At 44.9% G+C, this 72,089-nt stretch overlaps 1 protein-coding gene across 2 annotated transcripts; it reads right to left on the reverse strand.

Annotated features, from left to right (window-relative positions):
• Window positions 1–18,769: 18,769 nt before the first annotated feature.
• Window positions 18,770–54,984, reverse strand: DGAT2 (diacylglycerol O-acyltransferase 2). Of its 2 annotated transcripts, XM_032796796.2 has the most exons (9): window positions 54,765–54,984; window positions 49,376–49,426; window positions 41,909–42,028; window positions 40,488–40,595; window positions 39,117–39,187; window positions 25,927–26,131; window positions 22,817–22,991; window positions 21,491–21,693; window positions 18,770–20,245 (listed from the first exon to the last, which is right to left on the reverse strand). In XM_032796796.2, exons 1-9 carry the CDS (start codon window positions 54,805–54,807, stop codon window positions 20,091–20,093), a joined length of 1,131 nt encoding a protein of 376 aa, XP_032652687.1. In that variant the 5' UTR covers window positions 54,808–54,984; the 3' UTR covers window positions 18,770–20,090. The 2 variants fall into 2 exon arrangements, with proteins under 2 accessions (XP_032652687.1, XP_032652688.1); XM_032796797.2 differs by lacking the exon at window positions 49,376–49,426 and having other exon boundaries at window positions 54,765–54,983.
• Window positions 54,985–72,089: the final 17,105 nt, after the last annotated feature.

Genomic DNA, 72,089 nt, shown 5'->3' on the forward strand with positions numbered 1-72,089 from the left:
TGTAGTTGCTGGTGAGTATTTGCTTCAGGTTGCTTTAGGTTACAAAACCTAAACTTAATGTCCCCAATACTAATTTCTCCCTACTGTTACTCACGCCTTCTTGTCAACTGTCTGTAACGGGCCACTCTCTTACCACTTCAAAAGTAATGAAGTGGGTTCTAGCCCATGAAAGCTTATGCCCAAATAAATTTGTTAGTCTCTAAGGTGCCACAAGGATGACTCATTGTTTTTGCTGATACAGACTAAGACAACTACCACTCTGAAACCTGCTTTTTTAGAGGTGCTGATCAACATGACTCCAGTTCAAGTCCAGGGGACTGTTCCTCTGATAATCCAGCCCAAACTCTTCTACAGCATAAACAATGTTGCCAACTCTCTTGATTTGATCACAAAATTATTTTTTTAATGGTGATTTTTAAGCAGTTTTCAGGATTTTTGAGTCCTGACTCATTAATTTTGAATGCTCGGGGTTGTCAATACCTCATAAATACAGTCAGTACAGGCAATGGCTTCATGCTTGAATTGTATGGATCACCTCGAAGGGTAAGAGAATAGTTCAATCTCCATCTCTATTCAGACTCTGGCTTCTCTGGTGCAACTACCAACCAAGATGACAATTGTGGTAGTATTTATTGATGTCAACATGTGTCCACCAGGAACTGGACAGGGACCACCAATTCATATCACACAAGCTGCTAAACAGCTATGAGCTAGTATAATTTTCAGTAACAGACTTGAAGATGAAAATAGGCTTTTTTTCAGTTTTAGATGCAACCTGGAACCAAAACTGTAGGGGCAGGTTGAGATCCTGTTTAATTGTTGAAATACCTATCTCCTAGAACTGGAAGAGACCTTGAAAGGTTATTGAGTCAAGCCCCAGATCCCTAAGTGGCCCCTTCAAGGATTGAATTCACAACCTTGGGTTTAACAGGCCAATGCCCAAACCACTGAGCTATTCCTCTCCCCTGTAGAAATTGAGTCCCAAACCTCCTGGAAATCCAAAACATTTCAGATCTGAGGTTCTGGATTTTGTCTCATCTTGAAATTAGAGTCCTAATGGGAAATGCTCCATTAGTCCTTGTTTACTCTTTCAGCGTCCTTGAGCGTGTGTCTTTGTATCTGTTCTTGCAAGTTCCAGAGCCATGATCTGGTTTAGGAACATTCAGAAAAGCATCAGTCTGGCTTTTAGAAGCGTTAGCATAGGAAGAATTTCTGAGACTTGACAAGATCGCAGCATAAGATTACTGGTTTGATTTTAAAATGTTGTAACAAACCTCAGACCACGGAGGACTCCACAGTTGTCATTAATCTGCACACCACACACACTCAGAACTTCACAGTGAGACTAGAAAGATAGGTCAGATCATACTGCTCCAGAAACATAGGTCCCTGTCATTGATCTAAATGAGGAGTCTCCTTTAGATCTTCATCTGCTAACAGCTACCTGACCAGGTCAGCAATGAAGATAGGTGCTATAGAAAACTCTAAGGGGGATGGATGGATAGAGATAGCATTATACCTGGCACAGAGTTGAGCCATTCCAATTCCACCATGTAGAGGGCAGTGGTACACATGCACACCAGCCATCACATTACTATACATAAAATAACAATACCACACAACTATCTAGCAAGTTTTCAGGGATTTTGATTGGTTTAGAACATAAAGTATCTGTTATTTTGCATGGAAGAGCTCTCCTTCAGTAGCCCCAGAACAAGTCTATGGTTCTTACATCTTTTTGTTACATACATGCATGTTGCCTAGCACAATGGGGCATTGGTCCCTGCTGGGATCCTCAAAACATTACTGCAGTACAAATAAGAAAATTAAGTGACAGACCACAAAATAAACCTTGTATCTTCATGAAGTTTATTGCTTTTTTAAACCAGATTAATTCTCTGCAACCCTAACAATGTTAAATCAATGTTTTAATTGGAGTAGCCTGAGAAATTTGTTTGCAATATAAAGTGATTATATCATAACACACAGCCTTATTTAAAACTCACTGAAGTCAACAGAAAGGCCCCTCGTAGCTTCTTTGGGCTTTGGATCAGGCCCCCAGGGAGGTGAGGTTGCGTAAAAAACATTGTCATATTGTGATGCAGTGTCACATAAGGGTTACATAAAAGGTTACGTAAAATCACCATGGCGTCACGGCAGCGGTACAACACAGTTCAGTTTTTCAGGGCTGATATTTTTAAAGTAGTAAAGTTATTCTCCAGCATTCTTTGTTAATGAAGGAGGAAACAACCCTCCTAAATTTGGAATGATTCTACAATATTTTAGAGAGCTGATCCACCATAGTGGGCAGACTTATTTTACTGGAAAGCTTGGGGCATTGTAGGAGGTAGATCAGGATTATACTAGCGTTCAGGAGTTGTCATCAGAATGTTCTACATGGGGAATGTTGAAAACCCAGGAGCTTTCATGTGCTCGGTCACTCCTCAGTGCTCGGGACATTAGATTCAGAGATTGTCAGAAGTCAGTGGAGCTATGATGGGGGTTGACGCCAGCGGGCAGTCTGGCACTCAGACTTGTTAAGAGAGCCTCACCCGCTTGTTAAATGTAACAAGTACCATCTCGTGTGCTAGCCTGAAAAAATTCCCTTCGGAAATGTGATGTTAATTTAGGTTGGAGAATTGTCAGTTTTTCTGGATTTTGTTTGTTCCAGTTAGCGCAGACCGTTTTATGGTCATGTGAAGGTCTCTGAGGGATTTTTGTTTTAAGAAGTAACAAGAAGGCTATAAGATAGTACTCAGAAGTGTGCTCTCTCTCACAATTGTTAAACCAAAAAAGAACCCACAAAGGAAAGTTTAAAAAATTAATGCTTAAAGAATCCTACAAAACTCCTGCATTTCATTCAGAACAAGAAACACTGAAAAATCTTCAGTCTTCTCACAGGGCAAATGACAGGTCCTGCCATCATATACTGGTGTGTTGTGATCTTACCAGATTTCACAAGTTAAACTGAATCAGGCTAGTCAGTACTGGAAGAGGACACCCAGGGCTGGATTTAGGAGCAGGCAACTCAGGCGACCATCTGGGGTGCTGGGCTCGGAGGGTGCCAGGCTCCAGGGGTTGCTTTTGTTAATAGCTACAAAAGGGAAAATAGAATGTTGGAAGTAAAAGTTTCAGGTATTCCATATGTGGATTCAATTTTCACTAACCTCGTAAAATGTTCTGGACCTTTGTAGAATCTCATGGGACCTTCCACACTTTCTGAAAACTACATTTATGTTGAACCTCCTAGAATGTTGTCGGCCATGCCCTCACGGGTATATAAGGGGCAGGGAGTAACCAGTCAGTCAATGAGATATAAGAATGAAGTGAAGTGAAGTGAAGTGAGAGCCCAGTTGCGATATCGTGAACTGTCATAAATATAAAGGGAAGGGTAACAACCTTTATGTATGTAGTAACATAAAATCCCTCTTGGCCAGATGTACTGAATCACTTTACCTGTAAGGGGTTAAGAAGCTTAAATAACCTGGTTGGCACCTGTTTTCAGGAGAGGTTTTATCTGCCTTGTCTCTCTCTCCATCCAGAGAGGGAACAAACAAAGAGAGCACAAACAACTCCTCTCCCCCCACCCCCGATTTGAAAGTATCTTCTTTCCTTATTGGTCCTTTTGGTCAGGTGCCAATTGCAATTACTGGCATAACTTAGCTGATGCTCTGAAGCAACATGAAAAGTCACCCAGCCATTTTACAGCCTACTCCAAATAGATGGAGTTTGAGTCGAGAATCAAGCTGAATAAATGCACAGATGCAGAAAAACAGCGTGTTATTAATATAGAAACCTAGCACTGGAGGAACATCCTTGAGCATCTCATCTCAATTACTCTCTTCCTTGCAAAAAATAATTTGGCTTTCTGGCGCTTGTTGGGTAAGTTGTTTGCTGAAAATAACTATAATTTCCTCAGTTTGGTAGAGCTCCTTGGGAAATATGACAATGTTATTCGTGAGCACCTCCGTCGAGTAGTTCATAAAGAAGCTATGGACCAATCCTGCAGCAAAACAATTCAAAATGAATTGATTGATGTTATGGCAAGGAAGGTGCTTGGTAACATATTGATGCAGCTCAGCAAAGCTAAGTACTACACCTCAATAATGGACTGCACTCCCGACATTTATCACAGTGAAAAAGTGGTATTTACAGTAAGGTTTGTTGACGACAAGGATGGCTGTATTCAAGTAAAGGAACACTTCATCTGTTTCCAGTCTGTGGATGACTCTGCTGGAAAAGGCCGAGCAGAACTGTTTATGAACTCTTTGAAGGAGAATAAAATAAAGCTTCAGAACTGCTTCAGCCAAGGTTATGACAATGGCGTGAACATGAAGGGAAGAAAGAGTGGCATCTGCACAAGGATCCGTGTGCTGAATCCAAGAGCTTTGCCTTGTGGCTGCCATTCCCTTAACCTGGTTGTGTCAGATGCAGCATCATCTTCTTTTAATTCAGTATCTCTCTTTGTACTGCAAAGGATATACGTCCTGTTTTCAGCATCAACTATCAGGTGGAAGATCCTCACAGAAAATGACGTCAAATTTCTGGTCTCAGTTGTGGTTTGGCATGATATCCTATTCCAAATAAACATTTTCAGGAAGGCATTACAAACTCAGCCGATGGACATCGCAACCACTTCTACACTGATGAGAAGCTGCTTGATTTCGTAGTGGCCTACAGAGACAATGGATTTGAAAAGGCCATCACTGCTACTAAAGAAATGGCAGAAAACTTAGGGGTTGAGTCTGTCTTCAGAGAAACTCGTATTCACCAGAAGAGGAGAGAGTTTGGTTTGAGGGCAGAAATGAGGTGATGTGAAGCCTGGAAATAAAATTCAAGAGGGAGGGTTTTTGCTCGCTCATTGATACTGCTTGAATATCCATTGAAGAAAGGTTTAGACAAATGAAGCACCACAAAAAGACCTGGGGGAGTTGTATGACCTTAGTAAGCTTCTGGTGGACAGGAAAACACTCTTGAACAATTGTATGGACCTTCACCAGATGCTGACACATGGGGAATGTTTGGACATCAATGATAAAGAAAGATCTCTATAAAAGTAGCAAAGAGTCCTGTGGCACCTTGTAGGCTAACAGACATTTTGGAGCATGAGCTTTCGTGGGTGAATACCCACTTCGTCAGATGCATGAGATCTCTATGTTGACTTGGACAACATCCATCACATTTTGGAACACGGGAAGCACTCTCCACTCCAAGTTCTCCAATTCATTCAGGATTCAGAGCTGAAGGACACTTTTCCTAATGAGTGGATAGCTTTGAGGAATCTGCTAACGCTGCCAGCCACAGTTGCGAGTGGCGAGTGCAGCTTTTCGAAGCTCAGGCTCATTAAAACATATCTTCGATCAACGATGGCCAAGAAGAGACTGACATTGCTGACTATTTTATTACTTGAAAATCCCATTGGCTGGTCTTTGGATCTCTCTGATGCTGTGCTTCAGTTTGCGAGGGGAAAGTGAGAAAAGGGACCTCGTGAACTAAAGGACTAGGGTTAACATTCTAAGGCTGTCGCCTACTGTAACACTCTTTAATACTGGTCCACGCAGTGTTGGTGCACAGTTCAATTTCTTGATGTTAGTACATTTAAGTTATTCTTCAAATTAAAAAGTTTCCATAAGAAGAAATGAATTTTTAATTTTCTTATATGTGGCATGAATAAAAACAGATTGACATATTCTGGCATGCACATTTATCTTATATAACAGGGATAAATCATGTATGCAAATCATGCATAAAAGTAAGGAATGGGCTACAAATGCAATAAAAAATAAGGCATTCAAAGTTTAACAAGTGGCGGGTTGGGTGCTGAAGATGCTCCTCACCTGGGGCATCATTTGGTCTAGGGTCGGCCTTGAGGACACCTTAAAGGGAAAGTCAGGTGCTGCAGGAAATGATATTGGTGACTGAGACCCCTGCTCAGCAAAGTACTTAAGTATGAGCCTAATATTAAGCACATGAGTAGTCATACTTCATTGGGACTACTTATGCTTAGGTATGCACTTGTACTGTGCTGACTCAGGGCCTGACTAGGTGGCAATTTCCCTCTCCCCCCCCACCCCCCAAAACACTGCTGCAACATGGCTTTAGGAGCTGTGTGCTGCAGAAGGCACCATTTTGCATCAGTTGTAAAACTGACATCTTAACTCTGGATATTCATTAAAGATGCTCCAGGACAAATGGTGCTAAATTAATAGCTCGTTAGTAAATATACAGAGATCCATTGGATGGAACATAAAGCTCAACATAGTAATTAAACATACTGAATAAATCGGTAGTTAACCCATTTCATGATCCAAAGAGCAGAGAATCCAAAAGAGCAGCAGGGAGCGCCAGATTTGGGGTTGGGAGAGAATTTTTCCTTAAGTTGCCTTCTCACAGTTCTAGTGGTTATACATTCCTGGGGGGCTGTACATGAGAGGACTCAATGAGGTACATGCCTGAGGGCTTACATGGAACTGAAGAGATGCTGGCCATCAACACAGCGCTGAATTCTATCTGATGGGATCTCTCTGCGTGCTGTGCAGAGCAAACTGGGCGTGCCCTTCTATAGAACTTCCTGCTGCAACAATGCTCATTTCCATGCTTTTGTCCTCTTGGGTGACGTTGGGCTCGATGTCAACCTTTCACTGGCACCTTCCAAGTTCTCTTAAAACAATATGTTGCGGAAACTTTTCGGGCAAATCGGAAAATCTATTATACAGACATGCCCTGGGCTTAACTGTTATGCTTGGCTAGTTTCAGCACATGCGGTGGGGAAGACATCATTTAACATTTTCCTTTGGGATCAGCTGTTTATTTAGTTTCAGGGCATCTTATTTAGAGAAGAGCATGATTTAGTGCTCTGGACAAAGGACTAAGAACAAGCAATTTCTTCATTCTAATCCCAGCTCTGACACTGACTCTTTTTGTGACTTTGTGACAGTCACTTAGGCATGGTCTACACTAGAGAAATTCAGTCAGTTAAAGCTCTCAGAATGCTCGCAGAACACTGCATCCACACAGAAACATACTCATCTGACTCCAAAGAGCATTTCATGCACACATGAAAATAAATTATAGCTCTTATAAGAGCGTCCATACTGGGTCAGACCAAAGGTCCATCGAGCCCAGTATCTTGTCTTCTGACCGTGGTCAATGCCAGGTGCCCCAGAGGGAATGCACAGAACAGGTAATCATCAAGTGATCCATCCCCTGTTCCCCATTCCCAGCTTCTGGCAAACAGAGGCTAGGGACACCATTCCTGCCCATCCTGGCTAATAGCCATTGATGGATCTGTCCTCCATGAATTTATCTAGTTCTTTTTTGAACCCTGTTATAGTCTCGGCCTTTACAACATCCTCTGGCAAAGAGTTCCACAGACTGACTGTGTGTTGTGTGAAGAGATAATTCCTTTTGTGTGTTTTAAACCTGCTACCTATTATTAGAACCCAAGGGCGACTCTCCCCAAAGGACCCCAATGCTATGATAAATGATTGTGTTCCTGAGGTATTGTTATGGCAGCTAGTATACTCAGCAAGGGGAAGAGCACTGGATACCAGCCCACTCCTTGCTGAGGATATGTCTACACTTAAATCACTGCAGCTGCATCTCTGTAGCCCTCCAGTCAGACACTTACTACAGAGAAGGGAGAGGTTTTGCCGTCTCTATAGTCAACCCACCTCCCCAAGAGGTAGTAGCTAAGTTGACTGAAGAATTCTTCTGTCTATCTAGCACTGCTTATACTAGGGGTTAGGTCTGCTCAACTCTACCACTCGGGGGTGTGGATCTTTCACAACCCTGAGTTACGTAGCTCAGTCAATCTAACTTTTTAGTGTAGACCTGGCCTGACCTGGCCTCTGCAAAGATGTCAGACCCTGAGAAGTTGGTGAGACAAAGATGGGAATTTGAGGCAGGTGCACAGGAAGGCTGAGTGACTGAGTTTTTGGAGGCCATACAAATGGCATTTGAGGTCTGGTGCATGAGTTTCTGAAGTTCCTACATCAGCCTGGGTTGAAGAAGACTCAAGGCCTATCCTACCCTGTGTCTGCTAAGAGTCAAAGGGAAGTAGGAAGTAGAGACGAATCCAGTAACTTTCTCTGGAAAATGTCTCAGTGTGTGAACTGACAGAAATATTGAAGTAGATTAACTACAGGCCAAGACCACCAATTAGCCAGGTCAACACAGCCCAGTTAACCACCAAGCGCCTCTTTCATAACACAGCACAGCCGTCAAACAGAATAATGTAGCTAGCTTTGTTATCCTGTAGAGCCACAAGGTGGAGTAATGTGAGCTCTGTGTTGGCCTCTTATTCTGCTTCCCCTGATAAGGTAAACCATGCTGCTCAGCGGTGTCCCTATGATGGGTGTCCACTTTAATCCTGTGTTTAAAGTAGCCACAGTGCTGCCAACTCTTGCGCTATTCAGTAGCTCTTGCAGTCACATGGCTATATCAGAATTTAAGCTTTCATTAAAAAAAAGTAGATATCTAGCTGTCAAGATTGCAGAGAAAAGCTTGAAAACATGAACTCTAAAGTCATAAAAGCCCAGAAGGAATGAATAAAGAATTTAAAAAAAAAATGTATTATTTTTGAAAAAATCTCATGATTTTTTAAGCCAGCCTCATGGTTTTTTGAGGCCTGGCTCCTGATTTTTGAATGCTTAGGATTGGCAGTTCTATAGCCATACATCCAACCTCGTGAGTGATTCCTACACATTAGCAGGGGTCAGTTCTGCTGTGTGTATGTAATCATAGTCTTTACAATGCCAGAATGTTATAAAATAGAAGATTAATGGAAAAGGAGGAAACTAGAGTGATAGGAGCTTTTATTAAAAAAAACAAACCAAAAAAAAACAATCCTGGGCATAGACACTGTGTCTTTTGTTTTGGTATGAATAGCTAGAGGTATCTTTTCCGCCTGTTTTCTTGGCATTTGTGGATCAGTTTCAATTTGTTTTTAAAAGGTATTTGTAACGGCAAGAGTCACCAGATGACATTATTACACATAGCCTTAGAAGTTCTTTTTCTTAGCATAAACGTGATGCTCAGTCCATGCTGATAGTTTTGTGATGGATATTCTTTTGAGGGAAGCTGAGGCATTCGGCCTTAATCTAACTAGAGTCAATTCTTTGAGCAAAGTGGGCAACTGGGTTTTAGTTAAAAGTTCTGAGAGAGGGGATTGCCTGCCTGCTGTTTGTGACAATCTCTGTTCAGAGACAGGTAAATGTAGTGTAAAGAAAACAAGAGACACTAAAGATATCCAGACTTTGTGTTGCTGATTTCTCGTCCAACAAGAAAGTGACCTGCAAAACTCTGACATCAGCCCGCTTGGCAGAAGAGGTAACACTATTTTCAACTGTAACCTACAGTGTGAATTAAATCATGTTTTACAAGACCAGAGAGACTTGGTTTTTAATGGCTTTTACATAATGATCCGTAACTAAGATCTTTCCATCTTGTCCCATGAATCATCAGTTGAAGTAAGAATTGTTAAGATGAGTTCCTGTCTGCATCCTGTAGAACTTGCCATACCGGTATTGCCCTGGCCTCTTCTTTTGTCATTCAGTGTTGAACGCATTCTACAACACTATGCATCTCCTCACCTTTTGGGGGCGAAGCCAGACTTTTAGGCACCTGCTCCCCTACTTGGTGTAAACTTCGCTTGTGCAATCAGAGAACGAACACACACAGGTTTTGGCCCCGTCCCTATGACATTCTATATGTCATAGGGTACTTTAGGTTCGCCTGCCATGTGCAGGCAGGGCAGAGGAAAGAAAAACGAATCCTGTGTATCCGTGTACCCCGTGAACCGGGCCTGATCACCTCGGAAGCTCTCTCTCAGATCACGGGTTCAAACGAGTTCCCTACGTTTGCCGGCGTAGCGTTGGTTTGTGTTTTGGTAGTCGGTTATTACTAAATGCTGCATCTTTTTTAGAACTATTTGTTATATATTTTTAGTCATTGTGATTGTTTAAGTTTATTAACCCTAGTATATCATACGCTGTCCCTTACCCCTTGTACTATCCCCAATAAACAAATGATAATTTATTTGTGTGTGCAGTGCATCGTGGCATATTTACCTTGCATCCCTTACCTATACAGTCTGTTGCCACGTGCAGCCTGGTAAATAACAGGCCTGCATTTTCTTTTGCCCCTGTGAATACGTGGCAATCTACAAGAATCTAGGTGCTTGTTTAAATTTCCCCTTTTCACCTCACACATCTTCTGTTGGAAAAAGTATCCTCTGATGCTCTCTAGGATTCCTGACACTAAATCCAAACTAAACTCAATTCATGAAATGGGTCCTGCTGAATAAAAGCAGATGGCCTGATTTTCCAAAGTGCTGAGCTCCCACAAATCCCATTGAACTCAATGAGAGGTGGAGCTGCTCAACACATTTAAGAATCATGACACACACCCAACCTTAGGGGAGGGATAGCTCAGTGGTTTGTGCATTGGCCTGCTGAACCCAGGGTTCTAAGTTCAGTTCTTAAGGAGGCCATTTAAGGATCGGGGGCAAAATCAGTACTTGGTCCTGAAGGCAATGGGCTGGACTCTATGACCTTCCAGTTCTAGGAGATAGGATATCTCCATTAATTTCAATTTCAAACCTCTTGCTTCACATCAGTAAAACCTATTGGTTTGGAAGAGCATTTTAAAATGTCTGGAAAGTATTTCATTAAAATTATATTCTTGGATTATGTGACTCCAGCTCAAATTTTATCAGCCTACAAGTAAAGAAATGTCTTTAGCCAGCCTTGCAAATTTATCCTCTAAGATTCTAATTGGAATTTAATTATCGATTCTCTTAACCATGCATGAGTCAGGGCAAGTCTACACTTAAAACAATGCAGCTGCGCTGCTGTAGCGCTTCAGTGAAGATGCTACCATGCCGAGGGGCGAGCCTCCCATCGACACAGTGCTGTCTACACGGGGGTTAGGTTGGTATAACTGCATCACTCAGGGGGGTGGATTTTTCACACTCCCCCAAGCCATGTACTTATTCCAATAGAGGTCTGGCCACAAAATCAAAGTCATCTTGCTCTCCCAGAGCTGATTGACACTTCAGGGCTAACAGGACTAAAAATTAGTTTTAAAAAAATTGCTTCAATGACAAATAAGCACATATGGCTTGGAATGCAGACATGGGGCATGTCATCTGGGTAAGAAGGACTGTTTTACAATAGCCCCCATCATGCTGTTAAACTGAGGTGTTGATGACTCACACAGAACAGGCTTTTTGAAGGACAGTTTTACTGAGCGACAATTAGAAGAGTTCTTTTAGTAGAAATTCCTTATTGTGGCCCCACTGGTGACGATAACAATGCATTTTTACGCACAAGGTAGGGACTGTCTTTTCATTGTGTTTGTCAGACACCGGCCACAATGGGGGTCCCCATGTGTGATTGGGGCTCCTAAGTGCTACTGAAATACATGTAATAAATAAAAACAACACCTTTCTGGTATTTCCCACTCTGAGTACTTTCCTAAAACATACACAAACCCAGGTATTCTATTGTGGCACTACACGGGTTGACCACTGGGGGGCAGCACATGCTTACCGTTTGGTCTCTTTTAGTAGCACTGAGATGGCAATTCTTTCTGTAAAGACCAAATAAATAAATCACTCGCTATTCCTATATTTGCATATAATAGCTTGAGTGTCTCCCTGTTTCTGTTAATATAATAATAAGCCTGAGGATCTCAGAGCACTTAAGAAACCTCAGTGAGTTCGTTCTCACAACACTCTTGTAGGTAGGTACGATTACATCCCCCTATTACAGAGGTTAATAGGGGTTACATCTCCCTTTTTATAAACTGAGGCACGGATGGGCTAAGTGATGTGGGAGAGTTAAGAATAGAATGAAGGAGTCTGGCGTCCCATGTCTGCCCTTTACCTACAAGACCATTCCGCCTTGTCTTTCAACCACTCTCATAGAATGGATAGTTCTGCTTTTACAAAGCTAAGCAAAACTGAGCAGGACGTTACACATGATAACTAAAGAAACTTCAGGGCATGAGTATAGGAGCCAGGCACCAACTGAGGTACTGCACTTTTAGCATGAGGTGGCAAAATGGGATGAGCAAACTTTGAATAAGTACATGAGAAGCAAGCGGTGACAATGGAAAGTTCTGCCTGCTACTTAGCAAGGAGGGTGAACCAGTGTTTCAAGTGGTTGGAAAGCCAGAAGGTTGGGATCAAGCATAACCCCCCCACCCCACACGTGAAGTAAATGTTCATGCATTTGCTACAGACATTTCACAATGTCTTTATACATATACTAGGTGAGTGCATGTAGTTTTTAGCTCATGAAGCTATTGATGCATATTGATATTGTTTTTAAATGAGGCAACAGGCCTCATACAAATTATTCAAATAAAATACATAAATTGTTCTTCTTAACCTCTGAGGATAGGACAAGAAGCAATGGGCTTAAATTGCAGCAAGGGAGGGTTTAGGTTGGACATTAGGAAAAACTTCCTAACTGGCAGAGTGGTTAAGCACTGGAATAAATTGCCTAGGGAGGTTGTGGATTCTCCGTCATTGGAGATTTTTAAGAGCAGGTTAGACAAATACCTGTCAGGGATGGTCTAGATAATCCTGCCATGAGTGCTAGGGACTGGACTAGATGACTTCTCAAGGTCCCTTCCAGTCCTACGATTCTATATATCCTGTGAGTTGGGGGGATGGAGAACTGGCAAGGAAGGGGTCTGTGAGCTTCAGTGGGTTGGAGGGTCTCTCTGGGGATTGGGAACTGATGGGCACAATGAGAATCAGTGGGATTGGGGGGTCTCTGACTGAGGCCGGGGGTGCAGTGACAGTCATTGCAGTTAGAGCTGAGGGGTCTCTCTGGGGCCAGGAGTGCAGTGACAGTGTGATTGGAGCTAAGGGGGTCTCTCTAGGGCCAGGGGTGCATTGACAGTGGGGTTGAGGCCAAGGGGTCTCTCTGGGGGTGCAGAGAGTCCCTGAAGCCCGTGCTAGGGGTGCTGCCTTTCTGAGGGTGCTGCCTCTCTTCCCTCCCATACTCATCCTGTCCCTCGCTGCTGGCCCAGCTCCGAGTCTGTCCCCACCAGGCACTGGGAGGCCAGATGAGGAGGGTCAACACTGCCTGCAGCTTCTCCCGGCTCTCCCAGCCTCTCTGTAGCACCTGGGCTGTGCCAGGGCTGGAATCCTGGAAAGCTAGATTTAGGGCTCCCCTGTGTGTGCAGATGGGCCAATGAGTGGGCTGTACCTGACCATGGGGGACTGGAGCAGAGTTGGGGTGCTGTGTGGGGCAGTAGCTCTGATCCCAGTCAGAGTCCCACACAACCCCACCCAGGCACACTGTAACCCTGGGGGTGAACAAGTAACAGGTGACAATGAGAAGGTGAAATGCTTAGGAACGCAATCCCAATTAAAAGGGGACAGAGAGGACTCAAGGACAGATTGGAGACCAGAGAGAGAGTGGGGACATAATGAAACCAGAAAGGTTTGATTCTACTTAACCTAAAGGAAGAAGCAGAAATAATCTTAGCAATTATTTCTGAGAAGAGCTGGAGGGGAGATATAGCCCCAGTGGGTTGAAGAAAGGGAAGCACACTGGGAGAGAGGGGGAGCCCAAGAAGTTTCCCTTTAATACTAAGAAATTTGCTGTAACAATTAATAAAGCAGTAGAGGAAAATAAGGTGATAATGGAAGGCACTGGGGGTTAATCGGAAACCAGATACCAATATATCAATACTAGTTACTACTATTTGTATGAGGGTGGTGCCCAGAAGCCCTGAGATCAGGGCCCCGTTGTGCTAAAGGCTGTACAAATGCGTGGTCGGAGCCAGCCCTTGCCCCAAAGAGCTTACCCTTAAAATAGACAAGCCAGACTGAGTGGGAGGAGGACATGGAGGCCCAGAGATGGGAGGCAGGTGAGTGCCAGAACTGGGACTAGAACGCTGGTTCGCCAGGTCCCAGTGCAGTACTTAGCTCGTACAATAGCGCAGAGCTAGCCTGTATCTTCCCAGGGTAAAAGCCATGGAAGGCGGATTCTGTGAGATTCATTGTGGAGCATCCTTCAGATGCTTCCATCAGGGTTAGGAGCCTTGGTGTCTGCACAGAGTGTGGGTGTACAGCCTTTAATCTGGAGGGAGGAAGGAAGCTGCAGTATATTTCATCAGTCCCAACATGGTGCTATCTTCCTATTCAGAGCCACCAAAAGGCCTCTCTTCAACATCTGTCTGCAGCCATGTTAAGGGGGTGGAGCATCTCATCTCTCATGGGCAAGGTGAGCTCATTAGCTAAAGCAAACACTGGAACTGATAATCTTCTATCTATCTCATAGACCTGGAAGGGACCCTGAAAGGTCATTAACTCCAGCCCCCCTGCCTTTACTAGCAGGACCAAGGACTGATTTTGCCCCAGATCCTTAAGTGGCCTCCTTAAGGATTGAACTCACAACCCTGAGTTCAGGAGGCCAATTCTCAAACCACTGAGTTATCCCTCCCCTCCTTTGTTGTCAGTGAGGCAGGAGGAAGTGAGCAGGCTGGTCCTTAGCTACTACTATCCTTGACTGATGAGTCACTTGGCTCACTGCTTCTGTGTAGATGAAGCCATCAGGCAACCAGCCCTGACCGTTTCTGTTGCCAGGATACAGGAAGCAGGGATGGACATGAAATGGAAAGCCCAGATCTGGATCCAGAATGTAATTGTAGGGACGCTAGGGCCCATCACTCCATGCGTTATAACAGTGAACCCCTGCAACAGATTAGATGTTAACCATAAGCTCCAGTACTCAGTCCTGGCACAGGTCCAGTACAAATTTTCTGTAAATCCAACAGAAAGGAATGTGATTTCAAACATTCCAGGATCCTAACTGTGAATTAGCCTTGAGGAATCAACTGCCCCATCAGACTGTCTTCACAGACATGTGTTTGCTTCTTAGAGCAGAGTGACACATATAGTGTCTGGTCTCTTGGTCCCAATCATCTAGGGCAGTGGTTCTCAACCTGTGGCCCATAGGCTGCTTGCGACTCACACAGCTGCAGCCCACGTGACAGCCTCAGAGCCATACAGTACTATATTAGTATACAGGGTGGTTAAGGCCCATGTTACACAGAGAGCTGCATATGCAGCCCACAATGGTAAATAGTTTGAGAACTTCTGACCTAGGGGGGAAAGAATCCTTTTTAGCACCTGCCTACTGAGCTTTGACTGGACTCTCTCCTGGCTGGTTAAATGCTCCTGTCAGGGTTCCCTCCCCACTCTGAACTCTAGGGTACAGACATGGGGACCTCCATGAAAGACCCCCTAAGCTTATTTCTACCATCTTAGGTTAAACACTCCTCAAGGCACAAATCCTTCCTTGTACCTTGGATTAGGTAACACTGCCACTACCAAGTGATTTAAACAAACATTTAGGGAGGGCCACTTGGAGCCCTACCTTCCCCAAATATCCCCTACACCGCTTTTCCTGGGGAGGCTTGAGGATATACCCTCACCAATTGGTACAGGTGAACACAAGATCCAAGGGTTTGGGTCTAAAACAAACAATGAAAAATCAATCAATCAGGTTCTTAAAAGAAGAGTTGTAACTAAAGAAAGAAGGCGAAAGGAGTACCTCTGTAAGATTAGAATGGAAGATGATCTCACAGACAATCAGATTCAAAACACAGAGGGTCCCTCTGGGCAAAACTTTAAAGTTACAGAAAAACCCAGAAATACCCTCCCTCTTCGCACAGAAAATTCACAAGCCAAAATAAAAATAAATCTAAGACATTTCCTTGCTAAATACTTACTAATGCTATAGGAGTTGGATTGCTTGCTTCTTTGATCGTGCTCTGGCCACGGAACAGACAGAACAAAAGCCTTTCCCCCCTCCAGATTTGAAAGCATCTTGTCCCCTGACTGGTCCTTTGGGTCAGGTGCCAGCCGGTATTTGAGCTTCTTAACCCTTTACAGGTAAAACAAGAATTAATCCTTTAGAGGGTTACGAGGAATTTTATGCTACCCTTAGCGGTATGGTTATGACAGCTCTCCTCCAGCTATTCCAGTATTCCTAAGCAGTTCTCATAGCTGGGAATAGTTGTGTTTGTTCCCTGCTTTGGAATTTCAGTGCAATTAATCAGGAGCTCAACTCCTCCCTGTTCGGAGCCTTGGTAATGGAGTATCTCTTGAACCAAGTACACAGAGGACCAGCCAGGCCTCAAATTTGGGGCTTGAAGCCAAGAGCTTCAGAATCCTAATCCCAGATCTGAGACTTTGGGCAGGTCATTTGCACACAGGCTGTGGGTGAGTTGGTGATGTTGCTAGAAAACTTGAAGGTGGAGGGGGTTGGTTGAGTATGTTGCACTATAACTGTATCTGTCCATAACAGTGAAATATGGACAGATGGCTAAAGAGGTAGTGTGAAGAACACACAAGTGATCAGTGAAGTGATGACATTTGTTTTGCCAGGATCTGTGAACTTCCTGAAATCACCGGTGAGACACCGACTACTGACGCAATGTATGAATCTCAGCCTGTGATGTGAAATACCGACACCAGTTACAAAACAGAATCTATATCAAAGACATAAATGACAAAGTACATCAACATGGGATTTACTTGGACTGGAGACAATGAATACCCTCAGCCGCAAGGTGTGGGATGTAGTGTAGTTCTGTCAAACAATAGCCTAAAACCATCTCTTCTATGCAGACATTTGGGAAACAAAACATGAGCACAAGGCCAAACCACCAGGATTTTTCCAAGCAGACATGGGTGCAGTTAATGGCAAACAAGCAAGTTTTGCACTCTGCTGCTGATGACAGTATTAAGGCCTCGAAGCACCATATTAAGTGAGTTACAGTATTGTGAAATCAGAAAAATCTCACACTGTAGCAGAGGAACTACTACTGCTTGTGGCTGCAGCCATGGTAAGCACTATGCCCCAAAATTAATTCAGTTCCTGCCATTATCAAGTAACAGCGGCTCGCTGAATTGATGACATGGCCCTTGATGTCCTAACTCAATCACTAGTAGCCAGTACTTTGCTCCGCAGCTGGACGAATCCATGGACACAGGAGGCTTAGCTCACCTTCTTGTGTACATGTGGTATATTTACAAAGGTGCAATACAGGAGGACATTCTGTTTTTCTAGTTGCTGCCTACCAGACCAGCAAAAGGAGATTTTCTGGTTGCTTGACAACTTCAAAAAAACATGGTATCATTGGGTCAGGATGTATTCGCATCTGCATCGATGGCAGAAAACCAATGACTGGTAAGCATAGTGAAATGTATCAGAGCAGTCGCTTCCAATGCGATGCAGGGGCATTGCAGTATACAAAGGGAAGCACTTGCTGCCGGAAGCACACCCATCAACTGGAAAGAGGTGCAGGACAGCGCTGTAAACTTTATAAAAGTTCAACCCTTGAACTCCAGCATCTTTTCCACTCTTTGTAATGAGATGGGAAGCCAGCATGTCACTATTGCTCCACAAGAAGGTCTGACAGCTGTCACAGGGCACATTACCTTGAGTTGGGCATGAAGTTCAAAGCATTCTTGGCAGACCACCCCTTCCCACTCACTGTCTGTATGAGACAGCTTGGCTCTCACGGCTGGGCTACTTGTCCGATATATTCTCTTGCCTGAATGATCTAACTCTAGGCCTTCAAGGGCTCACCGCAACCATCTTCAATGTCCAGAACAAAATTATAGCTCTCTATATTAGGTGTACATATGTGCATTGTAATTTGTACATGTTGGGCATTGAGGAACTAGCTCTGTTGGTCTGCTACCACAAGTGCCCTGGGTACCAGATTTAGATTGGTACTGACAGAACTGAACTCATGACACTGATTGAGGTGGAGATAATTCAGTTGGATTGTGGCTCTCTATGAGGACTCCTGGGCCTCGCCTTAGAGGTCTTGTGTGAGTGACTTGTGGGAGTTTGCACTCGCTCACCTTCCTTGCGGTGAGGGCTCCTGCTGCGACTCAAGAAGTTGAAGGGCTGACTCCCTGAGTAGGAGTTTGAGCTTCAGTTCTCTGTCTTCTGTGGATCTGGGCTTCAGTTGCTGACAGAAGCCACACTTCTGCGGAATGATTCTGTCCCAGGCAGTGAACGCACTTGGAGTGTCCGTTAGTCACCGGGATAGTTGCAAGGAATCTGAGACACTTTTTGAAGCCAGGAGGGAGAAGAGGGGGCTTGGGCATACTAAGGGGTTGGCAAAAGACAAAAAAAGTTTGCCTTTTTAATAATGTCCAAAATAAAATGTAAACAAAGTAAAGAAGGAAAAGAGGCTTCCAAGAAAGCTTAAAATTAGCAATTCTAAAAGCATTAATGAGCCACCACCGGACAGCTATAGCTCCATCTCTAGCCAAGGATGGTTGAGAAGGAACTGAGGTGGGTTTGCATGTGAGGAGCAGGACATGCACCAAAAGTTCTCCGATCAGCAGCGCAGGGATGCAGAAACCCCTACAGTGGAGCACCCATAGGGACACTACTTATAGTAACTGATGTGTAAGATTCTCACAAGTGGAGTTTCAACACTTTTCAAGGCTGCATTCCAAACCTGGGTCTCATGAAGGATCTCTGGGAAGTAAGTGCTTAATTTCTGCCAGGTTCAGAGGGGGAGAGTTAAAGATTTACTATTGGTTAATCTGTAGGTTGTCATTGCCCTAATGCACATGCACCTAGAGTGTGTTGGAGGAACACTTGCAACACAGTCTAAATAAAATAAACCAAATAACCACAGATGACATTTAAGGAACCCTGTTACACATCTGTACGATGCAGAAGAGAGCCATGGCACAGGAGAAGAGGGTATGAACTATTTTTGGTCAAATTTATTTCTATAAATTTGTATAAAAAGTTTGGATATGGTACAATATTCCAACAAATAGGAAAGGAGAAACATTTAGTTGTGATGCAAGATTTCAGGACTGCCCTCTTGCATAATACAAAGGCACATTTCAGAGCTTCAATACACTCAACAGTTAATTGTTGAAGAAGGCAAGTTACACATGCAGTAGTGCAACATTTTAAATCACACACACAGTACTCTGAATACTACATTGCACTATAAGCATCAGTGTCAACATCCATGTAAACATTTAAAAAACAGTCAAACGTATATCCTGTGCAGAAAGGCTACTTCCTTACATTCACAGCATGGAATATATTATAATTTTTTATAAACTCATCTTCGAACAGCAGAATTCATTCCCAACTTTACATTTGGACCCTGATCTTGCAAACACATGCATCATTTCATGCACATGAACAGCCCTGTCGGATTCACCCTGCTGCACATCCCTGAGTGTTTGCAGGATCAGGGCCATTGTTACATTCACATAAAAAATTGCACCTCCCAATACTTCTAGAGTTTGTTTAAAGTATTGCTGGCTAATACTGAGCGCTTCCAACATTCTCATACAACACACATTCAAGTACCATCTAAAGTCAGATCTGCTTATAAAGACATTCAAAAATTAAAAATAGGGTACCCAATATAGTATATACTGCATGGAAATAACATGGTCCATTGGAGTTACAAGTTCTTTTGGTTTCCAACCCCATGCACACCAGAGGCTATAAAACAGGGCCCAACCATCGCATTGTTTGCGCTTTCAGAAGGGGCTTTTCCCAACCAGAAACACCCTTGTGCTATGTAATGACATCTAAAAAGCAGTTCTTGTGCAATGTAGCTACAATATTGGGCTATCAAATCAAATAAGTGCTTTCTTTGGGTTGCAAAATAAATGGACTCTATTCTCCCAGCAGAATCTGCCACTGCTGGTAAGAATCTATAGCAGTGGGAATATTTAAAGTCCATCATTGGCCTTCAGAAATATTGTATAGTAGATTACAATGGGAATCATGTTTTCCTCTGTCCTCATTTCCACAGCTGTGGGAAACTGTAGTGTTCTTCTTGATAGCGATGGCAATTTGTAATGGGATGTATCTGAAGCAAGATTTTTTTTATTTTTAAAAAGGTCTAACATTTGACTAGTTTAACAACTTTTTCCTTTAAAAACAAGACACCCATCCACACATGCTTTCAGCTTTATAGAATAAAAACAATGGACTTCTGGAGACACCATCTCCAACTCTGATTTCAGGCAGATCACCACCAGGTCAAACGTAGTTCTTTCAGTTGATGTCCAATACCTCAGTCTCTGGCAGGCCAAACTTAGTCTTGTACTTGTCAAAGAGTCTAATCAGAGAGCTCACATACATGCTGTGATAAAAGTCTATCTCCCTCTGGCTTGGATGGTCAACTTTAGGAATGGTGATAGGCTCCCCAACTGAAATGAAAAGCAAAATCCAGAACATTAGACAGTTTCTCTCCCAATAAAGGGTCTGAGGTTTCTGCATTGTCTAGATTCCTATCTATGCTGGATTTTTGCAGTGGTGTAGCTACATTTGTGCAGCCCCAGATGTAGATGCCCTGCAGTGGTGTAAGACAGGGCTTGCAACAGAACAACTTAACATACTAAGGGGGTTATCCAAAGCCCATTGCAATTATTGGAAAGATTCCCACTGCCTTCAACAAGCTTTGTGTCAGACTGCAAGTCACACCAAAACAATCCCTGCTTTCCAGTGGTGCAGAGCATGTCTTAGTAGGCAATTACAGTAGTTGTAGCAGAATCAAAAGTTATACCAGTGCAAATTTTGCTGCCAGTGCACTAGCGGGTGTAGAAACTTCTGCTGTTACAGACCAGCAGTAACTTACTACTCCTTCAAGAGTAAGGAGGAGGAATTGTATCTTAACCGGATGTCTCAGGAATACAATGCCTCCTGGTGCAATGCCTGGGGTAGTGCAGCTCATGCATTATTACCCTGTGCTGAAAGGTAAATTCTAGCTCACTGAACTCTTCCTGGGTGGTCCAGGCCAAATATATTGATCTTCTGAACTCTGCTGTGTTGGCTATTGGTTCATGTGCTGTTCTTATCTGGGTCACAAAGGGAGATGCTGCTTTACAATACTGTAAATACAATATTCACATAGGATCCATGTGGAGAGAAAGGGGACAGTAGGGAAACTGAACTTTGAACTATCTGCAGAGCATAGGCAATTGCCGTAGGATGGATTTTTCATTCACTATGGATCCTTTAAGATGACTTCCAGAGTCTGTTTCTGGTAGGTCTAAGTAACTGCTGAAATTTTTAAAACTGATGAATTAGAGACCTGACATACCAGCTGCAGTAAGAGAAACCCTGCATGGAACTGGACTGTTTTTCCCTTCTGAAAAGCTTGGTGCTTTGGGAGGCGAGAACAAAGAGGGGGCTCAGAACACTCAGTCTGGAGTGGGATCCAGACACAGATCTGGATTCCAGAGAGCAACCCAGTGTAACAACTTCTGCTAAACCAACATGATAACTGCAAGAAAGGATAAAAGGTTAAGTTTACCCTGCTTGAATCTGAGCCTTGGGATCCAGGGAGTCTAGTTATCCTAACCTCAGCACAATCTACTAAACCAGCCTCTTCTCCAGCCCAATAGAACAGTGCGGTGCTGTATGTCATGTACATGTTCAAATCCAGTGCCTACCAACAGTGGTGATGGGTTTGGAATAAGGTAGCAATCCCCAGGTGCTGGAAGAGAAAAGGCCACGGCCATGGAATATGCATGGAGCAAAACCAATGTGTTTCTGAAACTTCTTCTGGACCCATCTTCCCCAGGAGCCCTCCTCGAAGATCACCTGCTTGTAAACCTCGTTCTCACCAAACGAATACACCGGGACCAAATCCGCTCTACAAAGAAAGAAACAAGATGTGAGTCAAAGCCTTCCAGAGGCTGGAAATCAGCTTCTAGGCTCAATGCCAACAGACATATGCCTGAACAAAGAAGAGCAGCAGAAGAGGCTCCGCCTGATTTTCTGCGCACTGTATTCACTGCAACTTTGCCTGCAACATCCAAAAAATGAGCCTTCACTATTGCTAGGAGCTACTATGGTTTGCAATATGCAACACACTCCAGTGGGTGCCCTGGTCAGTTGTACAAATCATCAGAAGACAGATGGGAGAGGGAGGATGGGATTGTGATTAAGGCAGGCAGGTAGACTCAGAAGATCTGGGTTCAATTCCTGACTTTGCTACAGATTCCTTGGGCCAATCGTTTAATCCGTTTCTCCTCCATAAGGAAGGAGAAAAATGGGGGGAAAATCCCACGCTTTGTCTTGTCTCTTCAAATTGCAACATCTACGGGGCTGGGACTGCCCATGTACGTATACAGTGCATGGCATGCCTAGCACACTGATCTCAGCTAGGGACAACTAGGCATTACCATAATACAACCCTAAATCAGAAAAAAAAAGGTGAGCTATCCACCAATCATGTACACAACCAGAGCTGCATGGGCAGGACTAAAGCAAGCACCTGAACTGCCAGTTTCTATAGGTGTGCACACCCACAAAGTTAATCTGGTTCCTATTTCAGGGTTAGGCAGAACAATACTGTGGAAGTGGAACAAAGTAAGGACAATATAGGCTTTGGAACAGCAGAGTCTTACTGCATTTGTGCAGATGGCACAGTGGCAACTGTAGATGCTTTAATATTAAACAGCTTTTGCACCAAGAACAAAGGAAGATGGCACAAGCAAATGATCTCCACTACCTTAAGCCAGTTCCTTCTACAGCAAACTGTTCCAAGTACACACAGCCCCAAAGGGAAAGGCAAGAAGAAGCTCTCATGCCTGAAATCAGGCATACAGAATATGGGAAGAGTGCAAATGTCTCAGAAGGGAAGAGTAAATTCAAGTTCATTCCTTCATGTAATGACTGAGGAAGTACATAAGGGGGAGGGGCTGTTATAAATCTATTCCCATAGATGTGCTGGAAATTGAAGTGTTATGGATTAGAGTGGATTTCTCCTTTACCCGTGTCGTAGAGCCAGCTTCACAAATCCCTTCCGATTTTTCAGAGTCACTGAGTTCTTCCCTGGCATGCAGTTCAGGGACTCCGCAGCTCCTCCAACCACAATGACAATTGCATTTCCACTGCCATTCTTGGACAGGATGTAATCTATGCTGTCGCGGTTCACAGGACAGATACCTGAGCATTCCAGGAGAGAAAAATCTGGCTAGGAATTACGGAAGACTTGCCATTTGCAGTGCAGAAGATGAGTGGGTAAGGAGAGACATTTGGTTTTGAAAACAAAGTGCTGCACAATCCCCAGCTTTTAAAGATCATCTCCCCTCATCCCCGAGGGTGAGAGATGGCACCTATTCAATTCCAGCTGTTATAGACCAGCTGGATGGTCCTAAATAGGCCAACCATCCTCTAACTTAGAAAAGAAATCCCCACAGGCCAAAATGAACTCCAAAAATTTTTAGAGCCACATGGGTATGCTGAGCTCAACACTGCAACACCTAAGTGATTTAGAAACCTAAATCTCATTTTCAAAAGGGATTTAAGCACTTAAGCATCTAAGTTCCATTGATGCTGGATAGTATTTAGGCTCTTAAGTGCCTAAATCCCTTTTGAAAATATTTTCACTCCTAGATCGATTAGGTACTGCAACACAAGGCACAGCAATGCCCAAATACCTTTAAAAAGCCAGGCCTAAAACCTACAGGTGCGGCACTAGTCTTATATCAGTACAAGGCCCCTAATCCCACCCGCCTTTTGCTATTATAGGACAATTGCTCTGGTGCGTGGGCACTGAACTTTACCCTATCAGTTGGTAGTATTGCTCACTGGCGTAGTGCTGAACTGCCAGCACACAAGGGCTCACTTCTGCACTCAGAGATGAATGCCCATTTGTCTACGAGCCTTAGGGCTGTCTGATTTAAGGGAGAAATCCTGCCCCCAAATTTTGTAGCTATAAGAGTAGTTTTACACTTATTGAAGGGAGAAAGTTTGAGTGCTCAGTCAATTTAGCAGGATTTTCTGAGTATTGTAATGGTTTTTGCTGTGGGGACAGAGCGTGAAACCATGGAGAGACAGGAAATAGTAGGGAAAGAAATCTCATTTCCCTGGAAAGATGCTTTCTACCCCAGAATGCAACACGAAAGCAAGAAATGCACAGTGCACTTTCACACTGGGATCTCTTTATTCCAGTGTCAATTAGCCAAAGAACTAGCGCATTTTTCTAACATTTCTCAAAGTGGAGAGTGCTAGAAGTTAAAGCAAGCTAGACACTTTCTGTTCTGCTCTCAAACTAGAAAGGATGTATAGTGAAAAAGTATTCTGGTGGTGCCTTCATTTCTGCAGCATAATTATCCTAAGAACCCAGTACTGGCAAAGATGAGGGTACAGTCTGCAAGAGAGTAGGTGAATGCCATCCACTACACAGCCCTACAGGGGGCGTAATGCTTTACGGAATTAGCGCCAGGCTTGGCTCCAAGGGGCTTAAAATTCCAATCAGCAGTAGAAAAGTGGAATTTATTTTCCAGCTTTATTAAATATCACTTAATTGACAAATCCCAAATATGTGCCAAATAAATGCAGTATATTCTCAAGTTCCTGAAATACAGGGATTTTATGGTAAGGTTATTCTCACAAACATGAGCAGCCTAGAAAAAAAAAGTGTCCTTGTTCCTAAATTAAAGTTGCAGATATTCTAAAACACAATACACAGTCAAATGACTCGTACTTTCCTGAAATCAGTGACAGCTTTCTCACTAAAACCTTGAACATACATGATTTAAAGATTGGAATGAGATGTATTAGTGCAACATAGGAAGATCAGTTTCACTGCTTAATTCCCCCCGCCCCATCTAAACAGAGAGACAGCTTCCTTTTGAAGGGGAAAAGCATTTTGTGGAACAGCTGCAAGCTGAAATAATACCATTACCTAGTCTGTCTGTGGTAGGTAGCTAACTAGTGCATGACATGCAGGTTAGCAAGAGACTATCCCTCCTTGGTAGCAAACCCTGGTGTGACTACCCCACAGTGCCTGTCATGGTCTGTTTGTGTGCAGTCTACTGGTGTGTGCGTGAACACACACACTTCACTGCAGTGCTTGGAGCTAGCCCTTTGAAAAAAAGGACAAGATAAAAGCACCTGAGCAGACTATTAATGCAAATCACCACATTGCACATGGATAGTCCATGGCAGGCTATATTCACACACCTCCAGCTTGCCACAAACTAGATGTTCATGTAGTCAAGCCCTAAGTGTAACCTCACCACCGCCTACTGCCACACAGAGCATGTCTGAGTCATTCCAGAGCTAACAATACTTCCTAAGGCCAAGTCTACACTACACACATTTCAGTACAAGTACATTGCTCAGAGGTGTGAAATCCACACCCCTGAGCAATAGTGATACTGACTGTAGTCCCCTCCGGAGACAGCGCTATGTTGGCAGAAGAGTTTCTCCAGCCAACATAGCTACAGCCTCTTGCAGAGATGGGGCAACTACTATGGAGAGCACTCTTCAAAGCACTACAGGAGCACAGCAGCACCAATGTCGCTTTTGTAGTACAGACCTATCCTAACATTCTTTTCCTGGCCATTGGCGTTAATAGTCCAAGTTTCCCCCTTAAAAGGCACAAACTACCAATTTTCTATAGCCTTTTTGGTAATTACTGTAAATGGATTGAGAAGCAAAGCTAACCACAGTACTAAAATAATCAAGCACTAAAGAGAACATTTATGCTTGCTAGACATAAATTTGGCCTGTTTTTTCTCACCACCTCCAAATGCTCAATAGATCTTAGGAGATGAAGTGGCTTATTGTATTCTTTAGCCCAAATCCACTGGTGCCACTGCTAGATTGCTCACCTGCAGTGTTTCTTAGAGCTATGGCAAGATATGAGCTTCAGTGCACCTTTGTCTTTCTATTAAAATAAACCAGTCTCAGCCGCTCCAGCGGGCAAGCCGAGAACAAGCTGAGGAAGAGGAGATTCTGGAAATAAACTGCCTTTTCAGCTTCAAGCTTTGGATGCTGCAACATAGACCGAGGGGGTGGGAGGGAGACAGAATCTGGAGAGTGGCTAGGTGGGGAGAGGAAGAGACGAAGGAGTGGGATCTTTTGCTCTTACCGCCAGACATTAAGTAATCCCTCAAAATAGGCATTCTGAAGTTCCCAGCTAGTGTAGCAAGGTACGGTCTGATCCCAGGAAACTTCTGCCCAACACCAGTGGCTTCTGTGCTGAAGTTGCAGAACGCACCCAAGCTCATAATTCCATGTGGGTGGTAGCCAAAAATGTAATTCCTGTTGGTCAGCAGATTGTGGGTTTTTACCAGCTGAGAAAGAGAGGAATGTAACGTTAACACAATTTAAAATGCCAGCGAAATTGCATGCAGAAATTCTCTTTCACGAGACAACTTAAGGCCAAGAGAAAAGGAGGTTTTGAAAAATAAGTTTCACACTAAAATGTTGAAATCTGCAAAGCATCAGTGCCCAATTCACCAATGCTGATCTTCTGATCCCAACCCAGAAGTCTACCTTCCATCACCAACCACCAAGGAAATCCAGGACATGCCATCTTGAATTCACACAGGATGGTGGAAATGAGATTCACCTAGAAAGTCCTTTTGGCTCCCTACACTTAAGGGGCAAATATTGTATGAGTGTGTGTTCCCTATCATGGGACCATATGCTCACTTTGCCACGTTTCAGGGAATGATTTGGGTTTCAGCAAAAATCATTTCCCTTCAATGCCCCTCCTGCCATCCCATGTCCTGAAATCCTATTCTTTGCAGTCCTGGAAGCAGAAGCTGTACTTCGTGCCACAAAGCCCTTTAGATTGAACTATTGCACAAGAATGGGGAAAACCATTTCCTGTATTCGTTTCTTGTAGCTGCTAGCAAAATTCAACTTGCTGAATACCGAATGCAGGCTCTGACTCCCTGAAACCCACATCTGCTGCTTTGCGCTTCTAGAGCAGTTCACATTTATTGACCTCCCCAAATAAGCAGCCTCGACATAGTTTGCACTTGATTGGTAGTAGACACTTTCTGTAATTTTTTCTTCATGTTAGTGAGATTTTTACTTTCCTAAGTGATCTTATCTTTTCCCAACTCTTCTAAAATGCCGAGACTAGGTGCACGAGGCCTTCATAATCAGTGGCTGGCACTGTTCAGTTCCTGGAGGAACTGTACAGGAATCCAAGTGACAAGCCTTCTTGATTCAAGGTTGTGAGTTTTCTGGCCATTTGAAAACAGGGAGAAGAAAGACTGGCACAGAATCAATCCCTCCTGGACAAATTCAAATTTCATCAGTGCATCTTAGTTCTCACCCACACATAGCAAACAAAGTGCAGAGAAAAATCCACAGCCTGCCTGAAGCTGTGCCAGGTGCAAACTGGTTTCACTTACTCAATGAACCTGCTATCATTCAGCACACAAAACACCCCCATGAAAAAGCCATCTGACTGGGAAAGGAAGTCAAATAATTGTCACGCAGTTCACTGTCCCTGTAATCACAGCATAGGAGTACTGCATGGTTTTGCATCTGAGTGATCTTCTCTGCCATTAAAGCCTGGATACCTTATACAAGGTATCAACTGGTCTTTCACAAGGCAGAACAGGGATCACTGACTAGAATTCCTTAGCAGATGCAGGAGCAGAGATTGGCTTTGTTTCAGATGGTGCATTCAGAATAAGATTGTACAAATTCTGCCAGGTTCCAAAAAGGCAGAAGCTTTAGCTGCTCTGGTATTGTATATGGTACAAACACACCGCAGTCTAAATTTTGGCCTCCGATATCTACATGCATCTTGCATTGAAGTCAGTTTAATGGGTTAACTTCAGTGGGAGCTGCACTCATGTATGGGTACTGTGGTAGCACCCAGGAGCCCCAGTCATGAGCCAGGATACCATTGTGCTAGGAGCTGTACAAACACATAAAAAGACAGTCCCTGCTCCAAAGAGCTTACAAATCTCTCATATCCAAAGGCAGAATATGGCCCTTGATATGACTATATAATAAGTTGTATTTGAAAGAGCAGAGAAACTGTCCAAAAAAAACAAAAAAAAAACACTGACAATGTTGCACCATAGCTGATTTAGACCAAGAAGTTTATTGGTGATATGACAACATGGCTCAACTAAACTACAAAGTACCGAAACGCAACTCTGTGGGCCTAATGTGTTGTAATAAATCTAATGCCCTAGCATTTCTATGCACATGCAATACGTTGCATTTGAAAGAATGCAGAAGCTTTGCAAAATATCTGGTGAAAGTAGGTTTGCATCACCACACCACATTTTAAGCAAAGAGATTTCTAGGCAACAGAAGTCAAGTCATGTTGTCCTGAATTGCCAAGATTCCGGATCACCAAAAAGTACCTAATACATTGCAATTGATCAAGTGCCCAGGAGTTTGAATCAAAGAGGATGGTACTCAAAAACAAATCTACCATAAAGTAACATTTGTTCTGAAAAAAAAAGCACATGAATGATACTTCAGCAGGTTAAATGTATAGATCATCATCTTCCCTAGGGACTTACTCTTTATAAGAGCAGCAAAGAATCCTGTGGCACCTTATAGACTAACAGAAGTATTGGAGCATGAGCTTTCGTGGGTGAATACCCACTTCGTCAGACGTTTCACCCACAAAAGCTTATGCTCCAATACATCTGTTAATCTATAAGGTGCCACAGGACTCTTGCTTTTTACAGATCCAGACTAACATGGCTAACCCTTTGATACACACTTATAAATTATGTGGGACTAAATATCCCAGCAATATTATAAAGATGCTCAGAGATTTATTACATTATGGTAGCAGCCACAGTTCTTGAGCAGGAGGGGACCCTGTTTTGCTAAGTGCCATCCCCATGCCAAGATTCAAACTTATTGCTTTATAAATTAGGGCAATATTTTTTTCAGGGTTTCCCTTCTTTTTAATCTCATGAAAACAAAAGCTAGCAAGATGACACAAAGCAACTCTTCTTCTCTGGAGGAAGAATCCCCAAAAGGTCTGATTATGAGCTCCCAGAATGACACTCTCTGAAGAGCTCAATTATGTACAGTTTGTACTGCACTAATACTCAAGATCCTCAATCACAGACCAGGATCCCATGGTGCCTGGTGCTGTGCATACCTAGAACAAGATAATTCCTGCCCTAAAGAGCTGCTTATATGCTAGCACTCACAATCAGAGATACTCAGGCTCCATGTGTTTTTAAAGCTAAAACTGTTTCATGTCTCAGAGAAAGAAACGGATGCAATCTTTTCGCATCTAACTCCATTACTGAACAAACTGCTGTGCATCATTAATTGGCAGTGGAGTGCATGTTCTGCCACCTTGCTTTGTTCCAGTACCTGGACATAGCAGGAAGGACATTCCACATCTTTATGGTTTTGGGAGCTTTAAGACACTGACTTAGGTGAAGGCTGAAGCCGATTGTCCCTTTGCTGGCAGACTAGCAGTACAAACAACTAAGCACAGCTTTTCCCTTGCTGGAGTAGTCTAGATATTGAAGGGATGAGGCCATACCTCTCAGGGGTAAGGCTGCTCTGGGTTACAGCTCAGAGACCTAATTAAAGATGCTGCAAGGTCTGGGTTACCTTTCTGCATTCTAATAATGCATATGCAGAGCCTGCCCCTTCTATATGCCTCAGTGAGCACAGTGAGAGGGGGAAGAGAGCCAGCTCATCCCAGCAGCTGTTCTTTGTCACCCAGAATCCCACGTGCTCATGTTTATCCTGAGAGGTCACTTTAGGAGGAGTTCACACCCTTCGGGGCTCTGAAAGCCACACTCTACAGTGGTGTCTGTTTGCCATTGGACTCTAACCTGTCAGGGCTTCCATCAGACAGGAGGCCCTTTTGCAACCCTGCCAGCCTTCGAGGCTGAAGCAGCAGTGAGGAGTGATCAGTTACCCCCTACTTCTCAGCACATTGTGAATGGGCTACAGAAGTCTCACGGGTTTGTCCACACTGTCATGAGGTGGGATTGCCTCACACGTGGACAGGCCTGAGCTAGCTTGGATGGAGCTAGCTCGCTCAGAATAGCGGCAGAGCTGTGGTGGGATGGGGTAGCCGCTGGCATACAGTCCCATCAGTACTTTAGGTGCATACTTGGAGAAACAGCCCATGCTGCTGCATCTACAGTGCTAGCGATACCCAAGCTCGCTCGATCCAAGCGAGTGCCGGTAGGCCTGTGCATTCTGCCTCGTCCAGCCCAATGGACAGCTGGCACATGAGACAACCTTGTCAGAAAACTACATCCTCCCTTCTCTCCTCCTTAATTAACACAGCCCACTGCCCTTCCTTTGCAAAGCATCCCAGAAGGATGGGGCAGGCCAGCCAGTTATTTGTGTAGCTGCTGAGGGGGTAGGTGCTAAGTTAGTGAGTTATATCACTGTGCAGACCCTTGACCATGGCACTCTTAAAAGCCGTACCCCAGAGTAATGTGGCATTTTGAGCAAATCAAGGGGGCTTCTAGAGAGGAACTCAGGCAGAGGGCTGGGGGAGAAAATCCAGAAGTATAATCATTAAAAGAACAAGAGCTTTGGAAGAATGATAAGTGCTCCTGTGTCAGGGCTTCAGCCAAACCTGTACCTGGCAGAGACTAGAAAAACTTTTCTTGGGCACAGGTTACCCAGGAGGAATTTCTGGCATCTTCCTTTAAAAGCCACCATTGGCCACTGTTGGTGGCAGGACTGCGGACTAGATGGACCACCGGTCTGAGCATGGCATTTCCCACAAGATCCTATAGGTGATTAAGCCAGCTGATTAAGATGGAGAATAGTCCATAGCTGCACATGGTTTTGTTTTCCCCTGTATACATACTACTTTAGCACAGAGATCCTAAAGCGTCCCTGGTGCCCCCTTCAACACCTCACTCTCCACTCCCCGTGTAATCATCCTCCTCCGCTTATTTTACAGCCCTCACTCGGTGAAAGGCGCCATAATGCAATGTTCAGCAGCATGAAATCCACACTTCCCCGTGGCTCACGCTGTCCAGCGGTTACTAACGAGTGATATTTTAAAAGGGTTACCCCCAGACTGAAGCTACGACCTTCAGCCCAGTGCCCCGAGGTTGGACTTTCCTCCCCACAGCTAATAAAGCTGCTGCGAATGGGACTCCTAAGTGCAGAGAGCTGTTGAGTCTGACAGCACATGCACAAACAGAAAGGGGAGTAGCCATGGTAACTGGACACAGTCCACGTAGAGAGCCTGAACAGCCTAGGGGCCAAGGGGTTGACCACCATCCAGACCTAGGAAGAAATAGGGCTCGCCCCAAAGCATTGACTGTCCAAATGTATTTTTGGACCAAGGGTACGTCTACCCTTTGCGTGGCAGTAGCAATGGTGTGATGGGCCAGCTGCCTCAAGTCTGCATCTAGCATGTCAGCCAGATCCAGGCTTGGGCCAGCTAGCCCCTCCCACGCCTCACACCACCATACCCTACTGTTAAGCCCACTAGGTCAAACGTTGGGTCTTACCACTCAAGCTCTGCTTGAGCTGGAATTTACACCTCCAGCACCACATGGAGACATGCCCCCGGCTTCCTTTCCTTTACTCCTGGGGTAGGGGTGACTGAGGACAGGGCTAGTTCCTGTTCATATTTATTCCTCTTTATGCTGGACCAGCAGGAAGCGTTGGGTAAGGGGGTGGAAGGTTAGAACAAACGGAGAGCAAGCAAGGGGTTGGTGGGGGCAGGGAGAACGATGCAGGCTGTACAAGGACTGAGGCAGAGGCTGGTGCAAACAGCCAATCAGCAGAGAGTAAAAGCTGTCTGAGAGCTCCCAGTGCCACACGCTAGCTGCTGACATCGCTTGGGTCCAAGGTGTCTGGAGCAGGCAATACCAGCTGGGCATCTCCCTGCCTCACTGGTGCCAGGAATGCCCCTCGTATCCCCAGAGACTAGAGTTTGTCCTGCCTTGCTTCCTCCATAGCCCAATCCCCTGACCCGGAGTGGGAGTGCTAAGACCCAAGGTCTGGCTACCATTTTTGCAGCAACACCCATCTATTCTGTCTCAGAGGGGCTGGATGTTATTGAAATTAGGGATTAAAGAAGATCTGCGATGTCTAGTGCAGGATGCAAGAGCCTCTGCTTCAATTTTGCTGCAGCAGACCAGCTTAGAAGGAAGGAAAATACTCTTCTGTATGCCAAATAGGCCGGCCAGATCAAAGGGATTTGGGAGCAAGCTGGAAGAGCTCTTACAAGCCTCACTTGGCACGAATGGTGCAAGGCTGCCTGCAGCCACCTTTGACTCTGCTAGCAAGCTAATTGTCAGGTGCTTATTTGAAATAATAGCATTAAGCAGAGGCTGTTTGCAGCTACACTCTAAAGCTGGCTACTTAAGCGTCTGCTGAAGCCATTCAGGAGCAAAAACGATACACATTTCAGAGTTTTGAATGTGCATCTCTTCTGACCAAGCAGGCACTTTATAAAGCTGAGCACTATAGGGTTCATGTGACAAACACTGGTTCACATTCACAAGCACTGCAGTGGTTCTCAGACAGGGGTACCTAGAGGTCTTCCAGAGGATACATCAACTCATCTAGATATTTGCTTTGTTTTACAACAGGCTACATAAAACCACTAGCAAAGTCAGGAAAAACTAAAGTTTCATACAGACTATGACTTTGTTTATACTTTCCTATATAGTAGATCAGAGTTTCAAACCTGAGGGGGGTCACGATATTTTTATAATTATATGGTAAGCAATTTCAGTAATAGTGTGCTATGACACTTTTGTATGTGTGTCTGATTTTGTAAACAAGTAGTTTAAGAGAGGTGAAACTTGAAGTACACAAGACAAATCAGACTCCTGAAAGGGATCACTAGTCTGGAAAGGTTGAGAGCCACTGGTTTAGAGAGAGAGAGAGAGAGAAACATTGTAAGTGTTGATATGCACCAATGCTGATTTCACTCAGGAAAATTCCCTGTAAATAAAGTCCTTTACTTTATGACACAAGACAAAGTTATGCAATAACCAGATTGTAATGATCATAACTAGATAAGCAAGCAAAGATTAGCAGCGCACACTTGGTAAGTGGACTCTAGAATACAACAAGGCAGTCTGTTGCTATCTAGAACCACTAGACTAACAGATACAGGTAATTATTAATCACAGCACCTGGCCCAGATGGACATCAAAGGTTATACTTTGTATAGACCTCCTAACTGAGAGAGCCTAGGCTGCAGAACTCCAGAAATTGTCCTGGGACTGCAGTTTACCTACACTGCTAAGCTTGAAGAACTCCTGCTTCCAGGGCCAGTCATTAAGTCGTAGCAGACATAAGCCTTCCTAAGCCAACAGCTTCCTAAGCTTATTTCTGCCCCACTAACTGATGTTGTTCTGCTCCCTTACAGGCTAACCTCACTAAATATATTCCCTACACCTTTGGCAGCAGGTCAGTTTTGTATCTGGCATGATCTTTAACAGAAAGAAAGGACACAGGATTCATGTCTAGCTTCCTCTGCTTCCCAAGCCTTAGCAGTTTCGAAATACAGTACAACCTCCACTAAATGCATCTTGCAGCACAGACAGCCTAGTGACCAAGCCTCACTTCTCAGAGACTTATGGTACTAGAGTTTGGTCTCTTATGCCTAAGACTTCATAAGTGCTACCCAAGAGATGCAGCAGCCCACAGCCATGAGTATTCCACTCAGCAGCATAGCAAGCTTGGCTACAGGAACGGCCAAAACCCAACTAGAACATGACTGACTGGCTTCCTTGCTAATTCACAAGAGGTTTTACCATTCCTCTCCCTCCCCACCCCATTATTGGCCCAACTGAGTGGGCTCTTCAAGCACTGTTCATGTGTTTTAAATATTTTGGATTTAATAGTTATTTGGGTTACAGTGGCAGCTAGAGACACCATTGTGCTAGGCATTGTACATATGTAGCAGCAAGTAGGAGGAATCGCATTCTTAAGGAACTTACAACCTAGAGAGACAGGATATGTAAAGAGGCCAAAAACAAGCATGGAGCTGAAGTGACAGTGAATGTCACAGAGCAGGGCCATGACAAAGCTGGGTGTAAAGCCGAGATCTCTGGCCTCAGTCCTGTACCTGAACTACTAGATCACAGGGCCTCCATTTTATACCTTGTTTCTAGGGCCAGATACCCAGCTTAGGAATACGTCATTCATAGCAATTTTCTTATGGCAGAGATACAAGTGTGATGGTGGGATGGGCAGTAGGTGCTTGCCCCCACATGGGATGCAAACACTTTACATGGTTATGCACTTTAAGCAGGTTTGCTTTTAAATATAAGCATTTAGTACCACGGCACCTTTCACTGCTACAAAACTAACGTTGGTAGGTTGGGTAGATCAGAGCAGCAGAGACACAGTAGGAGAATTAAACACTGATTGTCAGATGGAGGCAGATGTTGAAGATTACCTGGTTGCTCAATGATCATGGGAAAGATTCATACAGGGCAAAGTTCTGCATCACACAGTGTGACTTCCCCTCCTGTCTCCACCTTAATTAGGCAGCACGAGGGATTCTTGGACCCTTACTATCTCCCTTGTGCACTTCACCCAGTATGTGGCTGTGCAAAGACTGAAAAACGTAGACAGCACTTTATGGCGTATTTGCCCCCCAACATCCCTCCTCTGAACTAGGTAAAGCGGTTCACAAGCCAGGGGTCAGTTTAGGGAGTCACCAATCTGAGTAGCTGGTTTTAAAGCCATTAGCACCCTTGCTGACAGGTTTTTAATACTGTAGGATTTGAACACCTTCCAGTAGCCTATTTGTACTTCCTCCTACTCCCAAGCAGCTATGGGATCAAACGCTGTCCTAGCACCTGATGCTTCCCAAGCCTACATCCCTTGTGTCAAGACTCAGCCTAGCCGCTGGCACCTTTTCACACCTCTCTCCCTTGTCGCATGCCCATCCCTACAGGTATAAATGCCATCTCACATGGTCATTTCCGCCTTTTAAATGCAGTCTCCTGTCCGGATCAGTGGAGCGAGCTCGGCTGTCACTACTGTTCAGCCACATGGTGACAGGCAGCCCAGTGAGGTATTTCAGTGGCAGCAGTGGGATCTAGACAAACACTTAGCAAATTTTGATCTGATTTTAGAGAATGTGATTAAGGAGTCAGAGCTGGCTCCTGCAAGCATTTTAGAAGGAGGCAGTAGCTGGTCTGGTATCACCCACATGCAGACCAGAGAGTATGGGTTACACAGGAGCCATGTGTATGACACCATAACACATCTGAGTCCTGCCATTCATGGCACGTTTAGCTGCTCAATACTTCAAGGAAGTAGTCTCAGTCCCTCCATACCCAAGGTAATCCCCCCCCACCGCCACCATCAGCATCCAGCAACCCTAATACATATATCTTACATTTATATAAAGCCTTCCAGCCTAAAGGTAGCGTTTGCTGAACTCCTCCACAGCTGATGGCTGTGCCAGTTAACCCAGGTTCTAATGAGAATCACTGATACACACTTCTGCAGAGTACTGGTCTCAGATCACACCCAAGTGCACATCTGGCTGATTTTAAATGTCGAACAATCCCTGCCTGTCCTAAGCAGGTATTTAGGACATGGTAGTTCACACCTTAACTCTGCCCACGCTGGCTTGTCACCATTGCCAACACTAGCCTATCTGCTCTCCGATGGGAAAGTGGACACTTTCTAAGCAGTAGAGCCAGGAGAGAACAGGGGTGTTCTTACCCACTCAAGTTAATCAGGCCCACTACAATATTAGCTGTTTATAACACCATGGTATGCTCCTGCCTCAGTGTTAGTAGCTACAGGCAATGTCTGCATTAGCCTTGGGAAAGCTTTCCCAGCAGTGCTCAGAGCTTCAGCTTCACTCCTAGGCTCTGCTGTTTTAAGGCCCATCTTCCAGCCATGTTCAGAGCAAGTCTATGTGATTAACATTCTGGGGGCTGTGCAGAGAACACAGCTCTTTTGGGAAGTGGGAATCCGCAGCATGGAGGGAAGGGCACTTGCTATCACCAGTGGAGCTAACCCAGCAGCTGTGGGAAATGATAGCCAGGCTCCTGACACAGACAAGGCCACAGAGTACCAGGAATACCGGAATATGGTTCTTGCTTAAAAAGGTACACGGCTTCCAACCTCTGGAGAGAAAGGGCTGGTTGTGTTGTTGGCTGTTCGATAGCCCCACCCTGCCTGGGGGTGGGGAGGAAGAGCTACAGAAGGTCTTACCCAGTCATGTAACAGGCATTTTTCAAACATGCTTCTAAATGTACCAGGGCCATTTGGCAGCCAAGATACCTGATTGCCCCTGTTTGTTTCCTTACATGGGACAGCCATGGTCATTAGGTATGTGATGCTGCACAGTGGTAGATAACCAGGACTTTGTCCCCAGCTTTCTATAGGGGTGGTGGCCCCTGCATTGCCATTGAAATGGGATCCCACCAATGGGAAAGGTCAGCTGCCTTATACCCTTATCATATCAGCAGGAGTGTTCAGTCTGTCAGGGATGGATAGCATGCCTAGACCAAGCATGCGTCCTGATGGAGGGAATGAAGACCAAAGGACAGAGACGGAGCTATGTGCCAAAGACAACATATGGGAATCATTTGGATACACAAGAGGGCTCAAGAGAGCACAGGGTGAGAACTACACATGCTGCAGTACTGCAGCCTGAGTAGCTGGCATCATACCAGCATTCCTGCATGATGCAGTGAGATGGATCTGCGGCCACAGATTTGACAGCCCTGCCTGAAGGAGTCCTGCCCATTTGCCACTTCGACCTTGTGTAGAGAGCACAGCTCTTACAAAAATCCAAAGAGGCAGGTGCCTGGTGCTGAGACTTCAGGGTGAGAGGACAACCCAGCCAAGACTGAATCCACAGCCAGTGGAGGACAGCCAGAAGGATCAAGCTAATTGCTTTTCCTCTGTTTAATATCCTCTTCCCCCATGCCTGCCTGCCTGACATTGTGTCAGATGTTCCAACTCTGTGCTGAATCAGTTGCTGACTTCATGTTCCACTGTTTGTGTGGCTGATAAACAATGCTTATCTAGAGTCACCATCTGCATGCAAGGCCCAAGGACCAGTGAAGTAGCAGTACACGCTCTCCAAGGTAGCTGCAGGGAGATGGCAAGTCAGCAGGGAGTTATTTGGGCTAAGAAATCCCATAGGTGTTCAACAAGCTTTACTAGAAAACCCTAGGAGTTACAGTTTTGACAAGTTATTGTTTGATGTGCTTAATTTTGCAGCTATGCTTCTGACTGCTAAGGCCAGCAAGGATCACCATTAAAAGCCAACAGATGTCATCTAGTCCAAGTATTCTTCAATATTATTGATGCATAGTATGTGTTAGCAAATACTGGCTTTTTAATAGCTACCACTGCATTCCTAAAATAAGTATCTTGAATGACCTACCCTTCCTCCAACAGGCATTCTGAGAACAGACCTCTTCCCAGCTCCAAGCCCTCTAACTAGCCCCGAAGAGTCCTCAGCTGCACAGCAGGGTTACTTCCATGTATGTTTTCCCTTCCCATGCACTTGCCAGTCCTTCTCCCCAAGCAACCTGTCTAGTTGGATCAGAATTATTAGCTGGGAGACTGGCTGAAGGGGCAGGAGGTGCACAGGCTAGACCAGATGTCTCGAACTCAAACCACTATGAGGGCCACATGATGACTAGTACATTGGCCCAAGGGCCGCATTTACTGACACCTCCCCCTACTGCCCTCAGCCCTGCCCCGACTCCACCCCTTCCATGAGGCCCTGCCCTGCCTCTTCCCACTCCTCCCCTGAAATCCCCACTCCAACTCCGCCCCATTCCTGCCCCCAGGGGGAGCAGGAGGGGTGTGGCAGGGGCTCAGGGTGCAGCAGAGGTTTCAGGGCAGGGGGTTGGGATGCAGGAGGGGAGCAAGGGGCAGGCTCCAGCCTGACGTGCACTGGGGGCAGGGCACGCTCCCCGCCTGCCTGCTCTGCCCCATGCTGCTCCGGGAATCGGCTGGAACCTGGGGAAGGAGGGGCGCAGGGTTGTGTGGGGCTGTTACTTCAGGCACCGCCCCAGGCAGCTCCCATTGGCTCTGGTTCCCCGTTCCTGGCCAATGGGAGCTGCTGGAGATGGTGCCTCAAGCAACAGCCCCCCCGACACCCCTGAGCCCCTCCTTCCCCAGGTTCCAGATGCTTCCTGGAGCAGCATGGGGTAGGGCAGGCAGGTGGGGAGCCTGCCCTGCCCCTGGTGCTGGTTGGGCCAGAACTGCTCTAGGTAAATGCTGCGGGAGGGCAGGGGGGGCTGCGAGGAGCTTGTGGGGTGCAGAAAATAACCCCACAGGCTGCATGTTTGAGACCCCTGGGCTAGAGAATCAGAGCATTTGGAAGATGAAAAGGAGAGTGATTTCATGTCCAAGACACACCCACTTCCCCAGTGCTGGAGCCCTCCCAAATTAGCTACAAATACTTGGCAGCCTGCTCCACTTCAGCAGTGGCCATTTCCCAGGGGTGCAGGTCCATTGTTAGAGATGGAAACCTTAACTCTGCTACTAACTACCCATCTGCTGATGGTGCTGTAAAGTGGAATCCTGCTAATTCCAAGGTCTTGTACTGCAAAGTGGCATACAGGATGCCTTGAATTCTTTAGTTGTAAAGTGCTATCCTATAGCTTAATGAAAACTGGCAAGTCTCAACCCCAGCTATCAATAACTTGAACAGCATCTCAGAAGCCCAGAGACAGAACAGCAATTCATTGAGGCTACCATGTGATCAAGCAGGTGCAATAAAAATTATTCCTGCCCCCCCCCCACCCCAAGGACTTCTTGCATATTAATAAAATTAAAGTTTAGAAGTGATCACCCCCTATACCACCAGGAAGCCTTACGGGCAATAGACTGGATCTTGGCCTTAGGTAGTGTTCTATGAAATAAAGAGCCCAAGATGCAGAGGGAATAGCCTTTACTTCACATGTTCTAGCTGGTGGGGAGGGGTGAACAGGAAAAATCCATTGTTTATAGGATACTCTTGTACCACCAGATTTCTCCAAGGCAAACTGATGCCTTGAATCAATGGAATCATCTCAAAAAACAATGACATTCCTATCAGGATTGATTAGGGATGCACCAAGTTTGCAATGCAAACAGACTGTTCTGGGGAAATACATATCACATGGTGGGAACCTAAATAAAGCACATTTTCTTATCTTGGTTTTCCAGTTTCAGATAAAGGCCTGTGTACAGAACAAGAGCTGGTTTCCTCATGTCAAAGAGGGTTTGTTTGGTTGTGTGTTTTTTTAAAAACACACAACCACCAAGAGGTTACCACAAGACAAATCTTTAAAAGGAACAGAAGAGCCCTTTGTACAGTCAAGAGTAGAGCAAGAAAAGGTTATTTACCCGTACTGGAAAATAGTCTCTGAAGTATCTCCATATGGCCCAGTTTCTGACCCACTGGGATCTTCTTCCACCTTGGAAAAAAAAAGGAAGAAAGTGTAGTCTGAGAATATCAGTAGCAGTTTGGAAGAGCAACACCACTGATACCCATTAGAAGATCTCAGGACAGCACAGATGCCCTGCAGCCCTGGGAGGTAGAGAATTGCACAAGGCATGAAGGCTTTGTTTTCAGAGGTATGGAGCACCTGCACCTCTCCTTGGCTTCCACACTTCTGAAGAAAGTCAGGCCTCAGGCAACAACTGAATAGCAGAGTTGACAACTGAACCCCAAAGTCCCCCCCAAGTTCCAATGCCATGTAAACACTAGAACTGAAAACAGGGGTTTGTAGTATTAAGACACCCATGTTTACCATCTTTTGCATGAGTTTCTTCCCCTGAGAAAGTCCATTAGCTCAGCCAGGATCTTTTTGCACTGAAAGCTATGTAGAGTTAAAGTCTGGCTGAGACATTAAGTCTTTAATGCCCTGGTGGTCCTAATTGCCCTGTCTGGCTACAAGAGGGCTTTTTTCCTACTAAGAAAGCTTATAAGCATGGGGAAACTGTATTCAAGTGTGTCAACTGAAGTAACCTGATCATTCTCAACTAGTTTCCACAAAACAGTAGGTCAATAGACATCTCCAACTCCCTGACATGTGCATCACTAACCAAAGCAGCCACTTGATCTTAACTGTAAAGACTTCAACTTCCTCGGGCTTTTGCCAAGTCAGGTTTTAATTTGGCTTGCAAGTTTTCAAACAGGACTTTGGAATCTTGTAAGAACATTTAGAGACAAGTAATTAGCCTGGGGAGCACATTGCTACAAGAGCTTAGTTGGATTTAGAGAAGGGCTACACATTTATAAGGATAAGAAAATTTGCTGTCACTTCCCAGGACAGTCAGGCAGGATGTATGGGCTAGTCTACACAGGGAAGTCAGTGCACACCAAGCTAGAGTGTGAGTTTAAAGCACATTAGCCACTCTGCACTAAATCCGTGTGGGCACTCCTGCCCTCAGGTGCTTTAGCTTTGTACACTTCCAGAGTGCATTAGACTTATGTGCACAAAGGCATACAGTACACATCCACACAGAGTTAGTGTGGAGTAACTAGTATGCACCAGCTACTGCAGGCTGCCCCCCCACCATGTACAGACAAGCTATGTTATATGGCAAGCCACCCACTAACTGAAAAGAGTTCTATTCCCCACCTCCTCCCAACACACAGAAATTTCCATAGCTGTCTATGAGGAGCTTTGCACATTCTGTGGCATATGGCATGTTCTATGTAAAGCCTCTACCACACTAAGAAGAGGCAGCATGCTATATTTGATGACTTACCTTTCTTTGGAGTATTCCAGTCAAACACCAGCCATGCCAAGTACACAGCTGCAATCACCCAGCAGTCTGTACAGAGTATGTACATGAGGATTACAGTGCATGTCACGCCTGGAGTTGCCAGAAGGTCAGGGAGGAGATAAGAGGGGAAATGGCATGAAAGTCTCATTTTTGCAGAGTAGGTATCTCTATCAGCATTAACACCCTTTGACTTTTGACCCTGACGTACTTAAGGATTTTTAAACTAAATCAGATTTAGTTGTTACAGATTAGTGACATCACACTGAGACTAAGCCTTCGATAGGGCCACGATAAAGCTTCATCCAGAGCAGCCTACTTCAGAGCAGTTACTTCCCTGTCCCTGCCCCAGAGTCCACAGGTTCTCCTGCTGCAGCAGGCTCCCTGGGCCTCATGAGGAAGAGATTCTGCTGCTAGTTCCATTTTCTTGTGTAACAGGTAAGACTCCCGACACACTGGATATTCCTCAACACAAAGAAGTTCCTCTCACACACCCTTGCACCAGGCTGGGACTTATACAAGAGCAGCAAGCACTGATTTTAAATTATGAGAGGGGAAAAAAATCCCTCTATGTCCCACCAACACATCTGGAATGAAAGAGGAAATTCAACTGGAAACTTCCGGCAGGCAGTATATAGGCAGTGAACAGGAAGTATTTGACAACAGGCATGCTGATGGTGGTTCAAATCAGACTGGATGAGTTGGACAATGCAGTCCAGGTGCTCAGAGAGACTAGCCGACTTTGATTTACTTTAATACTAGCAATTATTAATCAAGAAAAAACTAAAATGCTTCTCTTCTTCCCACTCAGAGCTCCTCTTAACTAAGCAGGTATTAAAGGAGGAAGGAAAAGTCTTTGCAGCTGATATGATGGGCGCACAAGTGTCACCTATAAGATGACTAGCTGCAAGCACTCCAGTGAGTTCTACTGGACTGGAATCTCCAGAGAAGAGTCACATTGCAAGAGATCATTAAAAATTAGACTGACCAAAGCTTGGAATATATGGTAAGAAGCAGTCCATCAGTGCTGAGGAGATTGGAAAGACCCATGATTCTATATTCTTAGAGTGGCTGTCACTAGAAATGCAGATTGGATACTTTTTTCCCCACTACATTTGGAGCATTCATGGCAAGACTGTTATCTGCCGAGCACAGACTGTACAGAAGGAAGGATTTTAAAAGAGATCTGCATCTTTGTGCTCCAATACCTACAGATCAGCCCTACTTACATGTGTGTAGTAATCTTTCCTATGTGTTCTGTTTATCTAGCCATAGTAACACCCTCATCTTAAGCAACAGAGGGAGACCCAACAGGTTTTACCTTAGCTGTTAATGACCATGATTTGATTTCTGCCAGGACAGTTTTAATCAAGAACCTTCATTTTCAAATGAAAGTTATTTCTTACCCATGACAAGGAAAGTAAGGACCCATTGCAGCACAGATATAATCTGAAGTTGCTTCTCTACTTTGGACTTGGACAACCAGGATAAATCCTGCAGAGCAGAGAGGATGCTTGATCCAGTACCTAAGAACAGAAAAATAAAGATAAAAATTACTCTGTACATCCTTTTAGAACAAAAGCATCATTTGAAGTGAAAAACAGAAAGCATAGAACATGGAGTTCTGTGCTGTATTACAGAAATCACTTCTAGTTTAAGATAACTAAACCGGATGTATGTAGTTTACATTAGTCTCTTGGATGTCATCTCATTAAGGAAAAAGAGCCTGAAGAGGAAATCTGTTATTCTATAACTAAACAGCTGTTCTATAAATGCTTGCCATGACTGTTGCAAAGTAGCAGAAATCCTCTTCAGTGCTCCCAAGTCCAATAACATGGAGCTTACAATCAAAAACCTCGTAATAAACATTGAAATGCCAAGTGTCTTTTCAGCCTCCCTAGTACTTTGAAGTTTAAATTACAAGCCAGTGATGGTCACACTGCAAGGTGTAATACATCTAGCCGTTTGCCCCAGGAACCTTTCCATCCCGACTGCCAATTGCTGGGACACTGAGGCCAAAGGCAACTTGCTCAGTTTACAATTTGTGAAAAAAACTAATTTGTAATCTTATGCTAGATCAAGCCATTGGGAACTATTCTTAAAGAGACACTGCCAGCTTCATGTTTGCAAACAGGCCAATAAAGCAAACCACGAAAAGCAAACAATTGCACTACAATAATCACTAGCAGACACTTCCAGATTTTTTGCACATAAAGTTATTTCCAAGTAGATTTTTGACTCTAAGCAGACAGCTGGAAAGTTACACCTTTACAGATCCATCAAGATGGAAATTCCAAGTGTAAAGGAATTTGGCTTCTGGTTAACCATTCACAACAAGCTTTTAAAGTGTATACTATGCTATTGGTCAGCGTCCAAATCTTTTGCTTGCAGGAAGTACCAATAGGTCTACAAAGCACTGACCAGGAGTGTAAAAGCTACAGAAGTCAGTGACAGATTACTGGTCTAGTGTGAACTTAGGGAAGAGTTCTACACTACAGCAAGATGCGCATGCTTTAACCAAACATCAAGTCCTGATTAGTTTAAGATAAATGGTGGCATGCACAAGTGACAAGAAATATACTGCTAACTACTTCATAGCAGATTTAAACTAAGGCTAGCTGCTCATGGCTTGCCAAGCAACCTCTAGACTGAAGGAACACACTTGCAGGTGCTAGCTTGAATATGATTTCTATAAAAAAATGTCCTGTTTGTTTCAATAGAAGCTTGAGATGTAACCTTACAATTAGTTTGATTTAAGCCACAAGTGCTATATGCCAATGTTAGCTAGAAGCCAGTGTTAATGCACAAGTCCAAGAACAAGCATCTTTAAGTTTTCCTCTTAAATGAGCCATGTAATGTTATGTGAAGTCAGATTCCATAAGAGGTGAGAAGTGTGTTTGATGACACTGAACTATTCCATAGGGAGAACTAGTATGAGAGTTAGTATTAGATAGGTAGCTTTCCTCCTATGGCAGGTCACTGGCCTGAATTTAGCTTAAAATGGCCATAAGGCAGACAAGCACTGACAGCTTGTGAGAGGAGCCTCCATTCAGTTCCTTAAGGACACATTAGTTCAGTCTATACTAATTGGTCCCCTTGCTGGCAGTCTCAGCAGAGGCATTAAGGACTGAATGAGTATTAAGGCACAGAGGAACAGCACAGGGAAGGCCATGGGGATGAAGTCTAGTGTAGACTTCAGACCCCTGTGAAAGTAGAATGAATTATATTGTAAAAATAAGAATGGATTAAAGAAATGTGTATGTACCTTTAAGCAGAAATAAGAAATGTTGAAATACAGGTGCCAGGAAAAGAAACATTAGGCATAAACAAGGGTGCTAATGGCAAAACATTATCAGAAGATTGGTAATAGTAAGGAAATAAGGTAAGTTTTAAACTTATCAAATTCTGCTTCCTTTGTTATCTTGTTAAGTACTCGCCCTTTTATTTGTATAAATACAATAGTTTGTATCTTGCATGGTGCTCACATTATCTGGGTGTTATTAGCAGAGCGCTGTGCTAATAAAACAGAGTGGTCTGACAAACTGAGTCTTGAGTCTAACTTTGACACCCTCATTATCCAAAACCTGTGGGGATGTCCCAGTTTACTGGGAGCTGTGTCTAGAAAGACATGTGGGGTGGGACAGAACTCAAAACAAGTGTCATTGTCAGGGCAATAGGTATATGACTTTGTAACATCACATATTTACTGTCTAGGACACACCTCAGCTACACAAGCCGCTCCCCACACAAGGCACCTGTCTCACATAGTACTGGGAGGCCACTGAACCCTCAAGGCTCTTCCTCCTCCCCGCTCTGCAGCTGTCACTGGGGGGACAGGATCTCTGCAGGCATCAGGAGCAAGGAAACGAAGCCCCTTGCTCAGTTATGGAGCATGTGCTCTAGTGTCACAGGGGCTGTGAAGATGCCACTAAGGAGTCAATGGCACTTCCCAGGGACTGAGGGAGTCCTAATTGGGTCTCTTTTCCCTCCCCAGCCCAAATTAAGTAGGCATCTGTAGCTCCTCCCATTATTTGTTACAGCAGTACCCAGGTTCCAGTCAGGACCCCACTGCAGTAGGTGGTGTGCAAATAGTGGAACAGAGGCTACCACAGGTCACCCAGCAGGTCAGTAATTGAGCTAGGAATAGACTCCCAGTTCAGTGCACTGTCCACTGGAGCACCTTACCTCTGGATGGTCCACCCAGCAAATCCTCTTCAGCCCACATGACTGAGGGTGACACTGCTTTGTAGGGCAAAGAATCACCCCACCTACCTCCTTTTGAGGTCATTACTAGACAAATCAGAGGGAATCCTTGTGCTGGAATGTGACCAATCTAGTGTGAGCATGCAGATCTTCTACAAGTTACAGTAAACATACTGCCATCTGTCACACTGGAGCGGGCTCCCCAGCACTTACAATTCACATGCAAATACTGTCAGATGTAGGTCCAAATTCGGAGGACAAAAGTCACAAGTAGTTAACCAGAGACATTGCAAGCATACTAGACAGGACATTAGAGGCAGCATAAGAGAAGGGAAGCAAGCTTTGCCTGTTCTGAAGTGCACTATTTAGAGTGATGTGATGTTTGTAGTAGTTAGGTTTCATTGAGAAGTTAATGAATTTGAAGTAGTTTCCAGTACAAAACTGGACCCCAAATCGAACAGAACATGGCAGGGTTTTAGAACTGCATTTTTACATTCTCTCCCTGTTGTTGCTGTCGAAGACTCTCAGCTTCTCCTTGTTTTGAGAAGCTTGCTGGTGCATTTGATGAAGATGTGTGTAAAGCTGTGGGGGGGAGGGATAGCTCAGTGGTTTGAGCACTGGCCTGCTAAACCCAGGGTTGTGAGCTCAATCCTTGAGGAGGCCATTTAGACTAGAGCTTAGATGCAAGACATTCATCTCACTGTGATGCTAAAAATACCAAACCCCAGAAGAAAGTTAACATAAGGAATATCTGCAAGTTTATCAGCTTGAAGGGAATTCCATTAAGCCTGCCTAGCAACCTGTCCTCCCAAGAAGAGGGGCAACTTTCCTAACTGTGGATAGACAGGTGTTTGAGGGGACACATCCAAAATAAGAACAGCCTTGTCTGAAAAGGAGGCTGAACAGCACAGATTAGCATCTGCTGAATTGTAACTGAAGTCTAAAAGAATTCAATGAATTGCAGGCTTTTAGAAGTCAGGCAGAGTGGATGAGACTATGCAGATTTAGGATTACAGTACATAAAATTAAGGGAAGGCTCTTCCTTTGGAAGCAGTCACCTAAAACAGCTAGCTTGACTAGCACGGCTTCTCAGGACCACTTTTGTTTTAGCTTGCTAAAGAGACCAAGGCAGCAAAATTATTTAACTTCTTAACCTTGTAAGATAATTGGGAAAAAAGGCAGGGGGGTCTTGATAAGTAAAATGAATTTTGGAATTGCAAGCCAGGCTACTCCACTGCCCTCTGCAGTGGCCATATCATGTCAGGATATTTTGTTGAATCCTTTAAACCAAAGGCATCTTCAAGTCTGAAAAGAGAAGGATTCTACACCTGCAAATAATGAAGGTCCCGGCATTAGGGTATATCTTATACCAGTGGTCCCCAACGCAGTCCCCACAGGTGCCATGGCACCCATCAGGACATCTATGTGCACCTACGTACTGGCTGGCAGACAAGCATCTGCTGAAATGCTGCCGAAAAGCAGTAGCATCAAGAGATGTCACTGCTGAAATGCAAAATCAGCAGTATTTTGGTGGCGACGCCTCTTGACATTGCCGCTTCTCGGTAGCATTTTGGCAGATGCTTGTCCGCCAGCCACGGTCCTTGGTCGCTCATTGTCTGGCACCCACCACCCAGAAGAGGTTGAAGACCACTGCCTTATACCATCCAGCAAGGTCCACCAGGAGCGTGGCTGTTGGTAAATCCAGATCTAGGAGAACTCCTACTGTTATAGTTGTGCAAAAGCTAAACTGCCTTAGTGTAAGCCTTAACAGAAGGCCTGCAAGGTACAGCTAGAATAGCTCCTCTGCAATAATCAGAGTGGTACACACCAATCTTGTCCAGCATCCTGCCTCCAAAAGTGCTGGAGGAGACCTAGCCTACAGCCAGTTGTACAATACCTTACCCTGTGGGACAGTTCCCCTCCTGGAGACAGCCAGCAATTAGTTTATACCAGAAGCATGAAAAAACTAATCCTTTTAATTTTGTCTTAGTATATACTTGCAGGTGCTGCTATTCAGAGGTATGTTTAATTACCTTGAGTAAGTCTCTACACTCTCCATTCTTGGAGTGGGTCCCTATCCTCTTTCTCTGAACCAAGCACCTGTTTAATCCTGTTAGACTTGTTCTTCAGCATTTCCTGGATGCTATAAACAGATGGGCTATTTACTGTAGTGACAATCCCTAATATTGGTTATTGCTGATTAGCAATATGCTACCACCCACACACCCATGCTTGAAACTGCACTATACATCATGTATGTGCAGATTTGATGCTTCAGTGAAGTGATACATACTCCAGAGCAAATGCACAGCTATGAAAAGCTATTTATCAGAAGAAGATTTAACAGGTCGCTAAATGTTTGGTTTTCAGAAAGTGACTCAGTTACAAACATTAATCCAACAAAATAAAAACCTATTATGAATTGTTTACTAGAAGTAATTCAGAGAGCTTTTCAAGAGCTATTACTCTGAAGCAGAACTGTAAACTCAAGTTTGTGCTGAATGCTTACCCAGCTTTTTGGCATGGAACGTTTTAGATTACTTATTTAGAATTCTGACTTAGTCCTTTCCAGTCCATCAGTGTGGGACAGAATGATGTCTTCTGGGATGCTGCAGTTCATGCCAAGACTTCTTGGTAGTATTAGGTTTGTTAGAGATCCCAGAGGAGGTTAGAGAATTTGTAAAGGTGAATTACAATATACCTCCAAGTTGGCTACTCTGCACAGCTTATGGACTGGTGGCATTAACTGTAAGTCTTCCTTGTCCTCTGCTCACAGGGAATCTCCAAACAACTGCAAGGAGTTTGCAAGGAGTCTCCTCCCCCGACCCAAGTACTAGAGGTCATAAATTACATGACTAACAGATGACAAATTTTGACTTGATCAGAAGGACTGGTCATAGATCAGCCATAAGTGTTATATTTTAAGCTACTAGTGTATAGTCTCAATACACTTCCGCTAGAACTTAAGAAGACAGACACCTCCATGTCCCCAGCATCCCCTTTCCATTTCTGGAAGAAAATGAGACTGGTTCTATTTAAACACCCATGATTAGCCCATTTATGAGGGGAAGCAAAGAAGACATGGACTGACCTGGTCTTTGATAGCCATTTACATTAATCTCTTCCCTGGGTCCAAAGTTTAATCCTGCAAAAATAGGAGCTTCCATCTTCTACTGAAGACAGTTAGTAACTGTTCTTTGGTCCCATTCGCTATCTGCTCCATTTTGGAATGTTTACTGGCTGCAGTTATGGCCACCCATTCCAGAACACTGTTCCAGGAACGGGACTACAGACAGCACAATCTCCCATCCAATAATACGGAGCACATTCTTAGCAATCATGCCAAGCAGGCAGAGCTCTTTGAGGCAACAGGATCAGGACACTGAACTACACCACTGCCCATGGCCAAGTGCAGGAACAATTGAATCACTTCTCTACATCACCTAGCACTTTGGAAATTACCTGGGCAACAAGAGGGCTTCAGCATTTTTACTGAGGGCACAAAACTTAGGTGCATCTGCCTTGCTTTATCTCTGGCCAAAAACAGCCAAAAGTTTTGCAGAAAAAGCATCAGGCACCTCTGCTTGCAGTCAAGGAGCCATACTACCTCCAAAATCCCCTCCAGGGCTTGTCAACTTGAAGAATAATTAGAGAAGAACAGATTCCCTTCAGGCTTCAATATGTACGCAGTAGATGATTCTCTGTGAAGCTCACATGAGGCTCAAAGATCCCTCACCCCCATGACAATAAATCAGAAGGACTAAGGAGAGCACCACCAGTTCAGTGATTCATAGGTACTTATGGATAGATTTTTACACACCATTTTTCCACGCCATTCTCCTCTGGCAAGTTTCATGAGATTGGCTATTCTAATTCAGCCTGAGCTTGAAGAGCAGTTATACAGCCTCTGATCCTGTGTGGCCAGTTGCCCATTTCTAAGCATCTGAAAGATAGCCTTTCAGCAGGATTATGAACTGGATTCCATCAGGATTAGACTGGACTACAGTCTACAACTGGCATAGCCTTCATATGGAATTCCCTTGGTGAGAAGGATCTAAAGAGCTTTCGAGAGTAGATATGTTGCAATATTGCCTCAAGTACAGCATGCTGCTCAGACCTGGAAACAGACTGATAGATCTTAGGGCTAGTCTACACTACGGGGTAAAATCGATTTTAGATACGCAATTTCAGCTACGTGAATAACGTAGCTGAAGTTGAATATCTAAAATCAATTTACTCCCCTGTCCTCACCGCACAGGATTGATGTCCGTGGCTCGCCATGTCAATTCCAGAACTCCGTTGGGGTTGGAGGAGTTCTGGAATCGATATAAGTGCGCTCAGGGATCGATATATCCCGTCTAGATTAGACGCGATATATCGATCCCCGAGCAATCTATTTTAACGCGCCGATACGGCGCGTAGTCTAGACGTGGCCTTAGATTTCCTGAATAGTAGCATCCTGTAAAGACGCAGATACTGAGGAGAGTAGTGATGGGGAGTTACTACTGTCTGCCTCCACTTAAAGGAATAAGGACAGCCACAAAGGAACTCCAGTAGCATTACTGATTGTTTGAGGGGAACGGGTAAAAGTCTCAGATGATCTAGGATACGGACTTGGTTGTGCCTTTTTGCCAGGCTTCATCACTCCCCTCTTCAGTCAGATCACTCACCTATTCTGGTTCCTACTACAGCCTCTTCCCATTCGCACTTGGTACCTGAAACTACAAGCAGAACAGCTGTTGATCCTTAAGCCTTGTCCTATAGTGACTTTTGAGCCACCAGTGCAAACTCTAGTGAAGACGCTATTTACAATAGTGCATTTTCATTTGTACTAGTGCAGGGGTTCTCAAACTGGGGGTCAGGACCTCTTGGGGGTCACAAAGTTATTACATGGGGGGTCACGAGCTGTCAGCCCCCACCGCAAACCCTGCTTTGCATCCAACATTGATAATGGTGCTAAATATATTAGCAAGTAGTTTTAATTTATAAGGGCGGGGGATCACACTGAGAGGTTTGTTATGTGAAAGGGGTCACCAGCACAAAAGTTTGAGAACTACAGTACTAGTGAATCTTATCCTGGTGCTGAACCTGAGTAAACTGCACTAGTGTAAATACCTGTAAGTCATTTACACTGGTGCCCTTACAGAACAGGCTGCCCCAAGCAGAATTTATACCCAAAATAAGGGAGAGGAGCCAGAGACTCCGCAAAACAAAAAACTGCTAGATTTATGCAGATCACAGCTATTTTACAGGTTTCAGTTTTAGCTCTGAACAGTGCTAAAAGCCAGAGCATTACTATAGGAAGAAAGGGCTGCTGGAAGGAACAGTAGTAACCAGGGCCAGATTAGCCTGTAGTGCCTGGTGGCAAATGTCCAGGGCCTGGATCCAGAATGAAACCTTGCCCAGGCCAACTAAGCTTTGCTAGGCATTGCACAAACACCTAGTGAGAGTTCTTGCCCTTATGAGGCTACAATCTAGATTGACAAAGTCAGGGGATAAGAGGGAACCAGAGGCAGACAGGTGAAGTGATTTGCCCAGTGTCATAGCAGATCAGTGGCAAAACTGGGGAATATAATACAGAACTTCTGACCTCAGTGCACTTTCCACCAAGTCACACTGCCTCTAAATTCCCTGCCAGGTGAATCCCACCATACAGTTTCTGTAAAGAGACAAAACTCATTCCAGTGGTACAAGAGGAATCACAAGGTTCCACAGCTTCTCTGGGTGAGGTCCTTTTTATTTTACAGACAGGCTTTTCACACACACACACACACACACACACACACACTTTTGCTGCCCTAAGGGGGAGGGGGAAAACCACTCAGACTGTTGCCTGAACTGCCAAAGCAAAAAAAGCCACCCGGACTGTGCTGCCCCAAGAATGGACGGAATGCCGCCCCTTAGCATGTGCCGCCCCAGGCACATACTTCCTCTGCTGGTACCTGAAGCCAGCCCTGCGAATCAGTCACTTCTGACAAATTACAGAGCTGTGAACAGCTTGCAAGCCTAGAAAGTGGTGACATTTAATTAACTTGCACCATGAAGGAAGCTGCACTTACCAAGGCAATACCCTCCTTCCAAGGTGAAGGAGTGACGCTTGTAGAAGAATGAGGTGTACTTATGCCCAAATAAATTTGTTAGTCTCTAAGGTGGCACAAGCTTTTGTGGGTTAAAACCAGACAGTCTCTATGCAAAAGAATAAATGGACACAAATCAGATGTCAAGAATTATAACATTCAAAAACCAATCAGAGAATACTTCAGCCTCCATGGTCACTCAGTTACAGATCTAAAAGTGACAATACTCAGAAAAAACCACCTTCAAAAACAGACTCCAATGAGAAACTGTGGAATTGGAATTAATTTGCAAACTGGACACCATTAAGTTAGGCTTGAATAAAGACTGGGAGTGGATGGATCATTACACAAAGTAAAACTATTTCCTCATGCTAATACCCCCCCACACACACACTGCTACACCTTCTTGTCAATGGTTGGAAATGGACCATCCTGATTATCACTACAAAAGTTTTTTTCCTGCTGGTAACAGCCCACCTTAATTGATTAGTCTCATTATAGCTGATATGGCAACACCCTTTTTTTCATATTCTCTGTGTGTGTGTGTATGTATATATATATACACACACACACAGAATATGAAAAAAAGGGTGTTGCCATACCAGCTATAATGGCATGCAGATATCTATATATCTCTCTATCTTCCTACCATATTTTCCACTGCATGCATCCAATGAAGTGGATTTTAACCCACAAAAGCTTATGCCCAAATAAATGTGTTAGTCTCTAAGGTGCCACAAGTCATCCTTATTGTTTTTGCTGATACAGACTAACATGGCTACCACTCTGAAACTTGAAGAAAATTTGAAAATGCATCAGTGCAGGCCTGAAGGGAAACAGACCTGCATGGAGAATTAAGGCAGCTTTCCATCTCTACATCAGATTATTTTGAGTTAAGGCCAACTACACTGTACATAAACCACAGGCCACTTTAAAAACTGCACATGCCCTAAATACATTAACATATTGGCTCAGAATGGGCCTCACAAAGGAGGTGCCATTGTGGTCTATCAGGTCAGTGCTACATATTTGATGCCTTCCATGAATGATTTAATCTTTTCTTAACAGAGTAAGTTAAGTACAAAAGTGGAGTATTGCAGTTTACACTGCACTGTCAGCTCATGTCACAGGCTCTCATCTCCAAATGGCACCTAGAAAAAAAAACTCTGCTTTTGTCAGTTTAGCACAATTTTGGTTTTATTTATTAAGGGCCAGTAGTGTTCTAAGTGCTGACCAGGACAGCAAAATACACAGTTGCTTTTCCAAGTTCCTACAATCAGAACTACTCACACAGAGCCCTGTATAGGTGCGGACATCTCCTGATTCCATACTGGAGTAACCCACACACCTCCTGAGTGTGGTGTTCTGTACCCTCTAGTGGCACTGAGACCACTTAGAATGAATGAGTCTGCAACAGTCTTAGCTAAGAGCCATGGGGCTTTTAGCTCATGCTGTAGAGGCTCATGCATTTAGCTCCAGAGATCTCAGATTCAATCCCACCCATGGATGAGCAGGGACTGTCGGTGTTACACAGGCATCCACATCAAAGCTATTTGCAGGATTGGAGACCAAAGGAAACATGGAAGACCAGAAATCCAGAGGCAAGGACAACAGTGGAGGGAGTGCATCTGCAATAGAAGTCAGAGAGTAGGTCGTCCCCCACTCCCCAGCTCTGCCTGTTGGCAAACCCTGCCTGGACAGATCACTTTACCTCAGGGCCACTATTTCCTTTCCCACCCTTTGTCCAATGTCTACTCAGTTCTTCAGAGCAGGAGGCGTCTCAACAGGTACATGTACAACACAATGGGGTCTCCAGGCCCCACTGTGTTACAGATCATCAAGTGTGGGTGATTTTTAAAGTTTCAGTTTATCAAAGTTATATAAAACTGTACCTGTGTGTAAGCCCTGCACCACTGCTAAAAGGCCAGTAAACCTGTTTCTCTAAAGGGCAGAGAACAGGCTCTGAAGCGTAAACATTTGCACTTGCTAAGCTTATTGCTGCTGTACCTTCAGAGGCCTTGTTTACTGACACCCAAGGCAGTGGCAACACAAGCTTCCTCACATTACCTCAGGGTTGAGGTCATTGGACAGGCAAAGGTTTGACCCTCCCTAGATAGGGTGTTCAGTGTTTATAAAGCAGATAGTTTGTCAAGCTGGAAGTCTCCTTCAGGGCAGTCTCCTCACCACAGCTGAGAACCACCAACCCCATTTCACTACAGAAATGGGAGGGGAGTTTTGTATTGGTGGGTAGAGGTGAAAGGAAGTCTTAGCCACTAACTCATGCTGCCCTGGATAAAAGCCTATTTTTACACTTAATCTTTAAGATGTTTTGAGGAGATGGACATCAGTCACTGCTTTCCAGCTTCTTCCTACTGCCATGAGTATAGGAAAAGTAGCATTTAAGAAACTAAATTAAGTTTTCACAGCTAGTTTCCAATGAAATGGTCATTTGCAGCCACAAGGCTGATAAAAGCTATTACATTCCTCTTCCCCTCACACACAAAAACCCAGGTGTTAAGAAAATCAGACCCTCAGGGGCTCTGTGTCAGGAACACATCAAACCCAGAAAGACACTTGTGACAGGCTTTGAGGCAGCAGAGCCTGACAAACCCTGCAGCTTTTCCAAGGCTATGTCTACACTACAGGATAAATTCGAATTAGCTTAAACCGATTTTATAAAACAGATATTATAAAGTCCATTGTACGCATCTACACTAGGCATATTAATTCGGTGGTGTGCGTCCATGGTCCGAGGCTAGCGTCGATTTCTGGAGCTGTGCACTGTGGGTAGCTACTGTAAAATAATGAGGCCAATAATGTCTATTTGCGTCCAAACTAACCCTAATCCGATATAGTAATATCGATTTTAGCGTTACGCCTCTCGTTTTGTAGTACAGAAATCAATTTAAAGAGCCCTTTAAATCGATATAAAGAGCAGTGTAGTGTGGACAGGTGCAGCGTTAAATCGATTTAACGCTGCTAAAATCGGTTTAACAGCGTAGTGTAGACCAGGCCCAAGGCTCACTGAAGAGTAGATACCACACACACAGGCCTCTGTGGAAGCCTCCTAAAGCTACAAACAAGGTATTTTTCCTTTCCTTAAGACAGTGGCTCTCAACCTTTCCAGACTACTGTGCCCCTTTCAGGAGTCTGCTTTGTCTTGTGTGTCCCTAAGTTTCACCTCACTTAAAAACCTACTTGCTTACAAAATCAGACATAAAAAACACGGAAGTGTCACAGCCACACAGTTCCTCAAAAATGGCCAACTTGATCATTGGGTCTGTATGAAATTTCAGTGCGTGCTGACTTCGCTAGTGCTTTTTATGTAGCTTGTTGTAAAATTAGGCAAGTATCTAGAGGAGTTGGGTGTTCCCCCTGAAAGACCTCTGTGTACCCCCAGGGGTACCGCATATCCCAGGTTGAGAACCACCACCTTAAGATACTGCCACACTGGTCCTGGGGAGAGGGAGATAGAGCTGTATGTTGTGAAGCTACATCTGCCAAGGCTCTGGCTCCAACAGCCCTCCCCACGTGAAAAGCCAATCAGCCCTCACACACCTGCCACAGAGTCATGCTACAAACACCCCTGCAGCAGGCATGTTCTTCAGTCACATAATCAACAGGCAGGAAAGAAACCCCCAACGCAGCGCAGGCGGATGGGTGGGGGCAAGGGGTGCGGAATGCCTAATGGAGCGGGCTGGCCGCTCCTGACTTCGCACCGCTCACCTGCTCATGGTGCAAAACACCCCTCAGCTCCCCCCACCCCAGCCCCTTGCACCCAGACTGCAGCTCGGTGCCTGCAGAAGAAGCACCACGCCGGCCCCCTTTCCCCCATGTAAAGCCTAGGGGAATGGGACACCCAGGAGCTGAGACGGCCCCGGGAGGAAGGCGCTGGGTCGGCTGCGAAGAGGCTCGCCCGCGGCCGGTCCATATAGAGGCATATGGCCCTGCGGGGCTCGGCCGCTGGGAAGGCTGCGGTTACCTCGCAAGACGCCCGAGTAGGCGGCGATGATGGTCTTCATCATGGCTCAGCATCGGCTCCCCCCGGGCAGGTCCATAACGCGCCCCGCTGGGGTCGGGGCGTCTGTGGGAGGCAGAGCCCAGCACCGCCCGCAGCCCGACCCACCCAGCGCCCCGCACAGCCCGGCGGGCCGCGCCGCACTCCTTTATATCGGCCGGCCTGGGGCGGGGGCGGGGGGTGCGCGCAGGCGCCCTCCCTGCCTCTCCCTGGGGATTGTGATGCAGCTGCCTGCCAGCGATGTGTGTGTGTGTGTGTGTGTGTGTGTGTGAGCTGGAGGGAGGGGGAGTTAGCTCCAGAGGGAACTTTCTGAAAATAGATATTTTGATAAAAGATGTTGCAAAAAAGCCCGTGTCTTGCAAGCGGGGGGCGGGGGGGCTGATTTCAGTGGCAATATCTTGCAAGCGAAAGGAAATGCACTTGCACCCCCGCCCCCCGTGGAAGGTGCGTGGAGCCGGCGAAATGGCTGTGGACGGCCCTTGGTGCCACCCGAATCGCAGGCAACTTTCACGGAGTTCCCCTTCCCTCTGCTGCCCGCGCCCCGGGGACTGGCCCAAATGCAGGGACTGGGCAGAAGGAGTCGGACGAGTGGGTTTCCTTCCTGCCCCTGCTGCTGACTCGTTGCGTGGCCCCAGTTGTGCAGAGCGAACTGTATAGATCCAACAGCACCGGTGTGACTTTGCACTAGCTGCTCATTGTGCCTTGGTTTAATTTACTATGTAATGGGGAGAACAGCACCTGACTGGTGTGAGAGCTGTGCGGTATTATTTATCGTTTATATTAGTACTGCAATGTCACAGGAGCTCTAGTGCTGGGCCAGGAACCTATTGTGCCTGGCGCTGTATAATGTGTTATGTAAAGGGCTGTCAGAGCCTTGGGAGAACAGGATTACAGAAGCCTCCAGACTACTGAGTCCCTATCATTTTCCACAAGAAGCTGTTGGATGAAAAAATACATGCCAGATAGTAAATATTTTGCTACTGTTGCACATACTTTTTTCTCCTCTGATCCGTACAAAGTCTGTGTTTAAGAAAATATTACTCTGAAATCCTTTATGGATGCTGTACAATTTTAATGTAAGATGCAGTATCTATTTATGCTTTTCAATTTCTTGCTTTTCTCTGGGTGTGCGCTAATTTAGTGTTAGAGCTCAAAGTGCTCTTTAGACATTAGAAGACCTAAGTTATCATCCCAGCTCTCTAGGGTTGGATCCTTCACTGGCATTAAGTTCTCTTTGGGCAACTTGGGCAAGTCACTGAGGGCCAGATTTTAAAAGGTGTTAATTATAGTGGGAGTTGGGACAGGTCCTTAGGGTCTGATCCTGCACTGAAAGGGGAGTTTTGCTATTGACTTTAGAGGGAGCAGGTTCAGGCCCTTCACTCAGTCTCTGTAATTTGGGAATAATATTTATCCAACTTTGTGAAGCAATTTGAGATCTAATGTTAGTGCTGAATGTTGCTATTATTTTTCTGTGCCCCCCACACTTCCAGCATGGGCTGCAGCAATGCTAGCTTCCTCAAGCCACTTCAACCCTCACCTAGTGGCAGCTACCTTTAGGGGTGAGCCGGAGTTCTATTCTTGCCCATGCAATCATAGCATCCCTATAGGCAGGAGGGCAAGCTGAAACAATAACTTTTTGGCATGGGGACACCCATCTGTTAGGATCTGGAGTGAGACCAACAACTCATTTCACAATAAGGTGACCAGACAGTCAACAGATGGTTACAACTTTTGGTCGCTACCAGCCTGGGCTGGACTTGAATCTGTGACCTAGAGGTGAAGGCTTTGGATTTCCCATAAGCAATCCCCTGAGCCATTACTGTATAAACCATTTGGTGCCAAAAAGGCATTTGAACTGTCCTGTCTGCAGTCCCAATATTCTGTTGTAATATGTACCAAAAGGGAATATTGCAACAGTCTGTCTGGAAGCTCTGTCTTGCCCAGCAATTCCTGGGTGTAAACTGCAGGGATGTATCCTGGATGGAAAAATCCATAGTTACAGTATACTTAAATATTGTCTTATAGGAAAGAGGGTGGACAAGGAGTATGGATTCCTGCACCAAGCAGTGCTATGGTAAGTTCTATGGCTTGTGTTATATAGGACGTCAAACAAAACGATCATGATGGTCCTTTCTGGCCTTGGAATCTATGATCAGGTATCTATGAACATCCATTGCCATATGTTTGGTGCTGACTGAGATCACACCTGTGTGTTTTCGCCCATGCTGCTCCCAAGCTCTTTATAAACATCTGCAAAACTAACTCTGTCTCGTCCTTCAAATCTTTCCTTAAAACTCCTGTTTGCCATGATGCCTAAAAAAACTTGATAACAGTTAGGCCACTGGTATTCTCACAGCCTATCAGTCTAACCAGGGCCAGCGCAACCCATGAGGCGACCTAGGTGGTCGCCTAGGGCACTGACTTTTGTGGGGCTGCAACCGTGGTGGCTGAACATCCGGCCACCGCAGTCGGCAGCGATATTTTGGGGGCGGGACCTTCCACCACCTCTGTCGAGGGCGCCATTTTGGGGGTGAGACCTTCCACCACCTAGGGTGCCAAAAAGGCTGCTGGCGCTCCTGAGGCTAACCATGCTGTTCCTTGTATTCACCCCATCAGTTTTTTGTCTGTATCCATTTGTGATGTCTTGTCTTGTAGTTAGATTGTAATTTCTTTGGAGCAGGGACTGTCTTTTTGTTCTATGTTAGCACAATGGGGACCTGGTCCATAACTAGGGCTCCTAGCTGCTACAGCAGGGGTGGGCAAACTACAGCCCACGGGCCACATTCAGCCCACAGGACCGTTCTGTCTGTCCCCCCGCAGCCTCAGCTTGCTCGCTCTGCCACCGGCGCAATGCTATGGGCGGCGGGGCTGTGAGCTCCTGGGGCAGTGCAGCTGCAGAGCCCGGCCTGACCTGGTCTCTGTGCTGTGTGGTGGCGGGGAGGGGGGCAGTCAGGAAGGAGGGGGGGTTGGATGGGGCAGCAGGGGGCAGTCAGGGGCAGGGGTTCTGGGGGAGGTCAGGGGACAGGGAGCAGGGGTGTGTGGATGGGGCGGGGGGTCTTGTGGGGGAGGGGGCAGAGAGGAGGTGGGGGCTGGGCCATGACCCCTTCCCCTAACCCACCCATCATACAATTTACGAAACCTGATGTAGCCCGCGGGCCAAAAAGTTTGCCCACCCCTGTGCTACAGTGATACAAATAATTGTAATGGATAGAGGTGTGGAGTTCCAGGGCTAACTTTATCAGTTTCTCTCACTGCACCCCATTAATCATGTGAGTATAGTTTTCCATCCTTGTTTATTTGCAGAAACAGTTTGGGTCACTTAAAATTAAGAATCTGCAACCACAAGCCAGATACCTAGATTGTCAGGTGACAGTAAGTGGGGGGCCTAAATAACAGCACCCCCCAAAATCCACCTGTCATTATTTGCACCCACATTTTGCAGTTGCAAAATGTGAGACCAGCTTTTGAAAATTTGGCCTCAGATCTAGTCTGGCTCTGCTAAATCCTAGCCTGTAAGCTTTGTGGGGACTGTTGTAATAGACCAGGCTATAGGTAGTCAGCCCTGGTGGGCAGACCAGGAGTCAGAAACCAGAGTCAGGGGGTCAGAGCCAGAGTCAAACCACTAGCTAGAGGTGAGATGTACAAGCGGGGATCTGTAACAACAACAGAAGTCAGGTGGGAAAACAGTGTCCAATGTAGCAGCAAGACCAAGATTCAGACAACTTTCTGTCCCTCCTTCTGGTTTAAATAGTGAGTCTGAGCCAGAGGGGCTAGACATCTCCTCCAATCAGGAGTTTTGTGGGTGGTATGTATGGTAAGCGAGGGTCCAGCAAGCTACTGGGCAGTTGCTATGCTGTGAGGCCTGCCTGAGGACCATGGACTCGGGTTAGAGATCGGTGATCGTTCAGACATGGTCTGCTTTGTGTAGATTGTCTGTACACTGCCTATGTACAATAGGACCCTGATTCTGTAGGGACTTTTAAGTGCTGTTGCAATAGCAATAATGAATAACAGCAATGTCAAAGTATACTTGAATAATACAGCATGGGAAAGAAGTTGATTGTAACCCAGATTCTGCCTCCCTTACTTGCATTAAGTAGTACCTTGTTCTGTAAGTTGTCCCATTCATGGAGCAATGTATGACTCAACATGAGTATGGGTGGCAGAATCGGATCCTAGATTTTTCTTTCTGTGATCTCTTCCGCCCCCCGCATCCACCTCCAATAACCCATCCACCGCTGCTCACTTGTGAAATGTTCTTGTCAATTACAGGAGGATGGGTTGGTGGGTTTTTATTTTTATTTTATTTTTAAAAACTGTGCTACTTTATGCTAACATTCTTGCTTTGGCACAGAGATAACATAACCTGAATCTCCAGCAGAGTCTTCCTCAAACAATGCCATTCTTTCAAATAACATACTATTAGTTCACTTGAGCCTGTGGGAGAACAGGTTTTGAACAGATTGTAATGGATAGCGGGCAATCTGTGGGGTTTGTGCACCAAAATCATTTACAGTAGTAGCAGAAATCTTAAGGCAGCATTTTTGTGTTTTTCATAAGCAGCAGGACCTGAAACACAATGGGCAACAACAATGCACCTTTGTGCAGTGACATTTTTTAATGCATGCACTGAATTTTTAGGAATATTCCTATTGAATATTAAATAAATGCCCCCAGAGCTCTTGGTCATTTCACCAAAAAGCAGCTTTCTTTTCCAGTAACATTCAGTGACTTTGAAAATCTTTGAAAGGCACCTGTATACAGCAGTTTATGAGTCAGCAACAAGTTTAAAGCAGTTCTGTGGGGCTATCTCACAATACAGTATAATAAAGCCAGGTTTTCAAAGTCAGGCAAGTGTAATAATCTGTGTGCACATCATTCACACACACAAATATCTAAAGTACTTACCCAAAGATCAGCTATTTGCCAATGTGTACGGCCATTTAGGGCTGCATATATTAGGCATATACAAGTGCATGCACATAATTGACCTCAGCTACCTTTGAAACTCTTGCCCTCTATCTATATATTTAAAATGTACTTAATAGTGGGAAAGGAAGCTAGTTAATATTTTTGGTGTTGCTTTTCTAGGTTTCTGGTTCCAGGTGATATCATTTTTAGAAGATTTTGTTTCCAGGAAGTTGAGTGAGTGTATAACCAACCACGCTTGGTCCATCACAAGGATTTGAACCAGAGACTACAGTGGAAGTGTAGGCAGAGCCACCCCATGTTCTGTAGCATAGGTTACAAACACAATACTTCTTACAGTTCTTTTACCCACAGTTTCCCTCCTGCTTGCACTGTCAAGGTGCATCAACTCTAACACACAGAGACCACCTCTAATGAAAGGGGAAGTCATTCACTCTCCTTGCCCATTCATACCTTGGCCTCTCTGTTAAGCTGGTCAAGAAGGTGCCAACTTTGATGGAATTAGATATTCACATGAGTGAATATTCATGTGAGTAAAGGTTGCCAGATTGGGTCCTCAGGTTGTATAGGAGCAAATATTCTTGTGATTTTGGATTCTTAGGTTTAAGTCAAAAGGCCAGAATTCTGTTCTCATTTATGCAAGTCATAAATCTAGAGTAACTACTTTGGGCTTGATGGAGTGACTCTGGATTTACACCAATGTAAGTAAGAATGGAATTGGGGCAAAAGATGAAGACCACCTCTTTGCATGCTATTTCCTGCCATCTAGATTGGCTAAATCTACACTGAGCCAAACCCTTCTCATCTGGGTTACTTGTGTGACTCACGTGAGCATGTGTCATTCCAACATCTACAATATGATAAACCACATTTCAGTTGGAAACAGGGGAGACAGAAAATGTCACCCAGCTAGAAGGAATAACGTGTCTTACTGAGTATCAGAGAGGTAGCCGTGTTAGTCTGGATCTGTAAAAAGCAACAGAGAGTCCTGTGGCACCTTTAAGACTAACAGATGTATTGGAGCATAAGCTTTCGTGGGTGAATACCCACTCGTCAGACGCATGACGAAAGCTTATGCTCCAATACATTTGTTAGTCTTAAAGGTGCCACAGGACTCTCTGTGTCTTACTGAGATGGCTTGATGAAAGAGCTGGAGAGAGAAAGCTGTATTGTATTAAGATAATATCATGAATTGTTGTCTATTAGAGCCTAAGTGTGTATTATAGGAGTCAGTGGTAGTTTTGCCATTGACTATGTTGGGAAGTCATTTGAGATCTGAATGCATCAGGGAATGGGTGGATCCACAGTCTTGGGATTTCCATATCAATTTTACTTTGAGCCCAGAATCCGCTACTGATAGCAATAGTAATTATATATTTAATTTGAATAATGTAAACCACATTTTCAGCTACACAGCATAATAACTAGATGGTAAAAGCAGATACATACATAGGGAATTTGAACTTGAATGAGAGAGCCAGCAGGATTTGTTTTGTCAAATTGCCAGGAAGACAAAACACACAGAAAAGTCTTGTTATAACTGTTGCTTTGGTTACTGTTTTAGCTGCCACTCAGTTTACTTATGCTGATGTCTTTTTGCTCTATACATTACATGGTGTCCCCACTCCTGCTGATGTCTGATGCTTTGTGATCAAACGATATCTCCTGTGAAGGCATTTGAGTTAACTCAGCTACCTCAAATGAAGACGTGCACACTTCCTCCATCAGCGAGTTTGGCACAGAGTCCAGTGATTATTCACTCAGACTTGAGCGTAACATGATCTGCAAAATGCCATCTGTAGATAAAGCCCTTTCTGATGCCACACTTGTAAGCATGGAAACTAGAGATGGAAAACACCTCTTAGGTCATCAGGTCCATCCCCTGACATTGCAAGCTCATAGCCAACAACATAGTTTCAAAGGTTTTGTGCAGAGACAGAGGAAAGTCCATGTGACCGTCTGCTATTTAACAGATTTTTCCCTTCTTTTTCTTAATTTTACTGTTCAATAGACGTACCAGGTTAACAGATTTGATGGCTGAAGTCCTGTATCCACAGAACATCTTTGAAAGCAACACTGACAGCTTCCTCACACTACCCTGCCAATAGACCTCAACTTTAAATGGAGGGGCCACCTGTATAATGGAGAAAAGTAGCTTTTTAGCCAGTTCACTTAGTACATATTGCCTCCTCCAAGCACTGTACAGAGATAGGTAAGTGCTACTATTTCTGTTTTACAGAACTTCCAATCCTGTTCCTTATAGAGAGAGAACTGCTGCCTTCCTTAGAAAGATATTGTAGATTTCAGATCAATACACGATTTTCACACACTCATCTTGCTCACACTTACCCTTGGTTTACACCACTGGCTTCAAAGAAGATACTTCTGAATCACATCACTGAAAGTGGAAGCAGGGGAGGGAATTGGGCACCCTAGGTTTTTTGTGTTTGTTTAAATTAGGCACAACTCCAGCATTACAAACTGAGCTGTCACCAAGGATCTTTGAATCCAGCAACAAATCCAGGTTTTTCTATCTGTTATAGCACATCCTCTGTAATTGTTGGGTTGTATCTGAAATGTCCATTGTCAGCTTTTTTAATCAAAGTGTCTGTAGAACGTAACAGCTCCGGAGCAGATGAGCAGCAGTGACAGACCATTATGTTGCATAACATTCATTAAGAGGGTTTTCCTGCTTCAAGGACATCTTGACTGCAGGACAGCAAAGACTCACTTGTCTTAAGTAAGGGAGACTTTGATCTAGTAATAGGAATAGCCAATTCCTTCTCAAGATTACTTGATTGTAATTTGTGACTCCCAGCCTCTGTAAAGACTAGAACAAAATTTGGTTTTATATTTCATTCTGGGCATCACACGGAACATGTCAGCAGTAGTGCAATGTGGGTGGGCATCAACTATGCCCTCAACAACAGCTCACACACAACCCTGGGAATTAATAATGATACTTTAAACTTCCAGGTCTTAAATCCAGGATGGCAAGGGACTGTACAAAGATCTTTTCTCTCCCATGTCATCTCTGTGAGGTAGGTAGGTAGACAAGAATTATTATTCCCAGCTTTCAGATGAGAGGAAGTGAGTATTTGGGCTCTGTGCAGGTGAACTCCAGCCTGCAAGTCAGAACCATAGTGGTTGGTGAGCCACTAGTAGCTACTACTCAGAATGATCTAGTAGGTAGCAGTGTTGGCTAGTGGACTGAGTACTGGACTGGGATGCAAGAGTTTTAGTCTGGCTTGATCACTAGCCTGCTATGTGACCCTGAGCAAGTCACATCCCCACTCTGTGCTTCAGTTTCCCCATCTGTAAAATGGGGATAATGATTCTGCCCTCCTTTGTAAAGCATTTTGTCCTGGACCCACAACAGAACTCGGATGTTGTGATGCTAAGTGTCTTGGCACCTAGAAAGTTACAGGAACAACACTATGATTCTACAGAGCTTGAGTTAGGAGACCTATACCATGAATGGAGAGCGAGAGATCTACAAAAGCCAGCACACGAGGCAAGGATAGCTCAGTGGTTTGAGCATTGTCCTACTACTCCCAGGCTTGTGAGTTCAATCCTTGAAGGGGCCACTTAGGGATCTGGGGCAAAATCAGTACTTGGCCCTGCTAGTGAAGGCAGGGGGCTGGACTTGATGATCTTTCAAGGTCCCTTCCAGTTGTAGGAGATAGCATAGGTAGAGAGCTGCCTAAACTAGCCAATGAGAGGTATGTGTCCTAAGTTCCCACCCCTCTTGCAGAGTTAGGTGCCTAACTCTGGGCTGCAGGGTGGGGCCCATCTCACTAGTGATCCACAAGCAGGAACCCCTCGCTTGCAGTCAGATGGCCTGGGTGTCCAATTTCGCTCTTGTGAGAATGAATTAGGTCCCTGTCTCACTCCAAAGAAAATAGCCAGAGGAAAAGAGGGTGCCCCTGCCACCAAAAGTTTCCTGCCCAGGGGTTAGCGTGCTCACCTGGGATGTGGCTGTCACAGGTTCAGTTCCTGCCTCAGGCAAAGAGGGTTTGAACAGGGAGTCTCCCTCCTCTCAGAAGAGCAGTGGGATATTCTGAGGTGGGGCTCTCACAGTCTCTCCTTTGGAAGCTGTTCCAATATGATACACAATTAAAGACTGAGTGGAGCAGGGGGACTGCACCTGGGTTTGCCATGTCCCAGGCCACACTGCCAGCCTCTCTCTCTCAATCACTCTAAATAGTTAATCCAAAATTGAAGCTGCGCCAGAGGACAGGCTGAGGGAATTCCATAGCTCAGGTTAGCACGCCTTCCTAGGAGTTGAACAGGCGTCTCCCTCCTTCTCGAGGAGGGAATGACCCTATGTTTCCCACATTCCAGGTGAGTGCTGTAACCACTAAGATTATAAGGTAGTGACACCACTGCCAGCTTTTGAACAGGACTCAGTGCAATAGGCAGCCTCTGAGCACCACTAGTGGGTTGGGCCTACCGCCTGAGTTAGGCAGTGGAACACCCGTCTTCCCCCAGTTTGTGGATCATGTGGCGGCTTAGATGGGAGATAGGTGTCTGGACACCTAGAGTGGGGCAGCAGCACATGTGCCTAGGGATCTTTTACCCTGAAAACTTAGGCACTGAGTTTTGTTGCTTTACAGCAGGGGTCCCCAACGCGGTGCCCGTGGGCGCCATGGCACCTGCCGAGGCGTCTAAGTGTGCCCGCGTACTGGCCAGTAGACAAGCATCCACTGAAATGCGACTGAAATTCAGCGGCATTTCAGTGGCGACTCCTCTTTATGACGTTGCTTGCCGCTGACAAACAGCATCATCCAGAGGTGTCACCGCCAAAATGCTGCCAAAATTCAGTGACATTTCAGCGGCGACGCCTCTGGATGATGCCGCTTGTTAGCGGCATTTCAGCGGATGCTTCTCCGCTGCCACGGTCCTCCGTGGCTCGATGCCAGACGAAAAAGGTTGGGGACCACTGCTTTACAGGGTTCAACCTAAAACTGGAACTAAGGTGCCAGCCCAGATGTAGAGCTTGTCTACACAACACTGCAGTCTGGATGATGCAATATGAATTGTGGAGCCCTCTGTGTTGTGCTCTAACTGCCCCATTTAGGCCCTGCTGGATTGAACTAAAAGGTACCTAGTTCATGTCAGTGCAGTCCTGTTTGAAACTGGACTATATCAGTGAGAGCTAGGCAGGGTCTGCACAGGACAGTTACAGCACCACATGTTACAACACTTACAGTGCATCCCCCTGTAGCCCACACTGCAGTGCCATGCAGACAAGCCCTTATACACGAAAGTCTAGGGTTTAGGGGCACTAAAGGGCCTTTTTGAATCAGGGCCTTTCTTGAAAATATCTAGATGAAAAGTAAGACTAGATATTCTTATTATTCAAGCCTTTTATTTTCCCATCTCCATACCTTCATAACATCACTTGGATTTTAGCAAGGGGCTGTGTTTATGTTTTAAACACCACCCTTATGTTCTCCTGTTACTTAGTGATCTTATCTAAAGTGTGCTTCTCATGTGTGTCCTTCAGAAAACTTGTTAGAAAAGGAAGATTACCATGGGACTGGTTTCATCCCTCAGTCTTTTCTAAAAAATTTACCTTGTGGTTGACTCGTTTGTACTTATCACCCTATTATACAGAATAGGAAATGACTGCCTAGGAAGGAGGACTGCGGAAAGAGATCTGGGGGTCATAGTGGATCACAAGCTAAATGAGAATCAACAATGTGGCACTACTGCCGGAAAAAAAAAAAAGCAAACATCACTCTGGGTTGTATTAGCAGGAGTGTTGTAAGCAAGACACAAGAAGTAATTCCTCCTCTGTGCTCTGTACCGATTAGGCCTCAACTGGAGTATTGTGTCCAGTTCTGGGTGCCACGTTTCAGGAAAGACGCAAACAAATAGGAGATAGTCCAGAGAAGAACAACAAAAAATGATTAGAAGTCTAGAAAACATGACCTATGAAGACACATTGAAAAAAGGGGTTTGTTTAGTTTGGAAAAGAGAAGACTGAGGAGGGCCATAACAATTTTCAAGTGCATAGAAGATTTTTACAAGGAGAAGGATGAAAAATTGATTTCCTTAACCTCTGGTGATAGGACAAGAAGCAAGGGGTTTAAATTGCAGCAAGGGTGATCTAAGATTGGACATTAAGAAAAACTTCCTAACTGTCAGAGTGGTTAAGCACTGGAATAACTTGCCTAGGGAGGTTGGTTGCGGAATCTCTGACATTGGAGATTTTTAAGAGCAGGTTAGACAAACACCTGTCAGGGATGGTCTAGATAATACTTAGCCCTGCCATGAGTGCTGGTGACTGGACTAGTTGATCTCTTGAGGTCCCTTCCAGTCCTACGCTTCTAAATGGGCACGTGGCTGAAGGTAATGTCAGCCAGACAGAGTCTTTGTGTGCGCGGCTTGTGCATGTGCGGGGGCCCATTGACTGTTCTGCCCTGAGGCCCGGAATTTCTGTCAGCAGGCCTGGATGTCAATGAAGCTACATCCTCAGACATTTAGGCACCTAACTTCCATTGATTTCAGTGAAATTGAAGAGCCTAAATACATTTTGAGATTCCTGGCCTACGTATTTCAGGTCAAATTCTCAGTGACTCCAGTGCACATGGTGCGAGATTAACAAACAAGCTGATGTTCACTTGCTACCAATTGTATAGACTGGTTTCAGCCCACTGTCATAGGAGTGAAAGTCTCTGGAGCATATTATTACTTTAATGAGCCATTTAATCTCTGCACTGAATATGGTCAGTGCATCACCAGCATCCATTGGCACTACAATATCAGATATGTTTATCTCAGGTTATTCTATGTGGCCTATCACTTAGTGCAAGGGTCAGCAACCTTTCAGAAGTGGTGTGCCGAGGCTTCATTTATTCACTCTAATTTAAGGTTTCGCGTGCCAGTAATACATTTTAATGTTTTTAGAAGGTCACTTTCTATAAGTCTCTAATATATAACTAAACTATTGTTGTATGTAAAGTAAATAAGGTTTTTAAAATGTTTAAGAAATTTCATATCAAATTAAATTAAAATGCAGAACCCCCCAGACCAGTTGCCAGGACCCGGGCACTGTGAGTGTCACTGAAAATCAGCTCGTGTGTGGCCTTTGGCACGTGTGCCATAGGTTGCCTACCCCTGACTTAGCGTCTAACCACTCTCTGTGAAGTATCTAAGCATGACAGTCACTTTATAAACTGAGCCCTAATTTAGAAATCACTTTTGTTAGGGCAAAGGTTGCGTATCATGTAATATACTGGTAAATGATGCAACTGAAGTACTAAGGAGAAATCTGTACTTTTTATAGCACTGGGCTTATTTTTTTAATTTGAAAAGTTAAATCAATTTGTTGAAAGTACATAGATTTTGAAGTGTAGGGTCTCATTTTTCAGCTACCCTAGTGGCTCCTGTTCACAAGTAGAAGCAAAGGTCAGGGAGAAATCTTTAACAGACAGAATGTGTGTGAAGGAAAAAAATGAGAGACAGTAACAGACAGCAGGATGTATGCAGGTTCATGAGTAAGGCCAGATTTCAGAGGTTTGTACTCTTGCCATGGTACATACAGCAGACTATTGATTGTCTAAAATTAGAGCTCATAAAAGATGAACTGTCTGGTTAAAGTCTTTTATTCCTGATTCAGGTCCATGTGGGCTTTGCCTGAACAAGGACAGCAGAATTAACAACAGAGCTGATGAATGTTTTTCTTAAAAAAAATTTTTTTTTTAAAGAAACAGCTTTTCTACCAAAATGAAAATCTCCACAGAAAATGTCTGTTTTACTCCAAGTTATGCATTTTTCCTCTGAAATTTTTTTTGGGGGGGGGTCTCCTTCTTCCACCAAAGAGCCAAGTGGGGGTAGAAATGAAATGTTCAATTTTTGCTTAGTTGACAAATGTTCCATGGAAAAAACTTTCAAAAGAAATTAACGTTCCATTGTCAGTTTTCATGGAAAACATAGCATTTGTCAACCAGCTCTAATTAATAGTAATCCAGCACACTTCTGTAGCGAGCATCTTCCAGAGCCCTACAAGTCTTCGTGGATTAAGCCTTGCACGACCCAGCTGAATTTGTCCTTGTTTCAGATGGGGGAAACTGAGGCACAGAATCATAGACTCTCAAGGTTGGAAGGGACCTCAGGAGGTCATCTAGTCCAACCCCTTGCTCAAAGCAGGATCAGTCCCCAACTAAATCATCCCATCCAGAGCTTTGTCAAGCCTGACCTTAAAAACCTCTAAGGAAGGAGATTCCACCACTTCCCTAGGTAACCCATTCCAGTGCTTCACCACTCTCCTAGTGAAAAAGTTTTTCCTAATATCCAACCTAAACTTTCCCCACTGCAACTTGAGACATTACTCCTTGTTCTGTCATTGCTACTGACGAAAAGTCTAGATCCATCCTTTTGGAAACCCTTTCAGGTAGTTGAAACAGCTATCAAATCCCGCCTCCCCCCATTCTTCTTTCTTCAGACTAAACAATCCCAAGTTCCCTCAGCCCTCTCTCATAAGGTCCTGTGCTCCAGACCCTAATCATTTTTGTTGCCCTCTGCTGGACTCTTTCCAATTTTTCCACATCCTTCTTGTAGTGTGGGGCCCAAAACTGGACACAGTACTCCAGATGAGGCCTCACTAATGCCGAATAGAGGGGAATGATCACGTCCCTCGATCTGTTGGCAGTGCCTGCTGCTCCATGGTCTGGCCTCAGCAGGAGAGCAGGCAAAGGGGGCCCAGCTGGCCATGTGCAGTTCATGGACCCAGTATCACACTCCACTCTCTGGGCCACTCTTTGCTCCCTGAGGAGCATTGTTTGAAGTATCAGAGGGTAGCCATGTTAGTCTGTATCCACAAAAACAATGAGGAGTCCGGTGGCACCTTAAAGACTAACAGATTTATTTGGGCATAAGCTTACATGGATAAAAAACTACTTTTTCAGATAACAGATTTATTTCGGCATAAACTTTCGTGGGTAAAAAAACACTTCTTCAGATAACAGATTTATTTGGGCATAAGCTTTCGTGGGTAGCTTTCGTGGATACATCTGAAGAAGTGGGTTTTTTACCCACGAAAGCTTATGCCCAAATAAATCTGTTAATCTTCAAGGTGCCACCGGACTCCTTGTTGTTTTTAAGCATTGTTCCTATCCATTATGTTTAAATTTGCAGCTGACATGCTTGGCTAGTGCAAGTTGAGACAAGCTTAATATTATTAGCCAAATCTCGGTACCTCCCCACTGAACACTCTGGCAAGGCTGAGCCTCCCAAGCACTATACACCACCTTTGACAGTTCCTCCAGGTGGCATCCACTGGCTCCCTAGACAGCTTTGAGGAGCAGTGGGCGCTGTCTGGGGTTCTCTGTTCAGTGTCCCTCTCTGGATTCCTAGTTTTGAACCTGTGACCTTCACTCCTGACCCTGTTATTCATTAGTTGTGCCCCACATTCAGTTGGTTCCTGGGTCCAGTGGTCCCTCCCGCAAGGCTGGGGGACGGGGCTTTAGATGTGGGCGGGCTTGTGCCTGCTCACCTCCCAGGATTTCCAACAGTGCCCAAGAAAGGTGCATAAAAACACTGGAGGATAAAACAAGCAAAGCAGCTATTATCCAAGTCAGGCCTGGTCTACACTACACCTTTAAATCGATTTAAAGAGCGTTAAATCGATTTAACGCTGTACCCGTCCACACTACAATGCCCTTTATTTCGATATAAAGGGCTCTTTAAATCGATTTCTGTACTCCACCCCGACGAGAGGAGTAGTGCTAAATTCGATATTAACATATCGGATTATGGTTAGTGTGGACGGAAATATTGATGTTATTGGCCTCCGGGCGGTACCCACAGTGCACACTGACCGCTCTGGACAGCAATCTGAACTCAGATGCAGCGGGCAGGTAAACAGGAAAAGCCCCGCAAACTTTTGAATTACATTTCCTGTTTGCCCAGCGTGGAGCCTCGATCAGCAACCGGGTGGCGATGCAGTCCTCAATATCCAAAAAGAGCTCCAGCATGGACCGTACGGGAGATACTAGATCTGATCGCTGTATGGGGAGACAAATCTGTTGTATCAGAGCTCCGTTACAGAACACGAAATGCCAAAGCGTTTGAAAAAAAATCTCCAGGCTAACACAGCGCTGCGATGACAAGCGTAACGGGAAGCCAGAGACTCAAATGGACGCTCATGGATGGGAGGAGGTACTGAGGACTCCAGCCTATCCACAGTCCACAGCAGTCTCCGAAAAGTATTTTGCATTCTTGGCTGAGCCTCCCAATGTCGTAGTTCAAACACAGTGTCTGGCGTGTTCAGGGAATAGCTCCTCAGTTTCCCCCCCACACACCACCACGTGAAAGAAAAGGGAAAGAAATCATTTTCTTGACTTCTTTCAACGGTCACCTATGTGTACTGAATGCTTGCTGGTAGACGCGATGCTTGCAGCAGTGAAGAGCACAGTATCCGTCCTCTCTCCCCTCCCCGTGTAGACGGTACAATATGGACAGATCCGTCCGTTGCCATCACCCGTGAGTGCTCCTGGCTGGCCTCAGGTGAGGCTGGCGGGGGCGCCTGGGTAAAAATGGGAATGACTCCCAGTTACTCCCAGTAGATGGTACAGATGACTGGTAACTGTCTTCATCATAGCAACTTGGGGGCTGACCTTCATCAGCCCCTCCCTTTCCTGTGTAAAGAAAAGATTCTGTACTGCCTGGACCTGTCATAGCCCCGGAGGCTGCCTCCCCCCATTTTATCTCACTAACAAGTCTCTGTTTCTTATTCCTGCATTCTTTATAACTTCATGACACAAATCGGGGGGGGACACTGCCACAGGTAGCCCCAGGAAGGTGGGGGAGGAGGGAAGCAACGGGTGGGGTTGTGCAGGGGCACCCCCTGTGAATACTGACACGGAGCAGCTGTGCTCTGATACACTGGTCCTCTAATACACTTGCCCTTATTCTAGGCAGGACTGACTCTATTTTTAGAAACCATAAGGGAGGGATTGACTCAGTCCCAAGTGAGTCAAATCCCAATTTTGCTTTTGCGTTGCGCCCCGGCGATTTCAGCCAGGGGCACTCATGATAGCAGCAGACAGTAACAGAGGGGAAGAGATAACCGTCATCTCATTGCCAGTTTTCTCCGGCAGTAGACGGTACAGAACGACCGGTAACCATCTCTGCTATCATTGCAAAAGCAAGTGAATGCTGCTGTGTAGCGCTGGAGTATCGCCTCTCTCTCTGCGGCCCCAAAAAATCCAGTACACATACGGTGCCGAAAAAAAAAAAGCTGAACGGGCTCCATGGTTGCCGTGCTGCTATGGCGTCTGCCAGGGCAATCCAGGGAAAAATGGCGCGAAAGGATTGTCAGCTGATGTTTTCCCGGAGGAAGGAATGACTGACGACATTTACCCAGAACCACCCGCGACAATAATGATTCAACCCAGAATTCCAAGGGGCGGGGGAGACTGCGGGAACTATGGGATAGCTACGGAAGAGCTACCCACAATGCAACACTTCAGAAATCGACGTTAGCCTCGGACAATGGATGCACAACGCCGAATTACTGTGCCTAGTGTGGCCACATGAAATCGAATTTATAATATCAGTTTTATAAAACCGATTTTAGCTAATTCGATATTATCCCGTAGTGTAGACGTGGCCTCAGTCTGCAGTTGCCTACATCTTGCCTACTAATCATCCCTTGGAATTATCACCCTTAGCACTCTCCTTCCTCAAAGTATTTGACAAACATTAAATCTTCCCAACACTCCTGTGAGGTAGGAAAGCAGCAGCAGCTCCATTTAATAAACAGCGAGAAAGTAAATGACATGCCCTTGGTCACAGGAAAAGTGAGTCATTATCAAAGCAAGTCAGTATCAGAGACAGGATTTGAACTCAGGAATTTCTATGGCAGACCATGGACTTGATTCTCCACTCCTTTTCCCCATGTGTAGTCATTGACAGAGCCAGTGTAAATGTTATCAGATCAGGAGTCTCCTCTTGCTTGCACAGGCAGTAGTGTTTTACACACACTTTGCACAGGTGTAAATGGCTATGAAAGGCAGCAGAAAATCAGTACAGTGGTCATATCTGGACTGAATCTGAGTCTAACCTGATGTAACGTCTAGCAGAGTCCTGAATGGGTAACTTATGCTAAGGATCATTTAGACTCACATCCACTTATTAACATAACATACAGCCCCTTGCACATCACCTCTGAACGTGGCCCACTGAGAGTGGACCTAGATTTATTCAGAGATTCTAAAGCCAGAAGGGACCATTGACCTCCTGTATAAACACAAGCCTTACAACTTCCACAAAATAATGCCTAGAGCAGATCTTTTAGAACATCCAATCTTGACTGAAAAATTGTCAGGGATGGAGAATCCTCACAACCCA

Source organism: Chelonoidis abingdonii, chromosome 1 (assembly GCF_003597395.2).
Source record: "Chelonoidis abingdonii isolate Lonesome George chromosome 1, CheloAbing_2.0, whole genome shotgun sequence".
Taxonomy (NCBI): Eukaryota; Metazoa; Chordata; order Testudines; family Testudinidae; genus Chelonoidis; species Chelonoidis abingdonii.

Bases quoted from the DNA above. Each gene is read 5' to 3' on its own strand.
- DGAT2 (XM_032796796.2), bottom strand. From the start codon at position 54,807: ATGATGAAGACCATCATCGCCGCCTACTCGGGCGTCTTGCGAG. The intron at 42,029-49,375 runs GTGAGTGATCTG...TTCTGTTCTTAG, and splicing joins TGTAGTAGGAACCAGAATAG to GTACTGGATCAAGCATCCTC. The intron at 21,694-22,816 runs GTAAAGGAGAAA...CTTTCTTTGTAG, and splicing joins AAGCTGGCTCTACGACACGG to AGCGGATTTGGTCCCGGTGT.